Source organism: Cervus elaphus, chromosome 26 (assembly GCF_910594005.1).
Source record: "Cervus elaphus chromosome 26, mCerEla1.1, whole genome shotgun sequence".
Lineage (NCBI taxonomy): Eukaryota > Metazoa > Chordata > Mammalia > Artiodactyla > Cervidae > Cervus > Cervus elaphus.
Genome location: NC_057840.1, coordinates 23,891,382 through 23,963,470, shown reverse-complemented (window position 1 = coordinate 23,963,470; position 72,089 = coordinate 23,891,382). Strand labels below are relative to the sequence as shown.

Genomic DNA, 72,089 nt, shown 5'->3' with positions numbered 1-72,089 from the left:
AATTCTTAGCGATTCCATGGACTATAGCCTGCCAGGCTCCTCTGTCCATGGGAGATTCTCCAGGCAAGAATACTAGAGAGGGTTGCGGTGCTCTCCTCCAGGGGATCATCCCAACTCAGGGATGGAACCCACCTCTCCCACATCTCCTGCATTGCAGGTTGACTCCTTACCCACTGAGCCACCTGGGAAGCACAATATATAGTGTGTGTGTGTATATATATAATTATATATATAATGCATATATATTCTCTATATACATATATGTTAATATATATTCTTTGGAGAACTCTGACCAACACAGTGTCTTTAAATAGAAACACACCTATAACAAGGATATGTATTAAACAGCTAATGAAAATGTCATGACCAAAAGCTCACATGAACATAACCCTGTATTTCCCCTAATTCAGTGATTGTAGCAACTTCATAGAACAGAACTACGGTTAATAAGAGGAGTGACTGCCGCCATTCTCTCTTTGTGTGGGTGCATGACAGCTCAGTTGCTTCAGCTGTGGCCAACTGTCTGATTCTATGGACTGTAGCCCGTCAGGATCCTCTGTCCATGGAGTTCTCCAAGCAAGAACACTGGAGTGGGTTGCCACGCCCTCCTTCAGGGGATCTTCCTCACCCAGGAATCGAAAAAGCTAGAGATGTCCAGAAAAACATCTACTTTTGCTTCATTGACTACGCTAAAGTCTAACTGTGTAGATCACAACAAACTGTGGACAATTCTTAAAGAGATGGGAATATCAGACCACCTTACCTACCTCCTGCAAAACCTGTATGCAGGTCAAGAAGCAACAGTTAGAACTGGACATGGAACAACAGACTGGTTCAAAATTGGAAAAGGAGTATGTCAAGGCTATTTAAGGCTGTCACCCTGCTTATTTAACTTATATGCAGAGTACATCATTAGAAAACTGGGTTGGATGAAGCACAAGCTGGCATCAGGATTGCACGGAGAAATATCAATAACCTCAGATACGAAAATGACACCACCCTTATGGCAGAAAGTGAAGAGGAAATAAAGAGCCTCTTGATGAAGGTGAAAAAGGAGAATGAAAAAGCTGGATTAAAACTCAACATTCAAAAAAATGAAGATCTTGGCATCCAGTCTCACCACTTCATGGCAAGTAAATGGGGAAACAATGGAAATGGTGACAGACTTTATTTTCTTGGGCTCCAAAAATCACTGCAGATGGTGACTGCAGCCACGAAAAATAAAAGATGCTTGCTCTTTGGAAGAAAAGCAATGGCAAACCTGGATGCCATATTAAAAAGCAGAGACATTACTTTGCCAACAAAGGTCCGTCTAGTCAAAGCTATGGTTTTTCCAGTAGTCATGTATGGATGTGAGAGCTGGACAATAAAAAAGACTGAGCACCGAAGAACTGATGCCTTTGAACTGTGGTGCTGGAGATGACTCTTGAGATTCACTTGGACAACAAGGATCAAACCAGTCAACCTTAAAGGAAATCAACCCTGAATATTCATTGGAAGGACAGATGCTGGAGCTGAACCGCCGATACTTTGGTCACCTGATGCAAAGAGCTGACTCATTGGAAAAGACCCTGATACTGGAAAAGATAGAAGGCAGGAGGAGAAGGGAATGACAGAGCCAACTCAATGGACATGAGTTTGAGCAAGCTCCAGGAGATGGTAAAGGACAGAGAAGCCTGGCATGCTGCAGTCCATGGGGTCACAAAGAGTTGGGCACAACTGAGCGACTGAACAACAATAACACAGGGATCGATCCCCTATCTCCTGCCTCTCTGCATTAACAGGCGGGTTCTTTACCGGTGAGGCATGTCCTCATCTAACACCAAAAAGATCACCATGAGCTCCTAACTTGTCTTTTTACTTCCATCTTTCACCTCCTAGTTACCCCTCCTCCACTGCCCATGTGAACGGACTGTGGGAACCTCCCCTGCTCAACACTCTCTCCTCTGAGATCACACTATGCCTGCAGCCACACCTCTTCTCCAGATTCCAAGGAAGCACTTGAAGTTCCTGTGATAACAAACTGTTGGAGGTCTCTGCATTGTCAGGCTCTCTTTTCCATATGTTGATCTCTCTGCCTGGGACACCTTTCCTTACCTTTTTAAGTCGATGACACCTACTCATTTTTTGAGGCACAACTCAAATGGCACCTCCAACTAAAGTGTTCTCTGATCCAAAGACAGGAAGAGACGGGAGGTCCTTGCTCAGGGTAGCCTCTGCATTTGTTGCATACTTTGCTAAGGGCCTTGATAATATTCAGTGGTAATTGTTTATATTTTCCTATCTCTTTGCCCTATAAGACTTTGAGAACAGGAACTGTCTTTTCATTTGTGATCTGCAGGAAGTTTCCTATACTACTCAGAATATAGTATTCAGTAAGGAATGATGAAAAATGAATAAGTGAATGAATAAATGATCTCACTCTGACTTACTCTCCTTAATCTTGTGTGAATCTCATCCTGATCTCATTCTCTACCTGCTTAAAGTAATTATAATTTGATAACTAGCCATTGAAAGAAGGGCAGAAGTTTCCAGGCAAAACTGTAACTGCCAGGTGTTGACTATTTTAAAGCTTATGGTTGAAACCAGAAAAATACCTGGCCTCCCGCCTAACCTTTGCTTTGACCAGGAAACTCCCTCCATTTTTTCTCTATTATCTACAATGTATCCCTGCTTGAAGGTCTAAACTTTTTCTTCTCTAAAAAGCCTTCCCAGCTACCCTCCCATCCGTTCCCAACCTCGGATTAACTTATCTTCTTTTTCTCCCTGAGAAGTTCTTAGTACATGTGATCCAGCACTTTCAATTCTCCTTCTAGGTCTGCTGACCTTTCTCTAGACCTGTCTCCTGAGCAGAGACAGGAGATTCTTGAGAGCATGTATCAACACACAGGAGATGTGAAATAGATATTTGCTAAAAAGTTCCATTCAGTCACTCACTTATGTTCAGTTCTGTGCGACCCCATGGACTGCAGCATGCCAGGCTTCCCTGTCCATCATCAACTCCCGGAGCTTACTCTAACTCATGTCCATCAGGCTGGTGATGCCATCCAACCAATTCATCCTCTGTCATCCCCTTCTCCTCCTGCCCTCAATCTGTCCCAGCAACAGGGTCTTTACCAATGAGTCAGTTCTTCACATCAGGTGGCCAAAATATCTGAGGTTCAGCTTCAGCATCAGTCCTTCCAATGAACATTCAGGACTGATTTCCTTTAGGATGGACTTGTTGGATCTCCTTGCAGTCCAAGGGACTCTCAAGAGTCTTCTCCAACACCACAGTTCAAAAGCAAAAATTCTTCGGTGCTCAGTTTCCTTTACAGTCCAACTCTCACATCCACACATGACCACTGGAAAAACCATAGCTTTGACTAGACAGAACTTTGTTGGCAAAGTAATGTCTCTGCTTTTTAATATGCTATCTAGGTTGGTCATAGCTTTTCTTCCAAGGAGCAAGTGTCTTTTAATTTCATGGCTGCTGTCACCACCTGCAGTAATTCTGGAGGCCAAAAAATTAAAGTCTCTCCCTGTTTCCATTGTTTCCCCATCTATGTGCCATGAAATGATGGGACCAGATACCATGACCTTAGTTTTCTGAATGTTAAGTTTTAAGCCAACTTTTTCACTCTTCTCTTTCACTTTCATCAAGAGGCTCTTTAGTTCTTCTTTGCTTTCTGCCTTAAGGGTTGTGTCATCTGCATATCTGAGGTTATTGGTATTTCTCCTGGTAAACTTGATTCCAGCTTGTGCTTCCTCCAGCCCAACATTTCTCATGATGTACTCTGCATATAAGTTAAATAAGCAGGGTAACAATATACAGCCTTGACGTATTCCTTTTCCAATTTGGAACCAGTCTGTTTTTCCATGTCCAGTTCTAACTGTTACTTGTTGACCTGCATACAAATTTCTCAGGAGGCAGGTCAGGTGGTCTGGTACTCCCTTACCTTTAAGAATTTTCCAGTTTGTTGTGATCCACACAGTTAAAGGCTTTGGCATAGTCAATAAAGCAGAAATAGATGTTTTTCTGGAACTCTCTTGCTTTTTTGATGATCCAACGGATGTTGGCAATTTGATCTCTGGCTCCTCTGCCTTTTCTAAATCCAGCTTGAACATCTGGAAGTTCACGGTTCACATACTGTTGAAGCCTGGCTTGGAAAATTTTTAGCATTATTTTGCTAGCATGTGAGATGAGTGCAATTGTGTGGTAGTTTGAACATTCTTTGGCATTGCCTTTCTTTGGGATTGGAATGATAACTGACCTTTTCCAGTCCCGTGGCCACTGCTGAGTTTTCCAAATTTGCTGGCACATTGAGTGCAGCACTTTCACAGCATCATCTTTTAGGATCTGAACTAGCTCAACTGGAATTCCATCAACTCCACTAGCTTTGTTCCTAGTGATGCTTTCTAAGGCCCACTTGACTTCACATTTCAGGATGTCTGGCTCTAGGTGAGTGATCACACCACCGTGGTTATCTGGGTCATGAAAATCTTTTTTGTACAGTTCTTCTGTGTATTCTTGCCACCTCTTCTTAATATCTTCTGCTTCTGTTAGGTTCCTACCATTTCTGTCCTTTATTGAGCCCATCTTTTCATGATATGTTCCCTTGGTATCTCTCATTTTCTTGAAGAGATCTCTAGTCTTTCTCATTCTATTGTTTTCCTCTATTTCTTTGCACTGATCACTGAGGAAGGTTTTTTTTATCTCTCCTTGCTATTCTTTGAAACTCTGCATTCAAATGGGTATATCTTTCCTTTTCTCCTTTGCCTTTTGCATCTTTTCTTTTCTTAGCTATTTTTAAGGCCTCCTCAGACAACCATTTTGCCTTTTAACATTCCTTTTTCTTGGGGATGGTCTTGATCACTGCCTCCTGTACAATGTCATGAACCTCCATCCATAGTGCTTCAGGCACTCTTTCTATCAGATCTAATCCCTTGAATCTACTTCTCACTTCCACTGTATAATCATAAGGGATTTGATTTAGATCATACCTGAATGGTCTGGTGGTTTTCCTTACTTTCTTCACTTTAAGTCTGAATTTGGCAATAAGGAGTTCATGTTCTGAGCCACAGTCAGCTCCCAGTCTTGTTTTTGCTGGCTGTATAGAGCTTCTCCATCTTTGACTGAAAAGAATATAATCAATCTGATTTCAGTGTTGACCATCTGGTGATGTCCATGTGTAGAGTCTTCTCTTGTGTTGTTGGAAGAGGGTGTTTGCTATGACCAGTGTGTTCTCTTGGCAAAACTCTGTTAGCCTTTGACCTGCTTCATTCTGTACTCCAAGGCCAAATTTGCCTGTTACTCCAGGCTTCTCTTGACTTCCTACTTATGCATTCTAGTCCCCTCAAGGAAAACGACATCTTTTTTGGGTGTTAGTTATAGAAGGTCTTGTAGGTCTTCATAGAATCTTTCAACCTCAGCTTCTACAGCATTACTGGTTGGGGCATAGACTTGGACTACTGTGATACTGAATGGTTTGCCTTGAAAACAAACAGAGATCATTCTGTCATTTTTGAGATTGTATCCAAGTACTGCATTTCAGACTCTTTTGTTGACTGTGATGGCTATTCCATATCTTCTAAGGTATTCTTGCCCACAACAGTAGATATAATGGTCATCTGAGTTAAATTTACCCATTCCAGTCCATTTTAGTTTGCTGATTCCTAAAAAGTCAATGTTCACTCTTGCCATCTCCTGTTTGACCACTTCCAATTTGCCTTGATTCATGGACCTAACATTCCAGCTTCCTATGCAATACTGCTTTTTACAGCATCAGACTTTACTTCCATCAACAGTCACATCCACAACTGGGTGTTGTTTTTGCTTTGGCTCCATCTCTTCATTCTTTCTGGAGTTATTTCTCCACTGATCTCCAGTAACATATTGGGCACCTACCAACCTGGGGAGTTTATCTTTCAGTATCCTATCATTTTGCCTTTTCATACTGGTCAGTATGAAAGTGAATCCCAATAATTCTATGAGGTAGGTGTTACAAATAGCATAGGAGCATAGCAATAATGATTGAGACTAATGTTCCAGGATCTAACTGCCGGAGCTGTAATCCTGATGTCCCATTCACTATGGGAAACCTTAAGTTACTAAATCTCTTTATGCCTTGGTTTCCCCATCTATACAATGAGATTAAAGAAAGCACATATCTATTGCTTAGATCTTTCATTCTGATTAAAAGGGAGAATGAACACCAATCACTAAGCAAATACCTTAGCACAATCCCTGGCCCACTGTGCATACTCAATACACTCTCTGTTTAGTTGCTCAGCCCTGTCTGACTCTTTTGCAACCCCACAGACTGTAGCCCACCAGGCTCCTCTGTCCATGGGATTTTCCAGGCAAGGATACTAGAGTGGGCTGCCATTTCCTTCTCCAGGGGATCTTCCCAACCCAGGGGTTGAATCCAGGTCTCCTGAATTGCAGATTCTTTACCATCTGAGCCACAGGGAAGCCCCTACTTACTACACAGTTGGCAATTACTCATCTCTTTTATGCCGTGCCATGATAAGTTGCTTCATTAGTGTCCAACTCTGTGTCCCTGTGGACTCCAGCCTGCCAGGCTCCGCTGTCCATGGAATTCTCCAGGCAAAAATCCTGGAGTGGGATGCCGTGCCCTCCTCCAGAGGATCTTCCAAAACCAGGGATCAAACCCGTATCTCTTAAGTCTCCTCCACTGGCAGGCAGGTTTTTTTATCACTAGTGCTACCAATCTCTTTTGTAGTGATAAGAAAACTGGTGCTAAAGAATAAATTATCATGTTTTATATAGCAACTTCCCACTAGCTCTGTGATGACCTAGAGGGGTGAGATGCCAGGGTGGTGGGAGTGAGGGGAGGAGGGAGGGATGCTCAAGAGGGAGGGAACATACGCATACTTAGAGCTGATTCACGTTGTTGTATGGAAGAAACCAACACAACACTGTAAAGTAATAATCCTCCAACTAACAAAAAAAAAATATATATATATATACATATATTATCCAAGATCACTCAGAGATAAATTGAGAGGTAGGGCTGAAGTAGCAGAAAGTTAAGAGACTTTCAAACAGTAAAACGACAAGGCTGAAATGGGAGTAACAAAGGTGAGCTGACTCGAAGAGGAGGGCCTCAGAAACAGTCCTGCTGGGTCCATACAAGGGGGAAGGCTGCACAGACACAGATCATGGTAGGATGCTGTGATCCTGGTGAGCAAGGCTTGGAGTGAAGGGATGAGCAATACAACATAGGAGAGTGCATTCTAGAATGGGGTTTGAGGGCATATTGGTTCAGATAAGGCATACAGGGCTAAACAGAGCAAGATGGGCTGGAAAAGAGTTCAACACAGTGAGCAGCTAAGAGCACCCCCCAGGTGAGCCCCATCCCCAGGAGATAAACACCGCCCTGGAGCCTGTGACAAAGGAGTGTCTGGAAATAAAACTGTGAACGCTTTCATCTGAGGGAAAGGGTACCCCTGTGGCATTTCTCACTTGTAAACTTGGTTCCTTCACCTACGTTTTCTTCCTTTTGGGCAAAGATCAGCTCTGTGCTGTGCCTACCCTTGCAGCCAACGTCTACATTAGGCAGAGGATGCACAGGGCCCAGGGTCCAAGAAACTTTCAGTGGTCCGTGAAAATATCTTCATTTTCATCACTTTTCAAATTGGAAGAGAAAAATGACATAAAAATAATGAATACATAAAGATGAAACCCACCCCATGTTGTACACATCTTTATATCAACACGGTCCTAAACTATGATTATCAATGTGGAGGAAGGGGTTTTTGAAGGCAAAAGTCCTCAGCTTAGTGAGGGAATTACTTTCTAGATAAAGCACCAAAGTCATAATGCAGTCCTGTCAATCATGTGGGGTGGAATCAGTGAACAAGAAATGCTAAAAAGACTTGGGAAAAGCCCAGAACACGAGGGACCTATGTTTGGGAAAGAAATCTCTCTCCTTGGGGTAAGGACAAAGAAGATGCCAGATTCTGCCCACTCCCTCAGCCCCACCCCCCACCTCAGCCAGGGGACAGCTTTGTACCCACCCACATTAATTACACCTATGGGACCCATTCAGTCATTTTCATGCAACATCGAAGATGACCCAAGCACTTTGGCATCCTCCTTTCTATCATTTGCTCAAGCTCTTCCTCATGTTCAGCCTATGAAATACCTAGCTCATTGATGCTGCCTCAAAATGTTTTAAAAAAATGACAGCATCAATTTTCCCTGTTTTGAGCTCTTGAATCATTCATTTAGAAGAATGGAATTTTCATGCTGCGACCTAAATAAGACCTATACATCTATTCTTACAAAATATTAGGATCAATTAAGAACAGCTCTTATCACTGAAATCTTTTGAACAAGTAAGAAAGACAAGGAGTTGCTTCTTCTTATTTTGCACTGAACACAATCCATTGGGGTTTATAAATACACTTTATCAAATCCCTCTGTGCAAGTAGTCCTGAGTGTTTCCCCCACCAACCCTGCACCATGAGAGAATGAATAAATGAATATCTAAGAGGGCCCACACAATACCCACGAGATAATCGGCATGCTGCAAGTGTCTGAAGATATCGTGTATGATGGACACCAAGGAGTGACCCTGTGCGTTTTACTCCTGAATTACTGGTTGGCAGAAATGGCTGAGCAATACAAACAGATCCGAGGAGGATACAACAGATAAACTCAGAAAACAGGTGGGCATGATTAGTAGATGTCAGAAATGTATTTCTGTCCCCTGCCACCCCCACAGGTTTACGCAGGACACAGTTTCTGATTTCCTTTGTTTTTCAACCTCAGTGTATTCTAGCTCCAGTGACTGACTACAAACGGCCACACTGTTTACAGAAGGCTGGGGTGTCAGTTGAAGGAAGATGGAATCGAGCAAGTCCACCTCCCACTCCAGAAGCCTGGTTCCCAGCTCCGTGGAGGCTCTTGGGGTTCCAGCCTCCTAGGCAGTCAGTGAAGACCACCGGAGGTGATCTCTAAATCCAATCTCTGAGAGTCCAGCTTGCAGCGGCCCTGCAAGCGGAAGGAGACAGAGGGAGCCGTCCCCACAACAGCCACACTGAAAAGAATTATTCTGATCCACGAACACCAACTAAACTATGAGAATGGTCTTGTAAGCAAGGCCTGCTTTAATAGAAACATAAGTATTATGCATTGCAGTCTATTATAAATTGGTTGTAATTTTCTCCTGACACTTTCTGAATTAGTTAGTATACAAAAATAATAATAATAACAAATGCCACAAAGCAAAAAAAAGCAAACTCGATGTCTGAAGGTTAATGATTGCTCATGAAAGCCACAGAAATAAATTATCTGCCTAGGGACACTGTCACATGATCAGCACAAAAGCAGCAAGAGCCAAAAATGTTTATGTAGAGGAAAAAAACACTGTCAGCGTCACAGAACCCTTCCCCCCACAGCTAAATTCGAGTCCTGAGCCAGCCAGCTGCTCCTGACTGCTTACATTAAACTAATTTGTGCTGCTACATTGCAGCTGCTTAATTTTTAGGCTGAACTTTATCACCAATAAGTGTTACAATAACAAGCGATATGATGGTATCTCTGAAGAAATATCCATCAACCTCCAAACAATGACAGCATCAGGAGAGGAGACTGCAGAAAAACAAATTAAAAAAAAAAAAAAAAGACAGAAAAGAAAATCACCCCCACACTGCCTCTTTAAAGGGGGGGAGGGGCGAACTTTTAGTGGGAAAGGCTTTAAAACGCTGCTTTGTTCGGAAGGCCATTCTGAAATGAAGAAGGGGGATGATTGAAAAGGTTAGCGAGCAGGGGAGGAGTTAACAAGTAAGATGTGCTTTTGCTAAGAGAGGGTGATTTGCAAGGTGAGAGCCTGAGATGGGAGAAGGCAATTTTGCTACAACAATGCATCCAGCCCCTCTCTTTCTCTTGCTCACTGCCCCCCCACCCCCTACCCCAAACCTTATGCCAGCGCAACCTGGAGCTTAAGCCGTGATTCCAGACTTGCTCTCAACATTCTCCTCTGGCCAGCCGGGCACTGAAGCTGACAGTATTACTTGTTGTTCCCCAGGTCTTCCCGTGTTGTTTTCCTAGCCCGGTGTAAATGCAAAAACTCTTCTTTGGACAGAAACAGACACTGACCTGAACTGGTTTCAATTCCTGCCAAATATGCAGGCACTGTTTTTGCTACATTTTGGAATTCGGCTTACACCCTACGTCAGGCATTTATTTGTACTCACAACTAGAATAGAGACCTAACTACTTAAAACATAAAAGATTTTTTTTTTAAAGCATTAGGAATGCACTGAAACTTTTCCACTATAAATTCATCTGAATATGATGAATGTTTTTTAGTTGAGCTATCTCATTACCCTCTCCTGTTTACTATGTGTGTTGGGGGGGAGGTGGGGGTGGAAGGGTAAAGGTTGTGGGGGACAATTCAGCTTCACCCTGCTCAGTAATTACAAAAACAATTCCTTTGAAAGCCGGGGAAGAACACTCGTGTCAGCTATTTACAGCATTTTTTAAATTCTGTGGTTTTCAGAATTAAGGTTCAAAGTGAGTGTCACTAATGTTGAGTAATAAAGTAGTTTTCCTTGCACAAAGATACTCTAAAGAGAGATGTTTACGCTGGAATAATTTTCTCTGGCAGGAAAGGGGGGCGGGGGGGGGGGGTTTAGATTTAGACCCGCCCCTGTTTTTTTCAACTCCAGGACACCTTTATACCTCATGGCCCCAGCCCAGTCCTAGCAGTATTTTCTTTTTTCAGGCGGCTGATAAATCACACTACGGAGCTGACTCAGAATGCCACAGGGCAGGGCCTTGTTTCCATGGGTTTCTGTTGATGTCCCCCGACTGTGGCTGGGTGAGTGTGTTTGTGAGAGTTCTCTAAGGGACCATCCCAGAGGACGTGGATAGGGAAGGAGTCCCTAGGGTCCGTCAGGATGGCTCAGCCCTGTGCCAAGTGGGTCACTGTTGTGCAACTCCAGGCTTTCTCTCCACCCAGGGCTCAGCGGGATGTCTCTGTCTGCTGTTGGCAAGGCTTTAAGACTGCTGGGAACTCAGACACAAGCATCCTGGGGCCTGGAGGTGTGGCAGGGTGTAACCTGAATGAGGGTAACTTTCTAAAAGGCGCCTAACCATAGGCAGCCTGGGAAGGCATCAAGATGGGAGGATAATGGAAGGGAGGATCTCTGAATAGCCACTCGATTTTCTTAATGCTGGAGTCATCTGCTTCCTTTGGTTGCCCTTGAACAGAGTACAAGGGCTTCTTACAGTTGGAGGCCAGTCATTGTTCAGTTACTAAGTCTTGTCTGACTCTTTGTGACCCGATGGACTGCAGTACACTAGGCTTCCTTGTTCTTCACTATGTCCCAGAGTTTGCTCAAACTCATGTCCATTGAGTCAATGATGCCATCCAACCATCTCATCCTCTGTCGTCCCCTTCTCCTCCTGCCCTCAATCTTTCCCAGCATCAGGGTCTTTTCCAATGAGTCAACTCTTCTCATGAGGTGGCCAAAGTATTGGAGTTTCAGTTTCAGCATCAGTCCTCCCAGTGAATGTTCAGGATTTATTTCCTTTAGGATTGAATGGTTTGGTTTCTTTGTCGTCCAAGGGATTCTCAAGATGGACATCCTGTCAAAACTTCAAGTGTGAAATGAGGAATTAATTTGATGGAATGTAAGGAGATCCAACCAGTCCATCCTAAAGGAGATCAGTCCTGGGTATTCATTGGAAGGACTAATGCTGAAGCTGATACTCCAATACTTTGGCCACCTCATGCAAAGAGTTGACTCACTGGAAAAGACCGTGATGCTGGGAGGAATTGGGGGCAGGAGGAGAAGGGGACGACCAAGGATGAGATGGCTGGATGGCATCACTGACTCGATGGACGTGAGTTTAAGTAAACTCCGGGAGTTGGTGATGGACAGGGAGGCCTGGCGTGCTGTGGTTCATGGGGTCGCAAAGAGTCGGACACGACTGAGTGACTGAACTGAACTGAACTGATCCATCTATCTTACCTGTTGCTCCAGAGCTGGACTGAACTGGCCTGACGAGGACGCTGGAAGGCTCGTGAATAAGTTCATACATTTGGTGTGGAAGGCAGACCTAAAGATGTGGGTGCTGGTGTATATATGTGAATGTGCACATACACGTATGTGTGGGGAGCACATATGAATTCACAAATAGTATCTGAGGCTGTTTAATCCTGGACCTTGCAGATTCGTTTTTCTCTCTATTTGGACTTGAGGCCCCACGCCCCAGCAGATCATCGGTCAGGCCAAGAAGCATCGTAGCCTGATCCCCCTTCATATTTACTGGAGCACGAGGCACTGGAGCAACACTGCATGTCTCGCCCCTGGCCTTGTTCAATCACGATGTCATGTGGGCCAGAAAGAATAACCCAGAGCCCTGGAACCAGCTGGGTCCTAATGATCAGTACAAGTTCTACTCAGTGAATGTAGATTACAGAAAACTGAATAAAGAAGGTCCAGACTTCTAAATGAAGTATTTCACTATAAAGCTGCTTAGAATGAAGGTCTTCCAGAAGCCGTCTGCACAATTTTCCACTTAATCAGGAAATATTTCACCTCTAAATACACGAAATCATGTTGGTGTATTCTGTTGGGGTTTACACTGATTAATAAATAGTCTGAAATTTGAAAAAAAAGAAAAAAAGGAAACAGTCGGTATGAAGACATTCTTCTTCATTCTCAAGCCAACCCCACGATGACAGAAAGAACTTGCTACCAGCCAGAAATGATGTCACAGCATTGAGCAGTTTGAATTGGCTACTTTCCTGAAAATCTCTAGAAACAAATCTTTTTCCATGTAGCCTTTTCCAGAACAGTGACAAATTATCATAGACTCTGCAGATCCTGAATTAGGATCGTAACTCAGGAACGTGGCTACATTTACCCCTGTGAGCTCCATAAGCATTGAGGCCCTATAACTGCAGATTGCCTCAGCCTGTCTCTGAACTTCCCTCAATCTAACTTTGCTTTTAAGCTAGAAATTATGCCTTTCTGGCTTCTAATTGTCAGAGAAGTGAAAACAGTTAACGAGGTAGGTTGTAATTTCCAATTCACAGCATTAATGCTTATCACCATCAGTTTGTGATGTATCATTTTTCACAAAGGGTGGGAAGCAATATATATGACTAAGGAGTACAAATGTTGTTCTGCATTTTTGCTTTCCTGTAAGCACAGGGGCCAAATTATAAAGTGACCAAAGTCAGATAGCTAAGTATTCTTTCTTAGGATTATAAGTGACAAATAACTTATCTAAAAGGAAAACTGCTGTCACTATTAAAATTTTTTTTAATGTTTATTTATTTATTTTTGCCTGCACTGGGTCTTCATCGCTATGCACAGGCTTTCCCGAGTTGTGGGAAGCGGGCACTACTCTCTAGTGGTGCACGGGCTTCTCGTGGCAGTGACTTCTTTTGTTGCTGAGCATGCGCTCCAGGCCCCTGGACTTCAGTAACGTCAGCCCTTAGGCTCAGCAGCTGTGGCTCGCGGGCTCCAGAGCGCCGGTCCACAGGCTCAGTTGCCCCCTGGTATGTGGGATCTTCCTGGACCAGGGATCGAACTGGTGTCCCTTGCATTGCAAGGCAGATTCTTAACCACTGGACCACCAGGGAAGCCCAACATTTTTATATAAGTTCATGATAAAAATATTTTTGTCCTAAAATCATAAATTTCTTTACAGGTCATCAAAAGAGATGACGTACGTGAAAATGTCTTGCAAACAGTGGATGTTAATTAAACATAAAAGATACCCACATCTGTTGTCAAATTTTAACCGTAATCTCTTCTCTTATTTGCAACAAAAGTAAAGAAGGGTAAATTGATCAGGCAAAACATTCCAGGAAACAGGACTCAAAGACAAGTCTTGTCACAGTTCTTCACTCAACCAGTATTTACTGTGTGTTTGCTGTGTGTACAGTGAGGGTATTGTGTGTTTATTGTGCATACTGATGTCATGGGACTTGAGAGGCACTTTGAATAACATTCTCCTGCTTGAAATACGTATCCTGGCCAGTGGGAAACATCCCCCTATTCAAACATAAAGAGGTGAGAAAACAGAGCAAGAAGCCAGTATCTCTGAAATCCCTCAGTTGGCATGTACTTGGCTGTACTAAGTGGGTGAACGATGGGGAAGATTCGGATAGAGAGGCCTGATGGCTCAGACTGTAAAGAATCTGCTGGCAGTGCAGGAGACCCAGATTTGATCCCTGGATCAGGAAGATTCCCTGGAAAAGGGAATGGCTACCCACTCCAGTATTCTTGCCTGGAGAATGCTGTAACAGAGGAGGCTGGCAGGCAACAGTCCATGGGGTCACAAAGAGTCAGACATGACTGAGCATGCACACACACCTATAGTGAGAGCCCACCTGTCCCGTAGGCACACTTGGCCCTATGCCCAGAGCCCAGGATACTTTTAGGTACCTATGAAAATGTTCCAATTTCTTTTAAAATCAGGAGAGAAAGGAAACTGTTAAGACAAAGAATGTTTCAATTTCTAATATTAATACATTCATCTTTGCATTAACATAGTCATAAAATAATTTTTAACATTTCTTTTAAGGGAGAAAAAAGTCCATGAAGGCAAAATTGCTTGTACTAGTTTCCTGCTGCTGTTGTAACAAATTAGGACAAACTTGATATCATTATCTTACAGTTCTAGTGGTCAGAAGAACAAAATGGGTTTCACAAGGCTGGACACATGAGGGCTTGTCTCCCATAGAGAGGAAAAATTGAGGGCCCTATATCAACTGAGAGCCTGGCAAGAGCCCCACTGAAGTGAGAGGCCAACTTTATTGGGAGCCTCTGGGACTGCACCATCTGATACAAGGGTATGGAGGATCCCTACCATCTTCTGCGTGTGAATACATACTGATCCCACCAGCTCATTCACTTTAGAATAAAGTTTCTAAAGCCAATGCTCATAGCCAGAGGCAAGCAGAACAAGATGGTTAAAATACCTCCACTCAATTCAATGGATGTTTTCTAGAGACAGACTTTCTTGTCCAAACCTTGTTCTCTAAGGTCCCAGCAGTGTAATCTTAAGATGACCTTTAAGAATCTAAAGGACACATTTTCAGGACTGGAATTATAATTACAAGAAGAATGTGCAAGGCAGCTATTTCTGGTACCATGATGGATAGGATAGTGATGTTTATGAAAACAAACTCGAGTTGAGCAATGTTCCAGCAGACTTCATCCTGCCAGGGAAGACCATTGGGCCAACAGGACCCACGGTTTCCTTTACTAAGAGGGATTTTTCTCCCCATAATATTATGTAATTGACTCACATCTCCTCATTTTTCCTTTCACAAACCCAGACACAGCTCCAGAGATGCCAAGTCCCCACATATTTCATTTTTTTAAATCAGATATTTAACACAAGGAGACACATTTGCAGTCTACAGTTTAAACAACAGTCTAGGAAACTTTTGTGATTGCAGGATCTAATTTCAGCTTTCCTGTAATCCATTCCTCTATATTACCATCCATAAAATGGATATAGCAATAATAAACCAAGTCATGAAATTATTTATAGGAATAACCACTGATGGGGATTTGTATAGCACTTTACACATATAAAATCCTAAATAGTCCAAGCAATAAAAAGTAACATTTCCCAGTGACATCTCCATGAATGCTAGTTTCTTCTGAACAAGTACAAATTTTTCACAGAGATGCCTAAACTACAGTCCTGCACACACAGATGTGAAATGCAAACCTGATAGAAAAACAGCTATGTAACTAAGTCTGAATTTGAATGTTGGAATTTTATCACAATACCTCTAGCAATCTTTTTTTTTTTTCCTTTTTGTTATTGCATATTGCATTTTGGTTTTCTTCCCATCATGAGGGGAAAATAAAAATCACAGAAACTATTTTACAGACAGGCCTACAAAATACTTTCTGAGTCTCTTAGTGAAAGACCAGGTCTTCAGAAAACTTCTCCAAGGGAAAATTCTTTGAAGTGTTTTACAGCCATTTGATCATTGGAGATTTTGATTATTTGCATTATTCTAAAATATCTTCATTCTCTAAAGGCCAATAATAGTAAGTACTGTAGGAGACACTTTGATAAATAAGAGAAAACTAATAAGTAATAGTAAAAAAAAAAAAAAGACATATGGCATTCCTCATGAAGAGAACTGACATGGGGAAGGGACGGTTAAAATAAAAAATTGACAATAAAAATTTGGTGCTGCTTTATTTTTAAGAAAAGAAAATAATTCCCCACCACTGATACATAATTTTTATAAAAACAAGGTTTAAAAACAGTAAAAGAGCAAAATCATGAAGGTTGGGGCATTAAGTGGGATTTCTGCAGAGAAATTACCTAAAAACACTTTGGAAAGAAGATTTAGGCGAAACTAGAATAATGACATCCTGAATACTGTTTGGCCACAGACAGTAGAAATTTCTCCCTTTGTAGTGCCTTTCCCCTCATCTCTGCAGGATAGAATAGGGAACAGAGTAAACTCTGAACAGCAGAAAACTATATCCAACTTGCAACAGGAAAAAAAGAAACCATGAGTGTTGTATCATTCCAAAATATTCTTGGACATTCCCTAGATTTTTTTTTTTTTTCCATTTTGCTGCTATACTTGCCCAACCATGCTGGGGTGTTATGCTATTTTAGACAAGAGTTAACAGGTCTTTTATATACACACATTTCCACATTCCAATGAGACCTATTATATCCTTTTCCTCCCCACCCCACCCCCCACCACACACACACACACACACACACACACACACACACACACTCACCACTCTCTCTCCTCCTCCACTCACACAGTACCCTCTCCATCCACTCATTTTTCCTTGTTGTTTAACACTTCCCAATGACTGAATGTTTCCAAAGCCACGCAAACCCACAGGACTGAGAAAGGTTTCCATCACATGACATGGTTGATTCTGCAAAATGAAATGGCTGCAGTCAGAGAGCAGGTAAAACAGAGCAAATGGCAGGGAAAGAAAGGACTTAGACGGGGCTGATAATTAAGTGAGGGGGTGGGAACAGGCCTCCAGGAATACTGTAGCACCTTTCCACTCACCCTGGTTCATGTAGACCAACAGCATCATCTGGGATCTTGTCAGAAATGCAGAAACATAGGGCTCACTTGGATTCAAATCTATTTAATCAGAATCTGCATTTTAACAAGACCCCCAGATGAGTCAGAGACACTAAGGATACAGAAACACTTCCTTGGGTCAGTCTCTTGCCACCAGAAAACTAAAGAGAGTAGTAATAATTTAAATATTTATATCCAATAAGGGAAAAAAATTATAATTTCCCTTGATATTTCAAGAACTATTAGGCTTTGCAGTCAAGATGCAGTTAAACTCCTTCTCCTGCTCTCATCTGCTACCCTTCTCATTATTTAGGATTTTCTGTGCTTGACATGCAGATTCCCTCAGTCAGTCCAATGACTTCACGGCAATGCAAAGAAACTACAGTCTAAAATGTGGGCTTTGGAACAAGAGACCTAAGGCCCCACACCATCTGCCCAGATAATTAATACTGTGATGGGTACTCCACCCTTCACTCGCAGTGAAATCGGCTCCCCAAGGGGGGGAATGTAGTTTTACCCCTCCCAGAGTCATTTTCATTCAACTCAAAAGAAATTACTGAATATAGAGTATTTGGTAAAGGAGATGCAAATTTATTTTTTCTTTTTAGGCTGAGAGGCACTGGAGGATGTTCAGGAACCCCTATACCACATCAGATTGTCATCAGTTCTCTTTATAAGACCAGTCCCGCTCTCACTACAGAGGAGAAGGTTGAGGGGAGACGTTTAGAGTCACTTGGGGTTCTATAGAAAAGTGCCTTCTAGACCTTTGAAGTTATGGGGAAAAAACAAGTGAAGAACAAGGGCCGAGTTATGCAGTCACCTAAATAAAAGAGAGAATTGCTCTAGGAAAGATGAGTCTGTCTGAAAAGGGGTTCATTGCATGGAAGCCTAGTAAAGGAAGAGTCCCAGAGAGCAAGTGGCAGAGTCCATCCAAGCAATCTGGGACAGGTATTGTCCATATATATATCAATCTTAAAACCTGGGTTAACATGAGTCTTTCCGTAAGAAACGGACAACTTCCAACACCATGGCACACCAATAACAGGCATTCTTGGGAAACATGAATCGTGTTTATGCTCCTTCCCTGGTGGCTCAGCTAGTAAAGAATCTGTCTGCAATGCAGGAGACCCGGCTTTGATCCATGGGTTGGGAAAATCCTCTGGAGAAGGGAATGGCAACCCACTCTAGTATTCTTGCCTAGAGAATTCCATGGACAGAGAGCCTGGTGGGCTACAATCCATGGGGCTGCAAAGAGTTGGACAGGACTAAGCGACTAATACACACTCCTACTACAGTACTAAACAGAGAGCCAACAGCCACCCACCCCCCACCCCCAAGAAAAGACTTGTTAAAACCAGAGATGAAGAGACATGATGTCTGGGGTTGTCTTTAAAATAATCCAATGCCATTCAAGTTGAGAGGAAAGGGAATATATAGACCAAGACTGGTCATGAGATAGCAATTGTCAGAGCTGGGTGAATTGTACTTGGAGTTATTGCTCTGTTTCTAATTTCCACAAATAAAAAAGGGAATGTTTTCCAAATACCAGTAATGACAATCGAAGACTGAACGTAATTTCTTGCTCTGAACTTGTATATTTGACCTAACTTCTTGCTCTGGACAAGTCAGATTTCTAAGGATGGGGCAGGACACAAAGTAGATACAGTTTTATCTTTGAATTTGCCAACAGTCTCAAACTACCATTCTTTGCTTAAGGCGTTTTTTGTCATTCCAATTAATCCAAAATCATTCAACACATTCATTAACATTATATTTACTACATCTTCCAAATCATAATTAATAGAAATAAGACCACGTATTTTATGATGGTATAAATCACTGGGAGAATCTTCTCAATTAAATAGTTGATGAAAAGCAATAAATGATAATAATTCTGCAAATTCACCTCAAGATGATCCTCAAAAGATCCATAAGGTGCATTCACTTAATTTAAATGCCTACATAGCACATTGAAATGTCTCCAATATTTCAAAAGCCAAAGTTAAAAAAAGAAAATATAATGGTAGTTATGTCTAATTTGGCTTTTAATTTATTGGTAGGGAAAAGGTTTTTCATGAGAAATGCTTTTAAATATATCCTCCAAGTCTCTCTCTTAGTTTGCCATTTAGAAACAAATCAGAAAAAAAAAAAATGCTTTTTTAAACATTGAAAAATTTAGTATAATGATAAAAATTCCTAATATCAAGTAAGAAATAATTAATCCTATTCTTTAATCCACACTGATATTCTTACCCAAATATATCTGAATAAATATTATATAAAGGAATTCACATGACTAAATATGTCTAAAAATATTTCATATAAAACTTAACTATTGTATGAATAGAATATATTTTTTTCCTTTATTATACCCTTTATTCAGGTTATTTGCCTGTTTGTTCTCAGAACCATTCCTGATTTTTCCTAATCGGCTCTGTATTTCAAAGGACAAACTCCATAAACCACATTTCCCAGGACCCCTCTCAGAAAGACTTCCTGTTAGGTTTGGCCAATGGGAGGCACCAGTGGGAGATGGAGGGTTGGGAGAGAGAAGAAGCCAGAGTATTTCTTCTCCTCTTTCTCTTTGGGGTAGTGACTATGCTCCCTACATAGACCAGAGAGTCTCCTCCCTTTGTGGCTCTAGTCCCTGATGGATAGTCCCACCCTTTGCCTCTGAGCAGCCCCAGTTCCTACCCAAGTGGTGCTGGCCTCAGGCCCAGATGATGCTGTTTCTGCCTTAGTTCCTCCAGCTCTAAAGCTGACAGGACTCCTGCTATTGCTGACCTCTGGTTGCCTTCCTTCCTTGTCTGACTTTTAAGCACTGCTAACACCTTTTGTAATTATTTCCCCATGATAAATGTGTTTACTGAAATAAATGTGGCTCAAATTCTGTTTTCCTGACTGGATCTTAACTAATATACTCCTCATCTTTAATTTTGCAATTTTATAGTCTTTTTAAAAAAGCTATTATGTGTATTGGCATAATTTTTATCCTTACAAAATGATTCTATTTATTGTTTATGATCAATTGCTTCTTAAGTGGTTCCAAGTATTCTTACCAGAAATCCTATTATTTTGCTAAATACTGGGGAAAGGCAGTTTCCAGACATTTGTAAGAGACTTTTATTTTTAAAATGGGTATTAATGTTGTCCTGTGTTACCCCAGAGGTTTGGTCAATAATTACATAATAATTTTTTACCACATATGAAATACTAAAAATAAAAAATTTTTAACTATGAGCCCTCCCTGAAAAGGAACTTACCACCTCAGTACACAACATTGGACATATTCATTGAAAAAGGCTATATAGGACATTAGTAAACATGTTTGCATTATAACATAATATCTACATATGCCTTCTCTTGCTTGTGTAATAGATGCATTCCTAAAATGTTAAATGTAAATCAAGTCAAATATAATTTTGTTCAGTAATGCAAAATGTAAACAATATTGAGGTTTATAAAAGACCATCATTCTCCCTCTTTCCTCCTTCAATTCTCTCCCAGCTTTGCTAACTGTATTCCCCAGAGATGGGTATTGTTAGCAATTTGGTGTCTATTCATCCAGACACCTTTCAATACATATATTAACTGTTTCATTTATTCAACAAATATTTATAAGCACCTACCATAGACCAGGCACTTTCTAAGCATAAGGAACAGAGGAAGAAAGAGATCAAGCTGCTCCATGAAGTTTCTATTCTGACAGGGAGACAACGACAAACAAATAAAGACATAAATACTTGTATGCAGGAAGTAATAGAAGCTAAGAAGGAAAATAAAGCAGAGTAATGGACAGAGACGATGGGGAAAAGAAGAGAGGTTTTCTGTTTTAGTACTTTCTCAGAAGTATGTTACCCTACAGATTTTAGGGAGTTTTGTTTAGACACAAATGTTTAAATGGTTGACAACTGCCTCTTTCAATCTGTATAGTAGGAAGATAATCTAGGTAATCTCTTGAGGTTCCTTTCTTCCCCATCACTTCACTATCAACAACTTCACAATTAAACACATAATTAACAACTCTATTTTTCGAATTTCTTTAAATTTTAATATTCATAATACCCTAACAATTTCATGGTCCTTAGCCCCTCATTCTCTTTCTATTCTAACAAACAGATTCTTTCTCTGTTCCCCAGCCCACCAGCCTCACAAATTACTGACTTGGGTCACATAGGCATTTAATGTAGAAATAAATCAATAATATTTTTATACTGGGAAAGCTATGCAACTTGTCTGACAGTTTCACTACACCCTTCTCAGATTCTCAGAGTGCCTGATATGCCCAGAACTCCCTGCAGAAAGCTTCTTATATATCAAATGCTAGGTATCATCACAACCTGACCATAAATTAGTAGGCAGAAGTCAGTTCCTGAGTCAAGGGCAACTGGCTCCAGACTGACCATCAGCTCACACGGGACCAACACTGAACATCTGCCCCAACCAGGGTCCCATTGGATACACTCTCATGGGGAATGTAAATCTGAGGCTTGCAACTATGTTAGCAAACACAGAGCACTATGGAAATAAACATACAGTAGATGTCATGAAGCAGTGGAAACAGACTGTAGTAAGAAGGTGTGCTATCAAGAATAAATGTGAACAGGAATAAGAAGAATAAACATGGAGAGGGAATTGAACTGTGGAGAAAAATCAGGCAGAGGAGAGTTGTTCCAAGGACAGCCTCCTCTAAGAGATGCTGTTGGGTCACCAGGTGTCCTGCCAGCCTCCCTGAAGGATCACTGTATCCCAAATGCCTGGAACTTTCTGGCCTGTGAGTGATAATCAGAGGGTCCTCCCTACTTTGCCAGGGTTTATTCTTATTTAAAAACCTGTTAACTGAAGTCACCTGATAATAGGTCTCGGGATTAAAGCAAAATTAAAACTGCATTGAAGGAAGTTGGCCAACATCATTTATGCACCCAGATGAACTTCTCTGCATGACTGGTGAGGTTAGTTATCAATAACACATTCCAAAGCTTCATTGTATGCAGAGCACGCTGGAAAATATCGATGACATGGCCCACAAGGACATTATGACCCAATGAAAGGAAGAAGTGTAAGTATTGATACTAATGCTCTGGACAGAGATTTATAGGAAGTTTAGCACAAGCAACTGCATCACTGCAATATATGTAGTCATAATGAAGACTATAGACTGGGTCGACACTGCGAGGGTTCAGTTCCCAGCTCCCCAACTTAGAAGCTGTTTTACCCTGGGTAAGTGACAGCCATTTTTTCTATGCCCAACTGCTTTCATTGGTAAAATGGAGATACCTAGACAAGAGTGGTGTGGGGATTAAATGAATTAATATGTGTAAGATGCTTATGGCTACACCAGTATTTATAGCTCATGACAGTGGAAGAAATGGGCTGCACAAGTACAAATCTTGAGAGTAGTAAAAAGAAAAAACATTGTTTCAATTACATATTTATCTTTTACACATGCTAGTGTTTAAATCTGCACAAAGGCTCCCCCATAAGACTATGAGCTCTCAGAAGGCAGGGACCCTGTTTAAGTTACCATTTCTCTCTCACAACTGTCACAGTTTCTAGCACAAAATGGGTAATTGATAATATTTGTTATATCCCATGGTCAATACACTCAATTAATAGTATAGTGCTGCCCCATTTTTCCTTTTCAGCTTTCTAATATAGGTTTTATCTGTTTTACTTGCTGCTTCATTTATCTGACATGTAAATTTCCTCAGCAACAGTACAATCTTGCTGCGACCATATTGCTACTTGAGAAAGCATTTCTCCCACTTAGAAGTCTTGCCTATCTACTTTTTAAGAGCAAACAATTTACGACATCTATTCTCCATTCTAGATCCTGCCAGAGACAGAGCAGGAAAATCCTGGAACACCCAGTACCCATCCTGTACCTGGGTTCCCCACAGATGGCCTCTGAATCTGTTACAGTTGATTTACCATGACTTGAGGGCAGAGTAGTGTGGGAATTCTGAGTGGCATCCTTAGATTTCTTTCTGCCACATCCTTTGCACTGACTTTAAGAGGAAGCCAACCTTCTCTCCTCTGGCCTGTGCCACAGATGTCTTCCACATCAATACCATCTGTGATCCCAACGGAAATGATAGTTAAAATTTGTTGCATCTGTTATTGGACCTATCTTTGCAGTATGAGTAATGAAATTTGGCTTCCAAACTAATTCATTTTTATGCAGATAGCCCAAAATAACCTGTAATTAAAACATTAAAGGTAGACACAACTGGGAGATACATGATGAATGTCAGAAAAAGTTAGTTTTTTTTTCAATAAAGAAGTCTGATAATTTTTTTAAAATATCAACTCTAAGAGATATTTATCTAAGTTAGTATCTAAGTTATTTATTTTCTAAGTTAATAGAAAATAAAATTATGGAAAGATAGCTTTTTATTGGTAGACCTGGAACTGTAGAAATGAATAGTGTTGGTAACCTGAAATATTGCTCTTTCTAAAGCACTATTTTTATAATGGAATAGGGAGATGACTATTGTTTTACTATTATTTTAATTACTATGAACATATGGGGTAAAGAGAGGGAACATAAAAATGATTGCAGTTAAAGTATACCTGTAAGAGTCAATTAAATTTATTTTCTAAGGGATCATAAAAGTGATAATTCTATCACTCAAAATTGAAGATTATTTAATTTATATACTAAATTGGTAACATTTTCAAATAATGTATTTTACATTAATTAAATGAGATGTTGAGAGATTGCAAACGGCGAAAGAAAAAGCTTAATGGGCTTGAGGTTTTGTTATTTATCAAAAATATATTCTTGTAATTTCTAAGTTGATATTGGCAATAAATACCAATCAATAATAACTTCCAGCCCTAGAAGAAAACTTAATCATATTCTACTTAGTTTTGCATATTCTTTTAATGAATAAAAACCTGGTTTTCCAGTGGCCTCACATATAACCAGTGGCAAGCTGGACCAGAGTCTTATTTCCCCTCCATCCAGGCTCTGGAGAGTCCACCACCCTTCAACTAAGAGTACAGAAAGTTTAACCAGTTAAAACTCTCTCAGAGTGAACTGTTCAAAAAACACATGCATCATCATGTTTTCACCATAATGACTTTTCTAATGATGACTATTTATTCTGCTGTAAGTGATAAAATAATCTTTGCTTTCAACAAAAGTAATTTTGCAAAACAAAAATTTAAGAGATAACCAAAGTTATGCTTGCTAGCTAAAGCTATAAAGATTACTGAATAAAATATTCTTAGGGCCATTTCACATAGAAGAATCAAAAGTTCTATCCTGAGAAGTGAAAACAAAACCAAAAATCAATTGCTATTTCAGAAAAACACACTTCAAGTCCTACCCCATTCTATTGGTTGTACTAGGTTATAAAGTAGGACTGATATTTCATTTAAGGAAGCTTACCAGCATGACTTATACAAGAATATGACCACATGTGGAAGGAAACATTGCTCTGGGATTAGGATGTCTGGATTTAATTCCAGGCTCTATCATTTCCTAAGTGTGTACCTAAAGCAACATGCTTAATCTCTCTCAGTCCCTCAGTTTCCTGAAAAAAAGGGTATAATATCAACTTTAAAGGGTTGTTTGTATAGATTAAAAAGGTAGCATATAAAGTTCTTTGAGCTTCCTGGGCACATATGAAGTAGTCAATAAATAAATATTGGGTCACTATTATTGTTGTTATGATCAGTACTCTGTTTGTAGGTCACCAACAATGGAATGTGAACACTTTAGAAGACACTGTGAGATGCTGCAAAGGAATAATGATTCCTTAAGAAGATACAATGCAGTAGAAGGGGAAAATGCATATACAGGTGATAAAAACAAAAATATAAGTGGGTGATAAAGTCTAACTGGGCTTCCCCTGTGGCTCGGTGGTAAAGAATCTGCCTGCCAATGCAGGAGACACAGGTTCGATCCCTGATCTGGGAAGATCCCACATGCCACAGAGCAATTAAACCCATGTGCCACAATGATGGAACCTATGCCCTAGAGGCCAGGAGCCACAACTACTGAGCCCATATAACCCAGAGCCCGTACTCTGCAACAAGGGAAGCCACTGCAATGAGAAGCCTGCATGTAGTAGCAAAGAGTAGCCCATCCTCACTGCAACTAGAGAAAAGACAGAGCAGCAGTGAAGACCCAGCATAGCCAAAAATAAATAAATAAAATTATTTTTTAAAAAATAAGACATGAAGTGGAAATAAGAGGTACAGCTATATCATTTGCAAGTAGTGCTGTGGCCTGCTAATAATTTTCAAGAAGTGTACTGAAAATTAATATGACTAATAAAATTTACTAATATAATTAAAAGTACCAAAAATCAGCAATTTTCTTAAATAATACATTAATAGAAGTAAATGTAAGATAAAAAGTGTCTTTTCACAATTGCTATTTAAAAAAATAGAAATAACTTAGAAAAGAGTAGAACTTCTACACCACCCCCACCCACTGCCTCACAGCAGTGGGGGCGGTTGGGGGAGGAACCTACAACATTTTATCAGGAGACAAAAGAGAACTTGAATAAAGGTTATATACCACAGTTTTAGATGAGAGATAGAATATTATAAAAATAACTACTTTTCATGGATGGATTATAGTTTCCAGTCAATTATAATAAAGATATCAGTGAAATTTCCTCAAAGTTGGCAAGGTGATTATAATATCCTCTGGAAGGATGACTGAAGGATAAGGTCAGACTTCATTTGGATTAAAGAAAATAAGTCTTATACATCTAAGCTAATGTACTGAGCCCCATGCATATACATATACATGGGAAAAGTATAGAAAGAAATTATCTTAAAAATATTATCTCTAGGTGATGAGACTCTGGATGGATTTAATTTATTTGTTGTTCTTCTGTATTTTCCAAAATCTTTATAATAACTACTTACTGATTTCAGAATCAAAGGAAATACATATTTTTAAAACAGGAAACAAAAAAATAAATAGCTTGGGTTCTGGAAGCAAAGATGAACTCCAACAAATTTCATAATTTTGCCAGCTCAATAAAAACTAAATTGATACACTAAGAAACCACTTACAAGGAAGTAAGCACATATTTGCTATTAAATTCTATGAGATTAGACAACCACACAGGTATTGTTCTTATTCTGTTAATTTTGACAAAAAAAAAAATTTAATGCCATATACTTAGACCTGGCACTCAAGAAGAAGAAAAGGGACTACAGATTAGGAAAACCTTGCAATTTTCCCATAAAGAAGCTGGCTTTTGAGGAGAAGATTGTATGTGGATAGTTGACGCAGACTACTTGGGCATGGAACATGGCTGCCAGTGAGGATGAGTCGATTTTGTGGATTCTGGGTCAAGATTACCAAGACTACTTACTCAATTTGGTTCCACTTTACTAGGATTGACGGGTCTCCTGTGAATTCGGCATATTATTAGATGCTGTGATTGTCACAAAAGCAGTGTAAAACATGGCCCTTGATCTCCAAGACCTTTCAATCTGATTGTGGAGGCAACATAACACATGAACAACTTGAATACAAGACAAAAGAATAAATAGATTAAGTGCACATATGAGAGGTTCCGAGAAGAGCCGTAATAGAAGGCCACTGAAGGATAAAATGCAGGGGCCAGAGGAGAGAGGAGAATGTTCATGCCCCAGAAAACATGTTGTGACTTGTAAATGTATCCTTATAGCCTCCATCCCCTCTTTGATGTTGCGTGAGAATCACAAATCCTATTGGCCAGCCACTCTGACTATAAGTCAGTCCTTAGAAATATTGCCCATCTCTTAAACAATAGTTTTTTTTTCAATCCACTTTTTAAAAACCATATCAAGGTTTAATCATACCACTTTTCTCTGACAAAACCCTTACGTTTTCTAAATTCGTGAAGCTGACATGTCAAGATGTTTTCCACTAAAGTCAATTTATCCAAGCTGTGATGAGACTTTAAAGAAACCTTGTTTTAAACAGCTTTGAATCAGATACAAAGAACCAGTGTGGGCAAGGATCCAACAGGAGAGCATACTTTTCACATAGACTGCTCTGGAGATCCTTGTCAACATCAGATTGCATCAAAAATTTCAAAGGGATTTGGATTATTCAGTTTTCTTTGATTGGAATTCAGAAGCAACTGGAATTCAGGGTGAGATCTGAACAGATAAGGCCGTTGTTTTTGAAGGAATACTAAGGCCTTAAAAGTGGTCAGAGATCACTCTGATGGAGAGGGGTTCAAATTACAGAAGGAATTTAACCTAACACACACAGCGCGTTGGCTCCACAGATAAACATGACACAGAGCAGTCATAGTAGATGACTGAATAAAATCACAGTACAACTCACCACTGCAAGTTTTTCATTATGCTCTGTGGGAACGAGATATAAAGGAACTGGTGCCTTATTTTACAGGGAATTAATGGAATCGTCCAGGATATCTCTAGCACATGATGAAACCTAACCTGGAGTTAGAATTTAAGCATTCCCCAGATGAAGATACTTGGTCTCACATTCTGTCCTTGTGTCAGGCAATAACGCTGAACATAAAACGCACTTAAAGTGCACTTCAGATTCTTTGGTAGAATTTCTTTGACACCTGTTAAATTTTAAAGAGCTCTGTGAAAAAGCATTTTCTTAACTATTCAACTGGCTCTTGATTCATTTATGTGCATAGAAATGCTCTGAAAGCTTAAAAAATTGAAAGTATTCTACTTACTAACATTTTCCCTCCAGTGGGCATTCTCACTCTTCCCTGATATGGGCCTGCTCATAAGTGGACAGCCTTATTTGAAATGTTTATGGGCCAGAATCATGCAGATTTGATACTGCTGTCCTGAACATTACTGTCAGTTATTTTGATGAGCAAATATGATTGAACTACTGTATGCTTTCATGATAAATTTCATCCAAAATCCATGATAATTTAAGTCCCCATTCTGAATAGATGAAACCAAATCTTAGCACTATGTCTCATTTATATGACTGAAATTGATTGAAGCCAGATCTCCATCAACTCTGTTATTTCAACCACCTTCACCATTTGATGTGAATTGCTGAGTGGACAATCATGTAGACATAACATGTTGATAAAATGCAAAGAATCAAATCAACCATGCCTCACAAAGATTGATGGCCCACAGAGAGATACTTACATCCACACCCAACAATATACAGTTCTCCCCAGTGAGCCACATTCTTCACTCCTGAGTGTCACTGTAAAGATTGACTTTTGCTGAAACTTCCTTCTCTTCCTCACCTAGCTAGTCCCTTCAGACTACACAGCCTCCGGAATGTCTTCTCTGGTTGGGAGGTGCAGAGATCAAGCTCCCTAATACTTTCCTTGCCACTGTGCACCTTAAGCAAACACTCCCAAGGACTCAGGCAACTTGAATTCAACTCTTGTCTTTGCTAATTTACACATTTGTTAATTGTGTGACCCTATGCAAGCTCTCCCAATTTTAGCTTCCTCCTATGTAAAATTGAGATAATGACAGTGTTTGCCTCATTGGCCTAATGTGAGAATTAAAGGAAGGATGCTTACAAAAATAGTAGAGAGAAGCCTGGCACAGAGCAACATTCGATAAAGATTAGCCCATGGATATTCAGTCAGATCTACTTTTTTTCCTTTAATATATTTAAGCTATTTATCTAAGCTAAGGCATTCTTGTTGATATTTTGCAACGTTATATTATATTGCAATATGTTATATTATATTTGTTATGTTATATATTATTAATACATTTTCCAGGAATTCATACAATCTAAATATGTAATCTAAATTCACTTGTTAAATTGTTGAAAATGTTTTTATAATGAATGAGGCCAAATTAGCATTCAGGACAAGCCCATCTTCAATTTTTATAAGAAAATGAGTGAGGTTTTGGGGCACAGAAAGCAAATTTTTCCCCCATAGAAATACATCAATTCTATAATCTAAATTTCTTGGATCTAGCTGTAAATAACTATACCCTTCATGAACAAAAATAATGATAGCATTATTTCTAGATACTTAAGTATATTTCAGTAGGGAAAAAATTGTGAACATGATAAACTATGATTAATAAACATTGGAAGTTTGTTTTTTTTTAATTATGAACTAAAATGTTATTTCTCCTTGTCTGTTGTTTTGGTGTTTCTCACAGCCTGTTTGTTTGTTTTAAGATAAAAAGCAAGAAATAATGATAAAGGAAAATTCAGAATTTTCTTGCTAGAAGAACTTTAGTATCCAGGAATCTGAATATTCTCCCTGAAAATGGCCAATAAAGTGCTGAGTCAGAAGACTTTAAAAGATAACAAATAAAAAATACAAACAGATTATACTGAGATTAAATTCCAAGGACAAAGAAAAAAACCCAAAAATCTTCCAGGAAGAAAAAAAAATGGGTTACCTAAAAAACAAAAATCACTTTGCCATCATATTTCATATCAATGATGAAGGACCAAGGGATAATAGAGAAATGCTTTCAAAAAGCTAGGAAAAAATTATCTTGATCTAGTATGAGGGGAAAAAAAGATATTATTATGCACATAGTGATTTATAAAGTTAACCACCCAGGCATCTCTTTGGGAAAAAATATAAATGACAAAAAAGGAATCTAAAAAAAGAAGAATTTTCACAAAGTATAACATGTTACAAGGAGATGAAATTAAAAGCCCACTAGCAATTATACTTAAGTCTAAATTATATTTGATAATGTGGCTGTGAGGCTCAGTGTATTGATAGCTATCAGGAAATGTCATAAGAAATAGAAGAATAGTATTTTTAAAATTAGCAAGTCAAGAAAATTCCAAATGATCTAGTCAAAATAAACAAAGATGGAGAAGGAAGGGAAAAGTAAAAGTATGTTACCAGTCTTGTCATGTTCAGGGGGAGAAAGAAGCTACAGATCCAGATTAATTCTCAATGTTAGTTAAAGTATATAGATCTAGCTATGGTTATTAAAATGGTAAGGATAGGTTGTTGTTATTTAGTTGCTAAGTCATGTCCAACTTTTCTGCAACCCCATAGACTGTAGCCGGCCAGGCTCCTCTCTGTCCATGGGATTTCCCAGGCAAGAATACTGGAGCAGGTTGCCATTTCCTTCTCCAAACGATCTTCCTGACCCAGGGATCAAACCTGCATTGGCTGGAGGATTCTTCACTGCTGAGCCACAAGTGAAGCCAAGGATAGGTAGTTTAGATTTAATGTGAGTTTTCAGCTAAGGATGTGAACATGGGAGGTTTGATTCAGTGGGGGTCATCACTGGATATCATATACCACAAGGAGATGCTATCAAAATAATAAGACATGCTTCCTGACCCAGCAACTCTATTTCCAGTAACTTAGGTACAGAATCCCTATACCTGGGCAGAAAGATATGTGTATATTTAGCATTTGGAGCCCAATCTACATTTTCTTCTAAGGGGAATTGGTTTATAAAATGTATACTCCTCAGCATGGAATATTACATTACCATTAAGAAGACTGAAGTAGATTTATTAATACAGATATGGAAAACCATATTACATGAAAAATGTGCTAAAGATAATATGTATGATGTTATCTCAGTTTAGGAAACTTAAAAACTCATTAGGTGTGTATTTTACACATTTAGGTTTATAATGCACAGAAAAGGTATTACAACCAAATTGGTATTACAACCAAAAGTAGGGGAGATTCACAACAAAAAAGGATATTTAAATTTTACTACTTATAAGTTTATATTCTGGATATTTTCTACAGTAATCATGTATTACAAGCATATCTCAGAGATATTGCAGGTTCAGTTCCAGACCACTGCAATAAAGCAAATATCTCAGTTAGGTGAGTCACAAGAATTTTAGGGTTTCCAAACACATTTAAAGTCATGTTTACACTATACTATAGTCTATTAAGTGTCCAACAGCATAATATCTTAAAAAAATAAGGTACATAACTCAACTAAAAATACTTTATTGCTAAAAAATGCTAACCATCATCTGAGCCTTCCGGAAGTTGTCATAGCAACATCAAAGACCACTGATCACAGATTACTAGAGCAAATATAATAATAATTGAAAAGTCTGAAATATTGCAAGAATTACCAAACTTACCAAACAGGGACACAAGTGAGCAACTGCTGTTGGAAAAGTCATGCCGATAGACTTGCTCAACACAGGGTTGCCACAAACCTTCACTTTGTAAAAAACGCAATATCTGTGAAGGGCAATAAAGAGAAGTGCAATGAAAGAAGGTGCGGCAGTACTTCTGTAATTTTATAAACAAACAAAACAAGAAGAATGAATACATAGTGCCCTTTATGGATGCAAAATATTGCATTTTACATTTTAAAAATTACAAAGCCAGCCTGTCTTGGGGAAAGTGGAGAGATGGAATTTTATGTGACGTTATCAGCATGCAGTAAAATTCAGCTGTAGGAAGGAGGGGAGAGAGGAAAGAAAGAGGGAACGAGTATGACAAAACCCACTGAAAAGATAAATAAATTAATTAATTAATTAAAAAAGAAAAAAGAAGAAAAAAAAGAAAGAGGGAACGAAGGGGCAGATACTGGAACTAGCAAGTACCTGAGATGGACAAATACCGCCTCACTCAAAACAAAATGGCCTCTTTCAAACCATGGCGTGACTTAAATTTGTCTTAGGCTTATATTCTGTGAAATGTGGTATTTATCTCTGACTAGGGTAAGGGTCTCTTCAACTAAACCTTACATCTGGACACAACAGCTAAAAACTGCTAAAGGGAGAAGGAGGCAGACACAGACTGTCAGGGCAGCAATTATTTTACCTTTGGGAACTGAAACTATTTTTGCTCAAAAAGAAAGTCTGCAGAGACAGCATTTTCACATTTGGCTTCACAATGCTACACACACAGAAATGGCCGGCCGTGGAAAACACAGAACAAAGTGGAGGCATATCAACTGTCCTAGAAAAACGACCCAAAGCCAACAACAGCCAATCTGTTTATCAGTCTCTCTCTCCACATTTATTGAATTTCTATTTTGTGACTAGACACAGAGGATAAAAAATTGGAAAGAACATCATCAGAGCCCTCAGAGAGCTGACAGAAGGGTAAAGGACATCCTAAGTATTTAACTATAAAACTATCTGGGAAGTTCTGTAACAGAAGTAAACAAAAGTACATTCTGACTTGGCTACTTTGGGGGCTAGGCAGTTTTAGGTGAGTTGCTTAACTTATTTATGCCTCAGTATCCTCATTCATAAAATAGATATAATAATAACTGTACCATGTAACACTTTGTAACAGTCTTCCAGGGACTAAAGGAGGATGTGTGTTAGTCTTTCAGTTGTGTACAACTATTTGCGATCCTATGGACTGTAACCCACCAGGCTCTTCCGTCCATGGGATTCTCCAGGCAATAGTACTAGAGTGGATTGCCATTTCCTTCTCCAGGGGATCTTCCCAACCCAGAGATCAAACTCAAGTCTCCTGCACTGCAGGCAGATGACTCTACCCCTGAACCACCAAGGAAGCTCCTAAATGAGGGTAATACATAGAAATCCACACACAAAGGAAGTTGTCGGTAAAAGGTAGCTACTGTTATGGGGGGGTGGGGGGAAGGGACAGGGTAAGTACTCTGGACTCAGGCTGCCTGAGTTTGAAATTTAATTGTGGAAACCTACAAGTTATTATGCTGAGTCGGTTTTCTCATGCAAAATCAGTGGATGATGAAAGCACCTGCGTCAGAGGCTTCTGTGCAGATTCAATGAGATCATCCATGAGAACTTGGATCAGAGACTGACATCTAAGAATTCCATTAAAGGTAGTCATTATACTATCAAAATACTCTAAAAGAAAAAAGGAAATAACAAGAAACCCTTCTTCAGAGTGACAGGGAAATGTTCTGAAGAGGAGGTGGCGGCAGGAGGGCTGGTCTTGAATAATTAGCAGGAGCGCTCGGGAGCAGGGAAGGTGAAGGAGGGACCAAGAAAAGGCAGAGAGAATTTAATCATGACGATCATGAGAATAACAGTCCTCATCCATCACGTTCAGAGAAAATGGGTGAAAACGTCCTCTAGGCTCTAGGAAATATGAACGGGCGTTCAGCTGAGCAATTATAAGCCCGAGAACTTCATCAGTGCATACGGGGTCATTGAGAACAACACAGCGGAGTAAGGGCGTGTGGTGTGAGCAAACCGGAAATACATCTCCTGGAAAAACAACATCAAAAGGTGGGAGGAACCAGCGAAGGAAGCCCAAGAAGAAAGCTTAGAGAGGCAAGAGCCGATGAAATAAAAGCGCCTGAGAAGGGAAAGAGTTTCAATAAGGAGTGGCTGGTCAACCGTGTCAAACGTTGCATAAATGTCAAGTAGGGTGACAAGGAAGAGTGGGGCCGTTGAACTGGCCAGTGGGAGGATACTGGTGAGAGCAGTTTTAATTGCCTGGTGGTGGTGGAGGCCAGCCTGCAACGGGTTGAGGAATTAATGAGATGCGAAGACACTAAGTATTGACTAAGTACAGACCTCTTCCAAGAAGTCCAGTGATTTAAAAAGAGAGAAACCAAGTCTCATAGAAACTAGAAGGCATTAATTTTTAAATGTCCAAAGAAGTAAAATTCACTTTTGTTTAAAAAAAAAAAAATTAAAAAGTAAACTTCCCAAGGTAGCCAGAAAACTACAGAGTAAAAATAACAAAGAAAAAAAGAACTCAATACTTTGCTAAATTGGGATTAGGGGATTAGAATAAGAGTGGGGGTGGGGCAGAAAGTTGGAAAACCCAGACAATTTTAAAGGACTAGGACATTAAGATTCTAAAGAACAGGAAGGAGAGAAGAGTAAGAACAACCTTGGGGATATGTTGAAAGAGTAAGAGGCAAGCTTAAACTGTCCTTAAATAAAGTGATCAAAACCAAAAAGGACTCCTGTCTAGCCCTAAAGAGTGCTAAATAGTCCTCAGTTCTCAGTCTGGTATGTGCATGCACGCTTAGCGGCTCAGTATTGTCCAACTCTTTGCGACCCCATGGACTGCAGCCCGTCAAGCTCTTCTATCCGTGGAATTTTCCAGGCAAGAATACTGGAGTGGGTTGTTATTTCCTACTCCAGGGTATCTTCCCGACCCAGGTATTGAAACCATGTTTCTTGCGTCTTCTGTTTTGGCAGGCAATTCTTTACCCTTTGTGCCACCTGGGCAAGTGGCTAAAAATGAAGGCCCATGATGGTGACCACAGAGATTTGTCTCTGACCAGAGTCAGGGTCCCCTTTAACTCCAAGTCCTGTCTCAGAATATTTGACATCTAAGGCAGTTTGCCATAAAGTAAACTTTTTTGGTCACAAATAAGCATGAGAAATTTGAGAGAATATAAGAAAGACTTCCAGGCAATATGAATGATTGGATTTTGGAATGAAAGAGAATTTCAAATTTTTTTTTTCTGGAATATCTAGAAAAATTTGCCTTGAAATATTTCAGTCAGCTCTTGGATCATAGGACAAATGTTTTTAGAAAATGTGATCAGTCGCTTTGCTCTGTGGTTCCCAGTTTTCACATCTGTAGAAAAAGGAAGATTAGATTAGTTGTAAGCCCCTCCAACTCTGAACATTATGAAATTTCATGATTCTCTCCTTTGCATTTCCTTCATTTTCACAGGAATACATGTTCTGAGCAAAAGGCTAATGCCCTATCTTCCTAACCATATTGTTAGCCCCAATTTTGTTTTGGTTTCCTTCTTTTGTCTAAAAGGAGTTAGAAAATGTGCTAAAAGATAAGACAGTTTTAGGACACCCTGGGTGAGGCCAGTTCTTATCCAACCACAAGGCTTTTCTGTGGAAAACACCCCTTAACTAGGCTGAGCCCGGGTTTGAAATAAACAGTTTGAAACATTCTGTAAAGAAGAACTGGTTCTTACATGAAGAAATTTATGCCTACACCCCAGCGCAATAGTGAATTCCTTCCCAAAACATTTTGCTTGGTGTTATGTAAACATAATCTAAGTGGGTCCATCAAAGATAATTGCTAATATGCTCCTAACCTGTGACTTGGAGGAGAAAAAAAGGGGACGGGAACTATTAAAAGGGAACGCAGAGGTAAGGGAGGAAGGACCAGTTCACATGCAACAACCAAATGTATCTTTTGTAACTCAGAGACTCTTGGAAATTATTTTTATACCTGGTTTCTATTTCTGTTTCTATTCTGGTTACTAAGTGGACAGATGATTTCTCAGAGTCTCTTTGAGTGCCTTTTTCTTTGTGTGTGTGAGTATGTGTGTCAGAATACACTTTGCATCTTGAAGTAAATGTGGACAAAACTCATATCTAAGTCAAGATAACATTTAAATTGTGAATACAGAATTTTCAAAGAAGAGAACATTTTATTTTTAGTACCTTTTATTTTAGTCTATTCTCACCGTACTCTATTTTGCTAATTTATTTCATAGAAGAAGAACTAAAAACTTGGTTTTTAATCAACCTCAAGGCAAAGAAGTAGAAGGTCTTATCTAGGAACACATGATTTGACAAATTATATCTCCCGGTTTATAGAATGGCAGATACATAAATAGACCCCACAGGAGAACCAGTGTCTCCAACCAGAGGAGTGAGATGAATCTTGCAGGTTACAAAGGGTCTGGCAGGGTTGGCCATGATTCCGCTGCCCTTTATGTGATTCCCAGGTGATTCAGTGGTAAAGAACCCACCTACCGATGCAGGAGACATGAGAGACCTGGGTTCCATCCCTGGGTAGGGAAGATCCTCTGGAGGAGGGCATGGCAACCCACACCAGTATTCTTGCCTGGAGAATCCCATGGACAGAGGAGCCTGGTGGGATACAAGTCCACAGGGTCACAAAGAGTCAGAGACAACTGAAGTGACTTAGCACGCACGCATGCATGTGAAAGTTGCTCAGTCGTGTCCAACTCTTTGTGACTCCGTGGACCCCATGGGCCTGCCAGGCAACTCCATCCATGGGATTTTTCAGGCAAGAATACTGAAATGGGTTGCCATTTCCTTCTCCAGGTGTGCTGCCTTTTAAAGTACCTGAGATGCTCAGAGATCACCACAGTCCATGACTGAAGTTCTCCTGTCATCCTTTCAGCCTGCGTGCTTTGAAGGAAAGGCTCCCAGCTATAAAATAGAGCCTTCCTCTGTAGAGCTGGCTCTTTTCAAACCATTTGAGATACTCTGTCTGTGACTACCCTTTCAGAAAAAGTCCATGTTTAACAAGTACTGAAAATAAACAAACAAAAAACCCACCAGCCTGGAAGCGGATCATGCTCTGACACTAACCTGCAGAATTTTAAACTCTGGCCAAGATTCTGGTGTTTTGCCTCTGACTTGTAAGGAGACCGTAAAACACCAGCAAAAACCTCTTGGTGACTTAGTTTACCTCCCTGTGAAACATTTGCCCAGTCTTTAGGGTTGTAAAAGAAAATCTGCTCAGACTGTTATAAACTTCCATATTTGCATAAACTTTTCTCTAGCATTTAAAGTTTGTTGAGCTAATCCAGATGGGGACACGCAGCAAAATCAGAATTCAAATAAACCCAGTGGAAACGAGTTATTATTATTGTGTTATGAATGAGGCTGTACCAAACTGAGTTATCTTAGAGAAGAAGAGCAGGCTGCACACTCCTCTGTGAGACGATACAGTTACTGGTGGGAGTTTTTGTTTGTTATTCCTGTTGAGTGACTCCTTAACAGAACACACATGGGGGACCAACATGAGACAAGGCAGGTTTGGACTATAATTTTTCTTATATTCTAATTTGGGGAAATAGTTTGGACCCAAAAGGATGCACTGAGTGCAAACACAAAGCTGGAGCAGCGCCCATTGGACGTGCATCTCAGGAGCTATCAATCTACAACCTTCGATTTGTAAATATGCTGGAGACCGAGCCAATAGGAAAAAAAAATAATTTTAAACATCTGTGGTATTCTTTCTGTTCCAGATTAATTACACTGCTTGTTTGCTGACGCTGACCAGAATTTTCAATCTTCCGATGTTATGCTAGGAACGCCACAAGTATTTTTCTATGTGTTTATCACTCATGTCTCATGAAACTTTATCTCTGCCACAGTCTGTCTTTTATCATATATTTTAGGTCCCAATTTTGTGCTTTGGCTCACCCGCCCTCAGCTTCTTGGTTTTCCTTTAATACTGAGAAATAGGCAACTCTTTTTTCCATGCAGTATTTATTATAACTTTGAAGAGATACCTTGTTAATACACAGTCCCACACACATACACATCATTCAATCAAAATGATGATATAAATGAAAATCTAAATATGCTACTTAATCATTTGGAGAGGTTGATAATTATTTTCAATCAGCTAGGATTGCTCTGCCAGTTCAAAGAATTATTAATGAGAGCCAAATTCGTTAATAGATTGTACGCAACTCTCTTCTGGCGGGGGGTGGGGGGTAAGATATTAGAAAGGTCGTTCTAGAAATTGCTATTCAGCCTTCATAGCTGTGAAGCCCATACACTGAGTCGGTCAACAGTCCAACTGCTAAAATCTCCATCCTACAATCTATGAAGATACATTTCCTGAGCTGAATCCTTGTAGCTTTAAATAGAGAAGAATCACAAAGGTTTATTTTTTTCCCTAAAATAGCCCAGTTTCGACATGAAAATGGGCAAGTTCTTTGCAACATTAAACTGCCATAATCCCCATCTCCAAGTCCAGTTTGGCTTGAGAGTTTGTCTCCCTCCCCTTGCCCCTCCCCCACAACCAATTTCCCGTGCGTGACTTTCGTGACCCCAAGGTAACCAAAGAGCTTCTGTTTGGGAAACTCAAACTCCCTTCCTCATTCTAGCTCCAAGAGCCTCTCCTCCGACCCAGTTCGTCCCCCTGATCTTCTTTCCCTCTGTGCCAAACACTTGAGGTCTCAGCCAGCATTGGGCTTCTTTTTACCCTTGCTGCAATCTACTTAATTTCCTGGACTTTTCTCTCTTCTGGCTGGGGCACAGTCTATGCAGCAGCTCACTTCCTTCCTCCTCCTAATGATAAGCCCACAAACCATTTTTGTTTTGTGGGTTTTACTGAGAATCACCAAGGGAAAAAAGAGAAAATAACCAGAGAACCCACGTGGAAGAGATGTGACTATACAAGAACTCTGAAATAATCACTTGATTCAACAATAACCACTCATTGATCACTTCCTACATGTTGAGCCCTGCCCTCTAGAATCTAATAGTTATTGTTTGTGGGATGATTTTGGAAGCCCTGTTGCCCACTTGCTTCCCTTGGCGAATAGCTGACGAACCTCTCTCTCAACAAGGAGGGCAAAATAAACAGTGAACAGTGCTCATCCCTTGGGTAATAAGGTTTCTCTACAGTTCTTCAGGTAGATCGTATATGTGTCACTGACCTCCTACCCTATAGATAATAAGATCATAATATAAATTAAATTAAAATATACACATGATGCTATTCTAATAATATTAAAATTGAGACTATTGTGAAAACTTCAGAATATCCTCTCATACTCATCCTCCTGTTCTCCTTTTACTGTTGTGTTTTGACCAATGAGGGTTTTTTTCCTAGAATCCAATTTTTTAGCATCTATCCAATGATGGGATCATAAACTGGCTTTCTGAAAAGGACAAACAAACAAACAAGACTCCCGGATTCACACAACATGTTTGCTGATTTCTGTGATGTAAATACTTGCACCAGCCAGCAGGCAAGAGCTCTTATAAGCCAGTTGGAGCCAGTTCTGAAATATCATTTATCCTTCCAGTCTTTTCTCTTATCACAACTTGTTCTGTGTCTCATCTCCCAAAGACTGTTTTGGAATTGCCTCTCATTTGGATAAGCAATAAAATAAGTAAATCCCAGCAGAATGTTAATGGCTGAATGAGAAAGGCTGGATTGGTAAACTCTGGAAATGGTATCTGCCTTGTCAGGGGGTGCTCGTGGAAGAGGACCGCAACTCGATGGATGAAATCCACTCTCAGAAGCGGGAGGGGTCCCCAGGCTGAGGGTGTACTCTTTGGTGGCAGTGAAAGCAGGGACAGGGGAAACCCATTCTGGATGCCAGGAAGTGTACAAAGTAGCTGAGAGCACAAACTGAAGCTCAAATGCCAAGGATCGTCATACTGGGCAAGTTACCTGACCTCTCTGTGCCCAAAGTTCTCTTTTTGTAAATTGAGGACAGTCATATGGTATTTCAGGAATCGAGGCTAGCCTGTATCGTAAAACATACCACTATTTTATGTTCCATTAAGAAATTTTAAAATGCTACCAATTAAACTATGACATGCTATCAAAAGTAAGACACATTAAAATTTCGCAGATGCTAAAATGTGAGAGAAAATATGTTTTAAAATCAATGAATTATGGTTGTACTCTCCTCATAGGGCTGCAAAGATTAAATGAGTTGATGATATATATAAAAAGTGCTTAGAACACAGCCTGACATCTTGTAGGTGCCATGATTTTGCAGTTATAGATTTTGCTAATACTGATCACTATTATTACAAAGAGATTAATGAAAATAAAAAAAGATGCAAAATATCTGATTCAAACATGAAAACCTCAAATTTCCTCATAAGACCAAGTATGAACTAAAGTGGCTCCAAACTAGCAGTTTTCAAGCTATTTTTCTCGTAACTATATGGGCCTCAAGGACTGCAATAAAAAGAAGTAATGATGGAGGTAAAGCTGAGATGAAGGCCAAGCAAGAGGAATTCTCAGTCACCTAATCTGAAACTCAAGTAAAGCAGCTCAGTTTTTATCAACTGAATGTACTGAGTTCAAGGTAAGTTTTCATTTTAATTGTGTGTCTGTGCTTAAATATACATACACATATAGGTTGTACCCAGCTTATGGAACACTTGCCCCCAGTAGACAGGGACACTGGCAGAGGCATAGGAATGGTTTTTCACAGTATTAAACTAACTCTCACTCAAATTCACAGATCCCTGAGTCCAGAAAGTTTTCTCCCAGGTCAGCAGGCATGAACCCTTTATCTCCTCTTCTCTCCAGCAGCCCCGCGGTCCCTTCTGACTGTGCCCTCTGCTAGACCACGCCCATCACCCCTACGTCACTTCCGTCTTGACTCAGTTCATTTCAGTCGCTCAGTCGTGTCCGAATCTCTACGACCCCATGAATCAGAGGACGCCAGGCCGCCCTGTCCATCACCAACTCCTGGAGTTTACTCAAACTTATGCCCATCGAGTCGGTGATGCCATCCAGCCATCTCATCCTCTGTCTTGACTGGAGCTGCTTAAATGTTCAAGTCCAGTAAGCAAGGACCGTGGCAAGAAATTTAAGTACGATAGCAAAGTTTATACCCTAAACGTGTCTGTCGCGGTTTCCTTAGCAACAGCTCTTACTATTTAGGACTCACCTTGGCTACACACTGCTTTAGCAATCGTCTGTCAGACTGATTTCCAAAACAGCTCATAGACTTCTCAGAACCAAACATTCTAAGCAGGAGATGAAGGAGAAAACATAACACATTTTTGAACCAAGGTTTTAAAATCTCCTTAAAAGTATTCATAGTCTCCCTTGAGATCCAGGTCAATGAAAAAAAATATCTATATACATATATATATGAAAAATAAGTGGGGGAAAACAAAGACAATACAATAAACAACTGGTGCACTGTGATTCCAACTATATAACAAATTATATACATATGTAAAGTAATACCTGAAGATGAAAATAGTTGTTTTGAGGTATTGTAAAAGTAGATTAAAAAGTATTTTTATATTTTTTGTTTGGTTTTTTGTTTGATTTTTAAATTAAAAATGTCAAAACACACCTTATACATTCATTGAACAACTGTTTATTGTGCAAGTAACTTGTATTTACCTTAGTTTGCTCCACAACACCTTCATCTTTTCTTCACTTCTCTCATGTCTTCAGGTGTTTAAGTCCTTTAATATCTGTGCCTTAGGTGTCTCTGGGCTTCCCTGGTGGCTCAGACGGTAAAGAACCTGCCTACAATGCAGGAGACCCAGGTTCATTCCCTGAGTTGGGAAGATCCCCTGGAGAAGCGAATGGCAACCCACTCCAGTCTTCTTGCCTGGAGAATCCAATGGACAGAGGAGCCTGGTGGGCTACAGTCCGTGGGGTCGCACAGAGTTGGACATGACAGAGAGACTAACACTTTCACTTTCAGGCATGTATACCTAAGAAATATATGCTTATATTTAGGCATATATGCTTGACCTGTATATGATAGTAAACAACTGTCTGTTTGCCCTGTAAACCTTAGCAACTCCCCTCCTATGGACAGTATAATACTTGAGTTACAGAAAACAAGCTCAGCCAACATACCAGGTGAATTACAGAAAAGACTCTCATGCCTTCCCCCTTTTAGAGTTGGTGTTCCCCAAGACAGTACAAAGAATATTTGAACTCCAGAGCCACTGCTTTATTCAGAAAAGGTTGGTATTCATTCAGGATAAGAACAGTGTTACCAATCAGGGTTCAATTAGAGAAGCAGAAGTGGTGTTGAATAGGGATTATTATCAGAACTAAACTTGACACAAGAATGGGATTGGTGGAAAAGGAAGTCTATGGGAGTTGCACCTGTGATTGGCATTGGGCGCGAAGTTGCTGTGGACCCGTGCCAGCAGTCTGGAAGATTAGCTGGACAGAAAGGAGAGGAGAGCAAGGATAAGCAAGAACCTAAGACCCATGAGGACAAATTGGAACTCACAGCTGTCTTTCATCACCCCTTTCTCAATGATGAGGTGATCTCCATGGTAAAGTCAACATAATTTACTATGGGACTGCATATACCTCTGGCTCAGGACTCAGTCCATGGGGTTGCAAGAGTTGACATGACTTAGGGGCTAAACCACCACCATCACTGTTAGCTTTTGTGCTTCCCTCATAGCTCAGCCAGTAAAGAATCTGCCTGCAATGCAGGAGGCCTGGGTTCAATTCCTGGGTTGGGAAGATCCCCCAGGGGAGGGCATGGCAACCCACTCCAGTATTCTTGCCTGGAAAATCACATGGACAGAGGAGCCTGGCAGGCTACAGTCCATGGGGTCACAAGAGTCAGATGTGATTTAGCGACTAAACCACCACCAGGATTCAGAGAGGCAGAGGTTGCCAGAGAAGCGGTGGCCTTGGGTGGTCCACAGGGTGGTTAGCAGATCAGCATCAAAAGTCACAACCCACCATTGCCCTGGAGTTCCACACCCAATTTCCATTGATAAACAACAGCTGCTGCTTCACTTTCAACTTCCAAATCTTGTTTAAATGTATCTCATGCTCATTATTAACCTGGACCCATACAGGGAATGAGACTATGGGAAACATTGTTCCAGTTTAGGGGACTGAAGGAAGCCACACAATAGACCTCTCCATTTCCCACCCTAGAAAGAGTCTGGAGAAACAACTGATATAATAATTCTAAATTCAGTTTAATCCTACACTTGGCACCCAATTTCAAGACCCCAGAATTTCCGAAAGATTCTCTTAAAGGACTCACACTTATGCCCAAATGCAGGGAGCTAGAGAAGTCAATACAAAGAGATATCCTTATAGAAAAGGGATAGAGATCAAAGATTCAAACTGGGAGATATTTGAAATTGTGCTAATGGTCATGTCTTCTATTGCATAAGGAGCAACCACAAGTAATGTATTAAGGAATTTTCCAAATGCATTAATCTTCCCTGTTCCCCATCCATCCCTTGCCAGAACAACAACAACAACAACAACAACAAAAAACCCACAGAAAATCAAGGGGAGAAGGAGCACGTTGCTCTTTGCATAAATAAGCCATTTGAGTATTCATTATAAGCAGCAGCAGCCAAACATTTACAGAGTACCTAACTAGCTCCTTTCATGGCCTAGACACAGTGCTGATACAGCATCCTACATGGGTGTCTTAAGGGAGGATGGGGACAAAGGTCAAATTAGTTCTCAACATGTTTGAATAGAGAAGCTGCTAGGCAACAGCCTTGCACCTAAGCAAAATGCTGGCCATTGGCCCTGAGCCTGGGCTTGGCCAAGGGCAGGTGTGGGCAACTGACACCAAGAGCCCTCTCTCAGAGGTAGACAGCCCCTTCTGGTGGCGCAGAAGCCCCACCACCAGAGTGCACCTGAGATCTTTAGACTGGAAATTATGTGCAGGTATCCACCACAGATTTAGAACACTCAACTGCCAGCATCATCACCCACACTGTCACCATCATTGCCATGACTACTGAATAGCAGGACTTTTGTCCTTCTGCAGAGACATGGAGTCCAGCCAAATATCTCTGAGGGCTACGACAACTGCAGATCATAGACCTCTGCATGGTTGAGTGACTGGGTGAGGGCCAGAAAATTCTCCCCTGTTGTCTCTCCCACCTGGTAGAATAAGAACACTGGGTTGCATTGGTAAAGACCACTGCTGTGTCTCTTCCCCTTTCAAAAGGTAGGCTGAACGCCATTATTTTGGAAGCACAGGGGCATTTTTTACATTAGTGAGTTGGGTTGGGTTTTGTTTTGTTGGGGTGGAGTCCTGTATAATGATTATTCGCATACACTTGATTAGCCACCTGTCAAATGAAAACTCAAGGGCCTCCCATCAGGAATTTTGAGGATTTATTTTTCTCCACCACAGAAGCCCCATCAGGAGATCCTGTTAGAACCGGCCGGATCGCTGGAGCTGACTGCATGCTCACCACTGCCTCACAGTCCTTTTCCCCAAGCCTAAGAGTCCAGGCAGGCACCTGGGAGGTCTGACTCCACTGCTGGATACTTCGTCAAAGCTGAGAAAATGGCCTCCTCTCTCTCTTATTTGGATACAGTGTAATAACATCTGTCCTATTAACCTCAATTGGGTTTATTTGACTATCTGCTTTTATTCAAAAACAGCTAGTCAGAAGCTTGACCTGCTGTGGATCCCACAGTGCCCTATAAAAGTTAACTGGTCTTGGCCTTCGTGCCATCTTTTGAGAAGCCTCGAGCCATGAGAGCGAAGTGGAGGAAGAAGTGAAGAAGAAAGATGAGGAAGAAGTCCAAGTAAATTTGTATATCCATGGAAGCCACAGAAGCAGAAGCAAGGGAAGCCAGCAACCAGGGACACTGGTACAAATTGTTGGACTGCAGGCCTACTGTTTAGAACTTGCCTCAATGAATCTGGAATATCTATGGCCATTCTAATCACCTTGACCACTTTTGACACCCAGCTTGCTCATATCATAAACCATCCAAATGTAATACGTGTCAACATTAAAAAATTTGCTATATGCCAAGAACTGTGCCACACATATTACATCTATTATCTCTTTTAATCCTCATACCACTGCAATGTGTAAGTACTGCTGGTATTAGACCTGTTTCATGCGTGAAAAATATAAGATGTAGAGGTAAAGCAAATACTTAAGCCTATCCAATGGTAAGTGATACAGATGAGATTTTAACTACAATTCTGATTCTAGAATCTGAGCTCTTTGCAACCCAGCTATGCTAGTGATAAACCAGTGACCCTTAACTTTTAGGGGGCTATGGGTCACTCTGAGAATCTGGTTAAAGTTATGGAAACTCTCCTCAGAAAAATCCCCCTCCCCACACACACACTTTGACCACTTACAATTTCAGAGGTTCTGTCAACCTCCTTGAAGACCATCTAGAGTTTCCTTGGGGTTCATAAGCCCAAAATTATAGAACTCCAATATAAAATCTTAAGGATCAATGTATGGGAACTTGATGTTGTCTAAGTAAGGAGCTGTGCGGTGCAAAGGAAAATGTTACATAAACATGAAGAAAGAGGGACGTGGATCCTTGAATGCCAGGATGACCTACCAATGCCAGAGGAGTTCAGGAGCCCTGACTTAAGGATGGCTGTGTTAGACTCTTCCAGTTACACAAAAGAAATGAGGAAGGGGTAACAAAAATAAATGGAAAAAAAAAAGAAATGAGGAAGGGGTTGTTGTAAGGATACACAATGGAGAAAGAACCTCTCAGAAATAAGAATAGGAACTGTGTTTAGGATAGACCTTTCTGAGCACGAAATTAGACCAGAAGGTTGTGCAGGTCCAAGGCAGCCTTCCAGACCACAGCAGCTTGACACCCATGGTCTTTCTCTCCTTCCCCACTCTGTTCTCTTTTTCTGACTTGCTTACTCTACTCCAGATCATCTATGACATCCCTCAGGGACTTCTCCATGTAAGTGAAAGTGTTAGTCACTCAGTTGAGTCTAACTCTTTGCAACCCCATGGACTGTAGCCCACCAGGCTACTCTGTCCATGGAATTCTCCAGACAAGAATACTAGAGTGGGTAGCCATTCCCTCCTCCAGAGGTTCTTCCCCACTCAGGGATCAAACCTGAGTCTCCTGCATTACAGGCAGATTCTTTACCATCTGAGCCACTAGGGAAGCCCGTGTGCAAATATAACCTCTTAATTTTTGTAAAGTCCATTTTCTGCCTCCTCATCGCTTCAGGCTGCCATGACCCCTCATGGTTCTAACCTCACCTCATAGATTCTCCCTTTTCTGTTTTCAGTTAGTTTCCACCACTGGATTGAATGGGGTTAGGTGCCCCATTCTTGCAGTACTTCCCAGTTCAAGAGCCTGATGGCAGCTAACATTTTTTGCTTGAGGTCACTGCAGGTTTTTAACCAGCCTACAGTTTGATTGTACCTGTGACAGATGCCACCCAATCCAAACAATTGCAGTTGCTGGCACAGAGGGTAAGGGGTGTCTTTATGGGAACGAATGTGCCCCCACCCAGGCAGGCTCTCCTAAAAGACGTGGTTGGACAATTTTCTGGAGAAAGGTATCTAGTCCAGACCCTTGGGATAGGTTGGTTCTTGGAGACACCTTGAACGTCCCACACTTTGAACTAAGTCCTCCTACTATTGGGTCCTTCATACCTTTAGGTGGCTGTGTGTTCAGATAGGGATTAATGGCAACAGGAGTCCTCAGTACCAATGAAAGGCAGGAGCTGGAGGAAGCCTCTGTGTCTGAGACCAGCCAGGCATGCTCCTCAGTTGCATGCGATCCAGGAGAACTGTGCCAAGAGATTTGTGTGCCAAGCTTTAGGACATGCAGTGCTTCCCGGTATATCTCACTGGTTGCTCATTGAGCTTTTGAAGGAGGAAGTAGCTTAAAGGGCACCGTGACACAGACAGTATAATAGAGTTACAGAGAATGTTAAACATCACCTATTCTACCTGCTTATCTGTGGAGAGGGAAGTTGAGCCTGAGAAGGGCTAAATGCTGAAAGAGAAGAACTTGGTGAGCTGGCGGTGGAGCCCCAATTTCTAGTCCACTTCTCCCTTGATTATTCCTGGATTGTGAGCCACAATCCTCTTCACCCTCTTGCTGCCACTGAGTGCTACCATTCTGCAGCAAACCAAAAAAATAGAAAAGCCGGTAAAATAATATCTCACACTATAAAGATTCAATCTCAATTTACCTATATCTACAGGGTGTCTCTAGCTGCAGATGGATGATTTATTGGAAATAATCCTGGACTAGAAGACTCACTGTGTCACTCTTAGACTTGTGAGTTAACCTCTGCTTCTTCTTCTGAGAAACTGCGATGCATTATGCACTCGTCATTTATCTAACAAACATTAACAATGTCTGCTATGTTCCAAACCCTGAGAGTAAATGAGATTGAACAATTGTCTTGTTTCTCAAAGAGCCTTTACACTCTGGTAGAAGGAAATGACAACCCACTCCAGTATTCTTGCCTGGAAAATCCCATGGACAGAGGAGCCTGGTGGGCTACAGTCCATGGGGTCACAAGAGTCAGACATGACTTAGCACCACCAGAGGAGTGTAAGAGAACTTACACCCAAGCGATACAGAAGTGAATGAGGAAGGGGGTCAGGAAAAACTTGCAGATGGACACTTGAAATTCAAAGGCGCAAGTGGAAGAGGAGTTAGCCAAACAAGAACAAGAGCTGGGCAGGCAGATGAGGGGGGGTAGTGCCCATCTGGGAAAGACATGCAGTATGACTGAAGCACAGAATTCAAGGGGAAGACATGGTAGGAACGGCAAGAGATGAGGCTGGCCAGTAAGCAGGGTCCTGGTGTCAAACTCACATATCATTCTCTCGGTTCACCTACAGGCCGTAAGTTATACAGCTAGGCTTTTATTTTAGAAAATTATTGTAATGGCTATAGGAGAACCAAAAGCTAAGACAGGAAGCATGCAAATAAGTTAGGAGCCTACTGCAATGGGTTTGGGTGAACTCCGGGAGTTGGTGATGGACAGGGAGGCCTGGCATGCTACGGTTCGTGGGGTCGCAGAGTCGGACACGACTGAGAGACTGAACTGAACTGAACTACTGCAATAATTAAAGAGTGATGGTAGACTTCTGACTTATGGCAGTGACTATGGGACCAAAGACATACTCTAGACATTTTTGGGCATACTCTAGACATTTTTAAAAGTTATCATTCGAAGAGCTCGGACCATGACTGTAAGCCATGTGGAATATGGGATGTGAGTGGAGAGTGAGGAACAGAGGCTACAGCTGCATTGCTCCTGACTTGGGTGGGAAGCAGGCACCAGTGGGTTGGGTTTGGGACACTTGAGTAAAGTTCTGGTGAAACAGCCAAGCATAAAGTTTCTGTAGAAAATTAGACAGTAGATCCAGAGCTCAACAGAGAGTTTGGCTGGGAATATAACCATCAGCAGATATAGGTAAGTGGTATTCAAAACAGAATATATTTATAGCTTTCCTACATAAAAACTTTATTTCCCATAGAAAAAAAATACGTTAAGAAACTACTTCCTCCTCTTCCTACCTCCCTTTCTGCGCCTTGTATCTCTCCAGAGCCTGTGTTTGCTGTCTGATTTCCAGCATGTTCATATCCAAATCAATCTGAACTAATTTTGCAAGTAAAATGTTTTGAGAGCTCACCCTAAGTGGTTTCCTGAACTCTAAACATTTAACATCTGCTTGGCTGGACTCAATGCCTAATCTTGTAAGTCTACTTAAATCCACCAATTTGACTTGTCATAATTTATCATTTCAAAATCTATATTATTTATTGCTCTTGATTACGTTATCACAGGTGTTCTGTACTATTGGTGCTTCCTTCCACTTTTCTTATATTCTCTTGTGAAATCATCATATCTAATTTACCAGGAGGTCATTTCTACTCTTTTTTTTTTTCCTAGCTTTTGCAAAGTTTTTCCTAAATTCATTCCTAGCGCCAGTGCACATTTTTAAGGTGATAAACTCAGGAAGTTTATCTTCCAGACTTGCAGATTTTCAGGGCATTTACATTTCAGAGACCTACTTTCTACAAGCATATATTTTTACAAGGTGTTTCTAACTAATCATCTCGTCTTTATTCTCAGGTGCTGAATCAGCTTTCCATAGGTAGAGATGAGCTTTTCTATCCTTAGAGCTTGTCCCTGCCCCCACTACACTCCTTCTGGACAAACTCTTTCCTGCAGTGTACTGTCCTTCCTCTTCCTCCTTTCACTCCCAACAAGGGGCAGTGAAGAGTACAGCCTCACCCTGCAACCTTTGGCCAGAGCCATCTATTGCTTTCAGTCTCACCACCCACCCCTTTCAACCTCAGGCCTGGATAACAGCAGATAACAAAGGGGGCGCTTGTGGCTGCCGAGACAGTGTCATAGTAACAAGTTCAGAAGACTACAGCCTCTGGCTCCACCCCACAACCCACAAAGATGGAATGGATTTCTGCCTCTTCCTGCAGATTTTGAATTCAAGGAAGAAGAAAGATCAAAATAGCAGAGCCTTGCCCAGATGACATATAGGATACCTGGTAGTGTATTCCCAGCCCAGTTAAGGATTTGTAAACACTGGAAGTACAAGCCATCCACATAGGCAGAGAGACAGTTATCTACCTATTAAAGTCTCTGGAGCAAGTGGTTTAAAAACAACCCTCGGGACTTCCCTGGTGGTCCAGCGGCTGAGACTCTGTGCTCCTCATGCAAGGAACCCAGGGTTTTATCCCTAGTCAGGGAACTAGATCTCACATGCCACGACTAAGAGTTTGAATGCCACAGCTAAAGATCCTGCGTGCTGCAGCTAAGACCTGGCGCAGGCAAATAAGCAATAAAATAAATATTTTAAAAAATATTAATTATAAAAAATAAAACCAACCCTCTTACATGCTATGTAAGTTTATGCTATGAGTTTATTCAGCACTCATAAGAGAGAACTTGAATCAAGTGTTTCTGAACCAGCCAGCTAATGATCAAGAGAAAAGAGTTAATATAGATATGGACATTGGGAAAATTACTGTCAACCTAACTTGTATCTTTTGTATCCTAAAATATCAGCTTCTTCTTAGAGAAAATATTTGTCGCTCACCCTCCCACACCACCCTCCCAAACTGATATGTTTTTCTCCAGCAAACCTCTTAAACATCCTTGTTCTTGGTCAACAGGGGAAATAAAAACTGTACATCTGCTTCATTTCTTCCAGTCTTTGAGAAAACAAAGAAAAAAGAACAACTTGGAAAAACCATCAGCTAAAATTTTGATATGCAAGTAACATATGTAAGCTCCTTAGACCTCATTTTGGCTATTTATAAAGTGGAGGTAATTACACTTACAACCTAAGGGTTGTTGTGAAGACTGAATGGCATATCTAATATAAAGCACAAAGTATCTCACCTGGAAAGAGCTCAAAAAACATGAGCTGTAGTTATGTATGTGGGTATATTTATTATCCTTAAGATGTACTGCTTTGCTAGGAAATACACCAACAAGATCAGCCTAACCTCAGCAGATTGACAGGCTTTCAATGAGCCCACATTCCTTCATATTATGAATTAGAATATTACTATGTGTAGTAACCCAAAGTCCCTGGGTGTTGCTTAAGCATCTTATTGGTTGGAACCCTGCTTCCATTCTATCTCTCTGGATTCTTCAGCTTTTTCAAGGTCTCTGCATCACCCTGGGCACCCCCTCCTCTTCTATGGCTGGTACCTGAAGGTTCATAATGAGTAAACTATTTACGCCTGAATCTTATCGGAAGGCATTCTACCAATCGAAGGGAAACTACCCGTCTGGTAGAGACACTCTGATTGTGGAAAATTACTGATCCACTCTGAACTACACAAAAATCCATTCGTAAAAATCCTAAGAAGAGCAAACACTTCCCCTGGCAAGTTCTCCAGCAGGGTCCGTGGCTGGCAGGGCCAACCACCCTCTCTAGGCACCAACCAAAGGCTGGACCTGAGCAGTGACAAATCTGGAATCCTCTGGCAGATACCGATCCAGGACCTTCTGCACAAAGGGGGCCCTTCTTACCAGCTCAAAATTGGATCTGAACACATTGAGGATTAGTTTTGGCTGTCAGGGAAAAGCCAATGTGGAAAGTAGAATCTGATAGACAGGATTTGAAATGAAAGACACAATACTGCCCAAGCTTCCAGGGTCTAAATTCTTATGGGGCAAAAGAATAAACACTTTTCGGAAGCTAAGACCAGGACATGATACTTCAGCAAAAACTCAAGAGTGGTCAGGAGTTCAAGCATTAAAAGACTAACTCCAATTTTCACACTGTGAATCACCAAAATCTAAACAGAGAGGAAAAGATGTATCAGCCAGCCTTTACCTTGCCGCGCCTGTGCTGAAAAACTCCCCTGGTGCCTGCGACATTCTCTAACAAAGATGAATAAGACAAGCCCTGGCCCTTGAGGAGTCTGTACTTCGTGGGGGAGGCTGGCAGGTTATGAAAATACAAGCCTTAGTACAGGAAGTGCCCAAAGCTGAATCCAAGCAAAGAGCAGCAGGAGCAGATAGCTCTAATAATCTCTAGGGCTGCCATGAATTTCCTGCCAGAAGAGGGGTCATCCCATGTGGGTCTTGGAAAGACTGCAGGCTTTTGAGAAGAGATGGGCTCTCCAGGCCCAGTGCAAAAAGAGGCAGCTCAGAGAAGGAAGAACAGGGTGTGGCAAGGAACTGGGCTCAGCTTGGCCACGGCGGCAGCTGAGCCAAATGAGGTGGGGGACTAAGGATGACTTGAACATCCAGAAAGATTGGCTTTGACTCCCTGGGCCTTTTGAACATGGCAGATGTGCTTTTCAAAGGAAAAGCTATAGAACAGGTGTCAAGAATGAACTAGAGAAAGCTTCCCTGGTGGTCCAGTTGCTAAGATTCCTCGCTCCCAATGCTGGAGACCTAGGTTCAATCCCGAGTCAGGGAACTAGATCCCACATGGTGCAACCAAGAACTCACATGCCACAATTAAAGATCCTGAGTGCCACCACTAAGACCTGGCACAGCCAGATAAATAATTTTTCCTTTTTAAAGAATGAATTGGAGTCAGAGAGAGAGCTGAAATGGGTACCTTTGCATATGTACTTTTTTTCTTTTCTTTTGCTACTTGAAGCATGCAATCACACATGCAAATCAACAATTTGTATCCAGGAAGGACTTACACGTGAGCATATATTGACTCTCCACAGCAGTGCTTCTCCACTGTAGGGGATCCATCCAGCCCCGCTGGACACATTCCACTCGACTTAGAGGCCAAGGGTGAGACCTCTGTGCCCAAGGGCACTGGGATAACCTTATGGAGTTCTCTCACCTCCAGTCCAAACAAGTTCATGCTCTTTGCTCTCTGCCCAGCTCACTGTATGTGAAGTAGAGTAAGACCTTTGACGTGATGAAAAGAGGTGGTGTGATGAAAGTGATGAAAACATAAACAGTCTATGGCTTCGTAGGGCCCTATCAGACCAGATCAGCTTTTGTCTTAGGGATTTTCTTTCACTTGTTCATGAGCCCTGGAAAGCTGACCTTCAATGTGAAAGGGTCATTATTTCCACTGCAAGTGCATGAGTCCTCACAATTATTTTTGATTTGGTTTCTGTTTGGTTTTTGTTTGGTTTACTGGGTTTCCTCCATGTATTTTTGATGCAAATGGAATTTAAAGAATAATTCTATAGGGATGTTATTAAGTACTTAGCTTTTTCTTCTATATCATAAAAACACAATCCCATGCCTTGTTGCTCAAATGGAAACTATTCTGGTGACAATTTAAACATGAAATATCCAGCAGAGACAAATCATGATTATTTACAAAAGCCTTTATCAAGGGATTATTTACTTCTTTGGGCAATTTCTACTTTGCTTGTGATTTCAGTCCTAAGAGTATATTCATCTAGTTCTTCACACCAAATTAATGGAGCTGTTTCTTATTATTGTTTTTGATAGTACAGCATGTTGAATCCAACTCCCATCTTACTTTTGCTAATTATTTGTAAGCTCTCCTCACCTCTGTTTTTCTTTCACGGAGCCATTCTAACTTTCATTAAGGAGGCAATGTGTGGAGTACCAGATGCAGTTTTGGAATGTTCTCTAATGCTGGAGCCCTCGTTCTGGAGCAGGTGCTGACCACTCATTTTACAAGAATGAGAAGAGCAATTTGTACTTGTCACCTGGAGAAGCTCTTGTCCAGCAATACCAGGTACTGTCCTTTGCACGTGATTCAGAGCAAAGACATGGTATCTCTGTGTCTTGGTGGGACATTACACTGTCCCAAATTTCCCCTGGTTTTCCAAACTGTGGCTCTGTCTCCTCAGTAAGGAAGTGCTCTTACCAGTCACCAGATTAAGAGAGAACCACTTAACTATCACCGGGGTCATTGACCAGAAACTCACTCTGTGGTGGTGATGGCAAAGAAATTTCTGGCACGGCAGTCCATACTGAAGAAGAGCTTTATGAGAGATGGAGCCAGAAGAGAATGCACTGTTTATCCAGCACACTTGCAAGTTAGGTGAGCGGAGCTGCTCCCATAAGTCTCAAACCAGTGGGTTTTAAAGGGCAGTCACACCTCAAGACTGAAAGAGATCAGCCTCAAGGAAGGTTCTGTCACTTTCAACCATCAGTTTAAATGAGTGTGTCTTGTAATCAACACAGCGATAAAGAGAATACATTTCCCACCACACCGCACAAGGGGAGCCCACACCTGTAAAACGCACCGCAAACCCATTCATGTTGTATGAAGTCCTAATGGACAAATAAAACTGTCACATAAAAAAAGTCATTCCCAGGAAAGCTTTATTACCGAACTAAGGGGGTGAGGGTAGAAAGATGGAAACTGACATTTTCCTGAGTATGTTCTATCTAAATGCCAGGCACTTTGTTGTCCCAACCCTTTTAATTCCTTTTAAAAAATAATAATAAATTGTAAGACGAACTTTTCCTTCATTTTATAGGGAAAAAAATGAATTTAAAGAAACGTAAATCAAATAGTTCAAAGCCAAACAACTAATAAAATATCATGTCAGTTTCCAAATCCAAGATTCCCTTTATAAGAAATCCCTCCAAAGACTCACAATCCCTAATGTTAACCTGTTGCATTGAATTAAACATATTAGATGCACATTCTAAAAAAGAAAAGAGGGTGGTGAAGACATGAAGGTAGAAATGCCCCAGTTTTTCACGTTACTGGTAAGAGTAGCTTTCCAGATTATTGAAGATATGGTATAAAACAAACGTCATGTGGTGTTAGAACACATCACATAACCATATTTTTGGAAAAGCAGCAAAAGTTAAGTGTACCTTCTTTAATATTTTTAATATGTTCTGGTTGTACTAGTACTGAAATCAGACCATGGGCGCTGAGCATGTAGCAATTCATGAATAGGCACCTAAAGAGCTTTCAATCTGGAAATGCAAACTTTGCAATAAATTCCTATGGAAGGAAGAAAAATGGCCTGGGAAGGAATGGGGGAGTTGATGAGTCGGGAGAGGGGAGCAAAGCAAAAGAATTCATAAATAAAATGTTCACCTTTATAGCCTGTCCTATTATGTCCTTTGAACATACATGTACACAGGCAGATTCCCTGGGGACTACAGGAAACTGAATGTGTGTGTGTGCATGTATCCCACTTGTACTGTGAAGAAGCCTTACCTGGGTGACATCCAATCATGTGACCCATTTCCAGAAGATGCAGCTGATGTTAAATCTCAGAAGACAGGCAACAAGAGACTGGATCAGGGTTTGCTAATATTCGCTGGTATCACTAGAGCCTAGGGAAGAAGAAAAACAGATTTTGCACATCACCAATTTTAGGCTGTGGAAAAAAAAAACAAAAAGTCGCCACCTCTCACCAGCTCTGTAAGGAAACCTTGTGACCTCTGGGATAACCCTGGTATCAGGAAGCACCATGGGGACTGTCAAATGTGCGTGTATTTATCTACCTAAAGTAATCACCGTATACCCAATGAATAACCAGGTTTGTTCCAAATATGTGCTTGAAGTCCACTGTTTGAAATTTCTAACACTTTTTCCTACAGAGAAAATGACAAAAATATTTCCGACAAAAGTCTACAGAAGATTACCAAGAAAAAGTCAAGATGCCAAGCTCTGTAAAGTCTTTTAACCTCAGTTTCCTTATCTTTATAATGGGAATGAAAATATCCTCTCTGTCTCCCTCACAGAAGTCTTGAAACGAAATCTTAGAAACTGTGTCACTGAACAGGTACAAGGCGTTAACATAAACTCTAGCATTGTCCTGCTATATTATGAAGTTAGTCTCAACTGATACTCCAGTCATAAGTCTGCTTAGTCACTCAGTCATGTCCAACTCTTTGCAACCCCACGGATTGTAGCCCACCAGGCTCCTCTGTCCATGGGGATTCTCCAGGCAAAAATACTGGAGTGGGTTGCCATGCCCTTCTCCAGGGGATCTTCCCAAATCAGGGATTGAACCCAGGTCTCCCGCACTTCAGGCGGATTCTTTACCCTCTGAGCCAATTAGTCTCAATATTCTAGTCGTGCTGGTCGTGAAAAATACTGAAGAATAAAAAATTGCAGTGAGGAAACATATTGGAGGATATTCTCAATACTCAAGGGAGAGGAAAAGCACAGGAGGAAGATAAAATAAATGACATCTTTTCTTTTAGTTTCCTTTTGTTCCCTGGCTCCATCGCCTTCTGACATGCTATTTAACTTACGTGTCTTTCCTGCATGTTGTCTGTCTCCCCCGCTAGACAGTATGTTCCCCGAGAGCGGAGATCTGAGGCAGTTGGTTTACTGATGTACCCCAAGCAGGTCGCTCGGGCTTCCCTGGTAGCTCAGAGGTTAAAGCGTCTGCCTGCAATGCGGGAGACCTGGGTTCGATCCCTGGGTTGGGAAGATTCTCCTGGAGAAGGAAATGGCAACCCATTCCAGTATTCTTGCCTGGAGAATTCCATGTACGGAGGAACCCGGTGGGCTATAGTCCACAGGGTCGCAAGGAGTCGGACACGACTGAGTGACTTCACTTTCAAGCAGGTAGCTCAGTGCCTGGCATGTAATAATGACTCAGTGAATATTCTTTAAAAAGTGAATATATCATGTGCTAATGTTGCAAGGCACCTAGTGTACCATTCAAGAAAGACTGATGGAACAAATTTCTCTTGGACATTTCCTTAACAAACATTCCTAGGAAAACCGAGTAGCTACAAGCCCTTCTGTCAAGGTTTTGTGATCACGAGGAACTTGGAATCTCTGGGCTTAGGAACTCTGGGCTTAGGCCAATCTTCAGGCGCTGGAATGTTGCCCTCTGAATAGGGCCACAGCATGTTTCATTGTGAATCTTTGTAGGAAGGGCACTTCAGTCACCCCTGGTTCACCCCATCGGCTCCTCCTCCCCCTCGGGTAGGGCAAGCTAACAGTGCACTGATAACACCCCCTCTTTGCCCCTTGATTAGAAGAACGTCCAACACTCCCATGGGTCTTCCTCTTTCTCCCTCTGGGCCTGTTGATTCATTCCTCTCCGCAGGCTCCCACCCATTTTCTTAGAACTGCTACCTTTTATCAACAGGCGCTGTGCTGGGTGGGTGGGTGGAGAGGGGGCAGCAAGCAGGGAGCCGGTTGTTGGGTGCAGCCCTTTGGACATCTCAACAAAGGGAGTGAGCTGCTGCCCACCTCTCTCATGAGCGTGGGAAGAGTTCAGGGTCTGCCACTCTGGGGGAGCCAGTCTCACTGGGATCCTGCCTTCCAGCTCTGCTGAATGGGTTTTGTTCCAAAGCCTTGCTCCTAACCAGTGTTCCTAATATAACTCATTCGATTTCAGAGCTCTAAGGAAACTTGGAAATCAAATTCCACTCCCTCATTTCAGAAACCAACAGAAGCCCAGAAAGGAGAATGTGACTTGCCAAAGGTCACACAGCCAGCAAGTGGGAGGCAGGGAGGCCTTTCCCAGCTCAGCCCACCTTTCCCCGCAGTGCCAGGAATGTCTGGGGAAAGTCAGACACCCTTCCTTCCTAAGAGTGAACACCAGCAGTATCATCAGAGCAGGAGCAAAAGGTTGCCTGCATTTGTAGGCATGAATCAAATTTTCATAATTTTTGAAATGCTGATATCCAGATAAATCCAGTAGTAGTTACTTGATTTATTTTTTTTAAGTATTCTTTTTTTTCCTAAATGGGCTTTCCAAGCAGCTGGTTTTAAATAACCTGTTCTCCCTAATATATGTGAAAAGTGGTTTTCATTCCCACACTCTGCTACTATAATCTCAGTCCACAATGTAGTCTTGTAAAATGTGATTGAACTCAAAACTTCTTGATACAATCATTATAACAAATGAGTGTCTAAATTCTCAGTATAGGTTAATAAAGTTGGGGGGTGGGGAGTGGACAGGGAAAGGGTAGAAATGAAATAAAGCAAGTAAACAACTCCAAACAAATATTTTTCAAAAATAGGTTTATAACTTGGTGTCACTGAGGGGATTGGAGTCACTTCTAAAATCTGAATTGGCAGACTCAAAAAGCCAAGAAAAATTAAGACTGTTCAGATGATAATATTCTAGAGCTGAAAGGCCACGAAGATGTGTTACCTAACCCAACTATTTCAAAGCACGGTTGAGCAATCAATAACCCAGAATTGGGAGGGCTATTTCACCCAAAGTCAGTGAGGTCTACAGCTTCCTAGTTGGGTTCTCATTTAATCAGTTTTCATACTGAGTGGAAAAAGAGAGCAGTAATAGGGTAAATAATAGGGCAAGACCAGAGAGGAACATGGAATTTTCAGGAAACATCATGAGTTCCACCCAACCAATAGGGAAGCTCTCAAAATGTTTTTGTCATCTCTAGCTGGTTTTGGCAAAAGAGTTCAGCAAATGGATCTTTTAGAATCACTGGGCAAAAAGTATAAGCAGAATCTTATACTTAAGAAGGCAGGCCTCATTGGAGGTAAATTTACTTTCAGGGAATAAGACCAGTTTATGTCTGGATAGGGAGAGACTGCCCATGGGAGGGAGAAGGAGGGAAGTTTACCAAAGCTCCTACCAGAGTCCTGAAATGCATTCCCAGGAAACGTGTCTCTAATCAGGAGACTCTGGGCAATGTCTGAAGGCACTTTTTCTGTCGTCACAGCTGGAGGGGGGCAGGGGTACTACTAGCATTGAATGCATAGAGGCCAGAGATCCCATGAAACATCCTGCAATACACAGCACAGCCCTCCACCCTAAAAATCAAAGTATCCAGCCCCAAATGTCAATGGTGCCAAGGCTGAGAAACTTGTTCTTCTGCTGACTGTCAATCAGTGTTCTGCTCAGATTCAGTATTACTTCACCAAATGCTCCCTTCTAAACCCAAGAAATCAGAGAACACTTCTAAAGACTCACCTCCCTCTCTCTCTTCAGATCTTTAGATTTTTAAAGCCCCTTCCCATTCCCCCACCCCCCCAAAAAAAATCCAGATGAAGAGGAGGCAGGAGAACAGGAAGCAACAATTTCAGTAAAAATACTTAGGGCTGAAAATATCTGCGTAGGAGAGACTATTTCCATGTACTTATATTTTTCTTGCTCTTTGTTGTCGTTCCACCATCCTCGGTAAATTTGTTTTCATTTTAAGTGTTACAAGCAGTTATTATGTATTCCAGGCAGGGCTCCCAAGCTGTGACAATTTAAATAAGGGAGACTTTTTTTTTGTAGGAAGAAAAAAAATGATAAAAGTATAAATGGTTTGTTGAAACACTGAAGAAAAGCTTACCTCAGAGAGCAAAATGCTTTTTTATGTTGTCTTAATATTAATCCAAAATGAAAATGTCCTTCACTTCAAAAGGGTAAGATTTGGCAGGTATAAGATATAAGAGGGCAAGGATATGTCCCCTCCACATTTAGAACTGCATGACTCCTGCGAAGACTTTGAAATAAATAGTACATAAGGAAATACAAGTAATTTTTTAAATGGATTAAATCTTTCACATATTCAACTCAAAAGAAGAGAAGGGCTCACAATGGCAGGATAGAACAGGTTTTAGATGAAGGATCTGAAAACTTGGGTTCTGGTCCAGGTTCGTGACCTACAACCTTGGGCAAATAATGTACCTCCTACGTGTTAATTCCCTGATGCTGAGAAAGACTGAAGTCAAGAGAAGAGGGCAGCAGAGGATGGGATGGTTGCATGGCATCCCCAACTCATTGGACATGAACTTGGGCAAGCTCCAGGAGATAGTGAGGGAGAGGCAGGCCTTGCGTCACAAAGGGTCAGACAGGACTTAGTGACAAGGCAACAACAACAAAAATGTGTTAATTTGCTCTACAGTTTTATAATAATAATACTTGCCTTACAGACTTCGAGTGAGGCTGGAAAGACATGTAAATGCAAATGCTAATGTGTACCTTCCCCCCATTCCCCCCACCTCACATCCTGAACCTTCTCATCAAGATGAGGAACAACGGCCACTGCTGGCAAACATTATCAGAGTCAGACTTCACTCTATAACAAAGGAGAGCTTTCAATGGATTGCTTATTACACACTTTCCAATTTCCTTTTTTTAATTCCAAAAAAAAAAAAATTTTGTGTAAGGTGAGGAATTATTGGAGTAGGGTCAGCATAGCCCAAATAAATATCTTTACCGAATAAAGTCCTGACAGGGGGTCATGCCCCTAAAACCAAAATATTGGAACGTTAACTACCAAAGAGAATACTTGCCTTCTTGAAATTTCTGACAAGTTCCTGAACGAGTGAGTTAGTAAGTCATGATTCTCACAGTTCTGAAGGGGTCAAGCAGTGGGACGTATTTACTTTGTAAAGTAGCCCTAAATCTTATTGGTTGTGTCACAGCATTAATATGAGGTGGGAATGTCTTTGGTTTGCAGAGGTTCGGTGGGGAGGATACAGAGAAAAAGTTATCATTAAGGACAAGGGAAAAAATCAGTGCTAGAGGACAGGATAAAGGGACATATGCAAAAGGGGGGGAAAGAGGCTATTAGAACACCTACAAGTAGTTGCTTTCCTTATGTGCCTTTGGTATGTTTAATGCAAAATTTTATGGAGGCACCAAAATGGTGGGTAAAGGAAAACTAGTGATGTCATTTATTTAGGCTCTCAGAGAGCTTTTGATGAGGTCCTACACAAGAGACTATTAAGGAAACTTTCCAACCACGGGGCAAGAGGTAAAGAACTGTCAATCACGGGTTACAAGTGGGTTAAGAGATAGAAGGAGAATAAATGACCAGCTCTCGGCATGGAAAAGAGTTAATAGTGGGCTGTCAGCAATCAGAACAGGAGTAGTGTCCTCCAGGATATTCGTTAACACCCTCGAAGGGGGACTAAATAATGAGGTGCTGAAATTTGCTGACTAAACAAAACTATTTTGGTTCCTAAGTCTATACAGATGGATGTGAGAAACACAGAATCCAAACTCAGTAATTGGGCAAAACAGTGGCAGATGAAACTCAGAGCAAAGTAATACATGTTGGAAGTAGCAATTTAAATTACTCATCCACTCAGCTGAGTTCTGAATTAGTTCTAAACTTACAGGGAAAAGATTTAGGCTCATGGAAGACATCTTAATGAAGATGTATGCATGATGCTAAGTAGAGTTTTAAAAAGAGAGAGAGAAAGCAAATACACTGTTAAACTGCTGTAAGAACGAAAGAGAATATATTCCAGCACCATTACAGAAATCAATGGTGCACTCCACTCTTGTTCTACATTCAGTTAAAATCACCTTATTTCCAAAGGAAGGCAGTAAAAATAGAAAGAAACATCCAGTAACACCCAGGAAACTCATTAGAAGCAGTGGGGAAAGACAGGCACAACAGAAGATGGGAAATTTTTAAAGTTAGCAACTAGATAATAAGTTGAATGAAAGAAAGATGAACATAAGTAGCATATAGGTTTTACATAAACGTAAAAGCCTGTATTAATATTTTTGCAACTCAGATTGTAGGTAGACTAGAAACTGTCTGTAAATGTCATCAAAGGTAAACAGAATTTTCTTCTGATACAAGATGCTATGAGCTGATTGGGACTTCAGTTCTGCCTCATGAGACCCAGCCCATTAGTTGCCATTTTTCATTTATTCTAAGATAGGAAATAAGAAAATGAATGTATTACAAACTTTTAGAAATATTTCTTTAAATACCATTTATAAATCATATATCTTCTTTAAAGTTCAGAAAGATGCAAAAAGATTCCATATTGATATTATGTATCAACTCTAATAAAATAAAGGCAAGTGCCAGTTAAGCCAACAGTTAAATCATTGAGTTTAACCTGACCTTGTAAAGTTCCTGGATACACAAATCATTACACACTCTCTCCTTTTTTGTTCTTCCCTAGGAGGTAATTTATCCCTGGACCTGTGTACCAGGAGCAGTAAGACTGCCCACCCTTCTGCCCTCTCCCTCTCCCCTAAATGTCTGAGACAGCCAACTGTGGTTACTAGGAGATAATCAGTCCTAAGGCTTCCAGAGATCAAGCATCTCCTGACAGAGGGGTCAGAAAGAAATTCTCTCCTACAAGGTCCAAGTACTTTATAACTGACCCAGTGCTTGTTGAGAAAATGACATCCTCACACTCAAGCTAAGGGTTGCATAACTGGGCAGGTGTATGGAAAGCAGAGGATGATGGGGGCGGCGGGGGGCGGGGGGTATTGGTTAACTCCCTTCCTGAAGCATTTAGACTTCCCCAGAAAACTGGAGACTGAGCTGTTGGCGTCTTGGTGTTTCTTAGCCTGTATTTACTGTACTGAGGCAATTGATGTGGTATGGAACTTCAGAAGTACTTTTCCTTGTTTGGTTTTCTTCCTGAAATCTAATCCCTGAGCACTGTGGTAAACAAAAATAAACTAAGAATGACTAGCAATAAAACATGAGCAAGAACAAACCAAATATTAATGTAAAAATAGCATTAATAGAAGCTGAAAATTGAATTTCACCACAGAAGAGTCACAGCAGAGCATGTTTTTTTAATCTTGCAAGTAGAGTGTAAGTATTCTGTAAGGGATCAGCTTACCCTTAAGAAATGATATATATATTTTTTTGCTACAGGCATTTGAATGCTTTAATAAAACATTTCAAGTTACATAGACATTTTTCCCTTCAAATATGTAGATTCTTTATAAAAAGGGCATAAGGTAATACTTTCACAGCAATTCTAAAAGTATGAAAGAACACTTTGCTGGGTGTTGACATATCAAAAGAGCATTCTATCAAGTGGAAAGTTACTGGCGTGTCTGGGTGTTTACATAAGTATCTTCATCTCTACACTCTGCACCAAAAGATTATACAAGTCTCTTTCTGAAACACACACACACACACACACACACACACACACACACACAGAGTTGTTAAAGAATTCACCATTTTTTATCATCATTTGTCTTCATTCTATCACTCTTCTCCATTACTAGCAGATTTCTTCATCGTCATCCCCACTCCTCACTTCATTCTCCCTTAGTCTCTACAGAAGCCAGAAACTAAAGTAACATTTGTGAACTGCAACATCACTATGGTCATCCAAAAATATTGAACTTAAACATACACTCAAACGGAGAGAGAGAGATTTATTCGGTCCCCTCTGTGTTTGTTAACTAAAAGGATAATTAAAATGCTTGTATGGTAAACAACTCATTCAAATGGATGGCATTATTTACCTAAGACAGTAACTCTCCAGAATACAGCCAAAAAGAATAAAGAGTTTCTTAACAGTCAAAACAAATGCCAAAAATCCATGTACTTCCCTTTTTGATGAGCCCCTCAGGTGGTCTCTCAAAACCAATTTGCTTTTTCTTTTTAAGTTAATTAATGTATTAAAACATTTTCTTAGGTTTAAATCAGGCTTCCAGTCTATGAATTAAACCTTACTTTGTGATAATGTATTTTTAAAAAATGTTAACAGCTTTATTGAGATATAATTCACATGTCATGCAATTCATCTATTTAAAGTATGCAATTCAATGTTTTTAGTACTTTCACAGATATGCATGACCATCACCACAATCCATTTTAGAAAATTTCCTCATCTCAAAAAGAAACTCCATAACATTTAGCATCATTCCCCTATTCCCCTGTCCCTACCCCTATCTTAGCCCTCAGTGAATAGGGCTAATATATTTTCTGCCTCTATAGCTTTCTTCTTCTGTGCTTTTATATCAATGGAATCATATAAAATACGATCTTCGTGACCGGCTTCTATCACTACACATAATGTCTTCAAGGTTTATTCATATTGTAGCATATATCAGTATTTCATTCCTTTTTATGTCCCAATAATATTCTGTTGAATGGATACACCACATTTTACTTATCTATTGATATTTGTCAGTTGATAAATATATAGGTTATTTCTATCCTTTGGCTATTATGAATCAATGCTACTCTAAACATTTTTGTACAAGCTTCTGTGTACAAAAGGCATCTATAACTAGGAGAGGAGCTGCTGGGTCATATGATAGGGATCTATGGGTCTCTCTTTAATTGTTTGAAAAACTGCCAGATTGTTTTCCAAAGCAGCTGTACCATTTTACATTCCTACCAAGTGTATGAGGGTTCCAATTTCTCCACATCCTCATCAACAGTTGTTATCACTGGATGGTTTGATTGTAGCCATTCCAATGCATATGAAGTAGTACTCATTTACTACTCATGGATTTGATTTGCATTTCCCTGATGACTAATGTTGTCAAGTGTTTTTTCATGTGCTTTTTGGCCATTTGTATATCTTCCTCAGAAAAATATAAGTTCATATCCTTTGCCCATTTTATAATTGGGAGCCAGTTTACTATCACATTACACAGTATTTTAACAGCTGATTTCTTCAATTCAGAAATCATGAGAAATAGCAAATAATAGATGGGAAGGAGCTATTAGAGGCAGATATGCTAACTAACATGCTAACTAACATGATATAATAAAAGAAAAAATATTCTAAAAAGCAAACATAAAACTTCAAAAAGCAGAACATTCAAAAAGCATTCAATCATACAGGGTGGAGATGAGTTTCAATGAGTTCCAACATAATCTGTGTGTTATAATATGAAAACTGACTTAAGTTTACTGTGATTACCTTAAATTCTCTTTATAGGTTCATTTTTAATTCTATACAGACTGCTTACAAAAGACTGGGAGGCTTATAATATATTTTGGAGCTGTGGCAAAGGAGGATTATGAATACTTGCCATCAGCTATGTTCTCTGAAATGTTTAACAACCAACTCTCCAGGGAGAAGCAAAGGTCTGATTTGCACTTCCACCATAATCACTTTCAAGCTACCAGCACACACAAGAACTGGCTCGGGAGGCAGAAGTCAACTTGGACACATCACAGCCTGCGTGTGTGACTGGTATAAACTAGGCACTGTGTTAGTCTTCATACATCCGTTATAACCTCATTTACTGTTTTCAACAACCTTTAAGAGGAAATAACATGTTCATCTTCAAAGTAAACTGAGGCTCGGAAAAACTTTTTGTAAGCTTGCCCAGGGAGACACAGACGGGAAATGCCATTCTCGTCTTTCCAACAACTATTCTTCCTATTCAGGCTAAATTGATCCCTCATTTTAAAAAGTTAATCAAAAACAAATTTTAAATTGGGTTAAAAGGCACTTCCGAAGGAGAGTCACCCATTATTTTGGAATTTTACTCATTAGGAACACCACAGGCCTTGACATCCATCCATAGGCAAGGGAAGTGTAATGCACAGGTCTTTAGATTCAGAAAAGGCTTCACCAGAGAAAAATCAGCGGAGGCCTGTTCAGTGATAAGTTCAAACTCAAGCAGGAATTTGCAAATAAATCTTCTCAACACCCCCCAAGCAGTGTAGAAAGTGGCTCTGAGTAATCTAGAGATAGTCCCTTTCAGCTTGTAAGTAGCAGTAGCTCCCACCAAGACCCACCCCGGCCTGTGCCGGGCATGGGACTCTCACCACGCCAGTTCCACATGCCCCCAGTTCACACGTTCACAGATGCAAAGTCAGCACGTGGACACACCTCAACAAACAGCCTTACAGCAAAGTGCAGGAAATTCCATTCCGGCCCTTATCACATAATACGTGTCATACCGTCATATAACAATATGCCCCCTGCTTGCACCGGGCATCAACAACCAAGGGAGCACCTAACCACACTCTGGAAGGAGAGTACGTATATCTTGGGAGTGAACATTACCAGGATTCTATTTAAATTAAACACCAAACTCTCCACCCAGAAGCTAATGATCACTATACTTAAAAATTTCTAATTAGACAAACTGCATGGAAGGAATCACTTACGCAATCAGTGGCAAGTTTCAACTTCTGTTTCCAGCCAGAATCAAAGAGGTGGGTTGATCTTACCACAGAATAACACATTCCCTTTGCCCTCCCTGGCACCCACTGTGGAATATATTACTCCATTATGGAAGCTGCTATTGTGTGCCTGTTAGGTAAGGAGGATTTGTAATTCGGCAACCATGCTTTGGTAATTATTTCTATACCAGCCAAGGCTCAAATCTCACCATATACCAAAGTCCACAAGGCTTCAATACTACAAAAAGCAAAGAGAGCTGTCAGTAAAGGCTTTGGAAGTCTACTTTTACCTTACAGCAAGAACACTGAGCTATAATCCCTCAACATCTTCAAGAAATTGAGACTGTTAATGTACAATACTCTTTATTGTATTTTCAGTTCAGTTCAGTCGCTCAGTCATGTCCAACTCTTTGCGACCCCATGGACTGCAGCACACCAGGCTTCCCTGTCCACCACCAACTCCCGGAGCTTGCTCAAACTCATGTCCATTGTATTTTGATCTTCCCTATGTTAAACCTGAATGCGCTGAATTAAAAAAAAAAAAAATACATGCACTTTTCCCCTAACCTTTCACCAAACAAAGAAGACAATCAACAGTAGCCTCATTCAGAGATCTTTGCTAAAAATCAGAATGCTTTGACATGTAATATTGCCATCATCACAGATTAAGTAGTAGACACATAGGGGAATAAGGAGAGGAAAGACAAGAAGAAAGCAGCAGTGGGCAAAGTTGGGATACTCCCAGCCTCCCCTTTCCACAGCCCACACTACTGGCTCCCACATCCACCCTCTGTGGATGGTCCATTCATAACTAGAAGTGCCTTCCTGGACATGACAGCGTTCTACCCCAACCTCCCTCATGCCATGCTCTCTTCATCCTCCCTCCACTCCCCTCACACTCTACTTCGCAAGTCAGCCATCTGGAATCGCATGTCCTTGGGGCCAGACTTTTGGTTGTTAGGAAATACAATAAACTAGCTTTACAAGCTAATGGGATAAGAGTAAAGTAGATGACACCACTCATCCTCCTGCTTCCTACAGGTACATTCAAACGGTTCCCTGGGGTCTCCCAGAGGTAATGGCTACTTTTTACTGACTCATCCCAAGAGCGATCCCAGGAATGAGGATTTCAGTCCAGGCCATAAGGAGAAATGACACCATAGCAGGCTTCATCCTTGGGACTGGGGTGGAGGTGGCTGGAATAAGGAATGGGTGCAGTGAGGACTGGCCTTATCAGTATGCATCTTCCTTAACAGTACACAGATAGCCTAGCAGAAACCCAGCCAGCCTTCCCTGGGGACTTTTCCATTCTCACATCTATGCAGATTAACCACAATCAACATTTGAGTCACAACACCCGACAAAATAGACAGCTTGTAGAAAACAACCTTTAAGAATTCAAGCACCAGAAACACCAGTCTTCAGCAACAGTCCTTATCATAACCAAGATGTTGTGAGTTGTGCAACCAATTTCATATGGCTGGAAGGTTCTTTTGTTTGGCAGCCAGGTAAAACAAGGGCTGACTCCTTTAAACAATCTCCCTTCCCCTACATACCCTTCATACACAGAATTCCTTTTGAAGCCACCGAAAATCCCTTTCACAGAACAGAGGGATAAGAGCAATCCATTTGTTTTTATATGAACCTATGCTCTCTCTCCAACTGTCCAAGCTAGTTCCCTTTCCTTCTGCAGACCTCTTGTCAAAATTCTCACATTCCAGGAAGCTATTTTCCACAATGGGTCTCCTCTAAATCAAAATGGCTGTGGTCCAAAGGTTGTGCCAAAATAAAATTCAATGCACTGCCAGCAACGTCTTAGCAAAACGAGTGACCTTTCCTTCTTCCATGTTTTTTACTTCTTAATTGTCATGTCTGTCCCAGTGAAGTGACAAACATCTGAGGTAGGAATTGCTTTTATCCTTGTTTTTTTTTTCTTTTTAAGAGCTTCAGATGATGACTCTACTCAATAAATTGAAAATCATTATTATATACAAATGCATATGCTAATGATGACCTGCAAGCTCAGATGGCGGAATGAATAAACAATTACTGGCAAACACTATGGTATGGCATTTCAATGAAGTCATCACAGAATCACTAGCAATTATCCTCACAAACTTACGGTGAGGTGTCTATGGGCTGAGAGAAATGCATACTTCTGTCTTAAAAAGAGAAATAGGAAAAACTCAAAAAATTAGATTAAAAACCTTAACACTCAGATCCAGAAATAATATTGCAATCTTATAAACACAGAGAGAGAGAGAGAGAGAGTAGCATGCCAAATAAAATGAAAGCAGTTTTGTTTAAAAAAGAAATCCTATCACATTAGTCAAATGCTATTCCTTAGAAGCACGACAAGTCTGATAAAACTGAGGCAAAGAGGGGCTTCCTCCGTGGCTCAGCAGTAAAAAATCCGCCTGCAATGCAGAAGATGCAGGTTTAATCCCTGAGTCAGGAAGATCCCCTGGAGAAGGGAATGGCTATGCTACAGTCCATGGGGTCGCAAAAGAGTCAGATATGACTTAGCAACTGAACACAACCAATAAAGAAGGCAAAGACATGAAATAGTTTTGACTGTTGTACAGTTTTAAGCTTTGTCTTGCTTGACATTGGGCAATAAAAGTACTACATCCTGAAATCACCTTCTCATCAGGCAGATTCATAAATGACTAGAAGGCCTTTCTCAGTAAGTAATTATTAATGGTCATGTCAGTCTAGAGAAGCACACCTCATGGGATTCCAAAGAGGTTGGTCTCAACCTGGTGCTATTTTTAGTAGTGACTGAGAGGATGGTAGAGAATATGGTTATTAAGTTCAAGGATGACATCAAACCGGGTGTGGTACATTCTGCTTTGGAAAACTAGATAGAAGTGCAAATGATCTTGATGAGTTGGAGAAGTGGGTGGATGTAAACAGATTGAGGCTCTGTAGTGTAATTCACATGGGAAGAAAAACAAACCACACAATTGCAGGATTCATTCTGTGATGTCATAAAGAAAACAATCCAGAGGTCAAGAGTCAACACAAACTATTGGTGTTTGTGCTTTAACCTTAAAAAGCATGATTTAGTAAAAGAAAACCAGGAGCCCTTTCCTTGATCCTCAGTACAGATACAGGCTATTCTAGAATACTCTGCAATGTCTATAGCACCACATTTTAAAGTAGGATGTGGAGAATATGGGGGCTTTTAAGAGGAAATCAAATTTTCTTATTGATTGCAAGCTAGAGAAACAGCCCTTAGAGAAACAACTATAATGATAAAGGTATAGACTTAGAAAAGATTGAGGAAAGTACTAAACCACTTTCAAGCCTAGAAAGAGGGAAAAAGACAGAAATCAGTTTCAAAGCTATTAGAAAATCTTCCTAGCAAAGAAAGCTGTGGGAAACCAGAGAGCACTGCAATGGACTCAGAGGTCCTCTCTGAAAACTTCAAAGAATTGGCCTTTCTCTGAATTTGGGAACAGCTTTAAGTACAGACAAAAGACTACACAGGTGAAAATAAAATCAAAAACTTTGTATTTCCTGTTTATCTGGGTTTTCCCCCCTTTTATTTAGTGGTGGGAGGGAAGAAAGGAGTAGGGCTGGTCACTGTGTTTCAGGACCTTCACCTCTCCGTTTGAGACCGTGTGACACCTCGAGCCCCGACTCCCGCCTATGCTGCTCCAGGGCCAAACATTGCCTTGTTCAGATTCTTTGCTCTCTTGTTTCAGGGATGGTTCCTTGCAGGTAATACTGAGTTTTGAAGAAACTACAAAGCCCAAGCTCTTTGCCATCTCTGAGTGGGATGCAGCCTGAATCCCTAAAATCAGGTTTTGCTCATTTCCCACCATTCGGTTTTTGCTCAAACCTTGCGCTCTGTCTAGAATTTGTAATACTTCTTTCATCAACTTCCAAGGAACTTCCTACCTTTTAAGGCCAGGTACTGTCCCACCTCTCATGGAGCTGGTCTAACCTCTTCTTGCAGTGTTTTCTCCTTCCCAGGAACTCCGAGCATTCATGGCATTTGTTTGATACACAGTCACACAGAGCCTTGTGACATCTCAGGGACTGTTGACTCACCACTTAACATTTACTGTGTGTCTACACAACATTCCCAACTAGACTGTAAGCTCTTTGAAGGTGAGCATTATCTGTTAAAAATTGTTTCTTATCTTCCAGCACCCAGTTCAGCCAGTACTGTGTTCATGGTAAGGATGGAGTTAGTATTTGCTTAATGAATGAAGGAATGATTAAGAAGAATGTTTAAAGTAAATTTGATTCTTTACCCAGAAAAGTTGTTTCCTACCTTGGAAAACTATTTCTAAGGAGAGACTATTTCACAAGAAAATAAAAACTGATAAAGGGAAAAAAACTTAACATTTCATACACTCTTAGTAGGAAAAGCCAGTGTTGATATTATAACCCCCCCAAAAAAAAAACACAATACCTTTATATATAGAAAATATTATATCACAGTCTTTAAATGGTGTAGATCATAAAAAGTATGCAACCATTGATGTTTTTCATCTGAATAGAACATTTCTTATCAGTACAAGCAATTATAAAAGCCAAAAAGAAGTCAACCTTGTAATCTTGTGTGTGTGTTTCATTTAATATGACTTAGTCTAATAAAATTTGATCACTTTTCTTTTATTATTTTAAGATTAAAATGTTATGTTCATTCTACTCCAGCTCACTAAGACTGGTCTTTCTGCTATGATAGCCAGTAAGGTGTCAGAGGTGGTGGCCAAATTTAATATGTATATTTCCACACCTTAGATTTCTAGTTAGAACACTGGTTCACTTTATAGAGATAAATATCCTATGATAGCCAGTAATCTAAGTTGCATTTGAACTCATGACCTGGAACTTAAAAGCACCATATCTACAGCACCTTTTCAAAAACCTCAGCATAGGCACTGTCTGAGAATGAGGAGATACAGCAATTGTGAGCACTGTTCAGTTGTTTACAATCTCAATATGTAGGTGGGGAGATGTTCAGATACCAAGGAAGCGTGATGATGTACACTGGTTGAGGAGGTTGCCTGACATCCAAGTAAAACTTGTTCTTCACTTGAGTTACACTTCAGAGTCATTTCCTGGGAAGCTGTTATACATAGTAACATAGGATACCCCCCAAATTTCTATAATAATTCACAAAGTCCAGAGTGCTTGTAAAAGCAAGTGGAGTAGGTTGGGGATAAAGAAATGAATTTTGACCAAAACTGCAGGTTTGAGAATTAGTCAAAAATAATAATATCCTGCCAAAATCTACACTACCCTCTTTCCAGCTGAGGCTATCTAATGGAAATCTGTTTCTATACTAACTCTTACGGGATTTCCTTTGAAGACTAGCTACCACCCTCCATAATTCAGTCATGTGTGCTTGTTCAGTTGCCCTGGAGGAAGCTGTTTTTGACTCTTTAGGACAGTGAACAGGACAGTCAGTTGGTACAAGGGAATGCCTGCATCAAGCCAACCACAGCCACACAGCAAAAGGGAGGATGTAAGGATCTAGAATAGAACAGGACCTGGATGACAGTAATTCCCAAAGCCTTTGGCTGTTGGTGCATCACCTACTCAGAAAAAAAGTCTTCACTCTTGAGTCCTCACTTCAGATTTCCAATAAGGGGCAAGGCTTAAGTCCAGGCACAGGTGTGGGGGAAGTTTTAAATACTTTCTGCCAGAGGCTAGAAGATGGGGATGCAAGTTGAGTGGGGTAATGGCTCAGAAACTGGCTTCACAGACTAGCCAACCCCCACTCTGCCCTCAGCACTGTTATTAACTTGCTAGTGACAACGTGAGTCAGTTAGCATCTCTCAGCTTCAGTTTCTTCATCTAAAAACAATCCTTACCTCAGGTTGATATGAGAGTTAAATGGAAGAAGGTTTGTACTCTACTTCAGACAACACCTAGGATATACTAGTCTTTCGACTAATTGGGCATTCTGGGATTATCACTATTACTGGGGATGAAGGAGCTCATAAAATATCCAGGGCAGCCCTGATCACCTGCACTGGAACCACTTACACTGAGGCAAGACCTGTCATGAAAAATGTCACTCACCATGTGACTGGATAAACACAATGCAGGCTTCCAAGCAGCAGAGGGCCGATCTTTCACCTGTTTTCCCAGAGCCTCTGGTGATGCCCTAGGCACAGTGAGCACTGTTCAAGTGTTTCCCAATAAACTGAACAAGAGAACAGGACAGTGCAAGAGGCCAGAGCAGAAGCAACATCTTGAAGAATCTAAGCGACTATATCAAAGCAATTACAAACTAAAAGTTTGGAAGTGTAAAGCCAATATTCATTCTTTCTGGATGCATTATCCTGACTCAGTATCTCTTCTCTCTCCTACTCTCCTCACCTTTTTTATGAACTCCAAATACCTCAACCAGATGTAATCCATGACAAAAATTGCCAAGTATGCTTTTGTTCCTTTTTCACTCAGTATTTCTGGACCAGTGCAGAGTATGACAAACACAGGGCTAGGTGCTCAAAGAGTGTGACTGATTTCAGTAATTCTTCTTATTCCCATAGGGTGAGAGAAACCACAGGCCTTGAGGATGAAATGGGACAAGTCATCAACCACTCTCTAATACCCATTTTCTGAGCCTGGTAACACATCAGACCTGTTTCCACTGTTTCTCTATACCAACGGTTTCACACTTCCTGTGCATGGATTGAAGTAAGAGAAGAGGAGGAAGTAGATGATTAGGGTGTCTTTTCCTAGGGGAAAAAAAAAAGGTGTATGAATGTGATTCACAAGTGCTTCATATGAGATACTGGTTGCTTCACTTTTCACCTTACTTCAAGCAGACTTTATGAAATTCAGTTACTCAAGCACTCAGGATTTAGGAAGACAGGCTGATATTTAGCCAAGAAGAGAAACAGAATAATTATGAGGTAAGGATAAATTTCATTTTGTTTTCTAATTCAGTCACATATGAACACAGAATTTCTCCCCAATTTCTCAAGATATTTCATGTGTAATTGACATTCTTTTTTAAAGCAATCAATCTTGGACATACCCTCAAAACTTTTTAAAGCCAGAATGCTAGTCAGAGGATTATAGGTCCAGAAGCTATTTTTTAAGTGGTGCAAAAGTACCAAAAATCAGTTACCTTTCAAATGAAATCATAATTCAGTATCAGATGTATACATTTCAACAAACAATAATGTAACATTTATTAAAATGTAAAAACAATTTCCATCCCAGAAACATTTGCTAAATAAATAGTAAAGGGGAATGTTACAAAAGATTGAATGGATTTGCCACCTAAAATCTATGGCAATTCCCAAGTTGTGCCTAATTCTGTTGACATTTATTAAAATAGTACAGATTGACTGGAAAACAGAGATAAGATGCAATCATTGCCTCATGAAGTTCCAACCTACCCCAGCTGCACAAAGCAATAAAGAAGCAAATTGGTGTAATACAAAGTAGTGCATGCTTACTGCTGGCAAATGTCCCAGAATCAGCTTCTAGTCCAATCTGGGGAGAATCGAGGGACTCTTCTCTGAAGAATAGTCCTGAAAGGTGAAGAGGAATTTTCCAGGTGGATGTGGCGGAAGGATAGTGATGGCAGAAACCATCTGAGAACACCAGATAGTTTGGTGGAGTTATGCGAAGCATCTACCCTGGGTGGTGACAGCGAAGGAGACTGGGTAAAGATAAAACCTGAAACGAGGTGAAGGCAGGGACACTGAAAAGCCGGGAGTGGTTGGTAGGGTAACAACACGTCTT

The 72,089-nt window shown here is 40.6% G+C and overlaps 1 long non-coding RNA gene and 1 pseudogene across 1 annotated transcript; one reads left to right on the top strand and one right to left on the bottom strand.

The window, feature by feature from the left end:
- The first annotated feature begins 12,082 nt into the window (after positions 1-12,082).
- Positions 12,083-12,470, top strand: LOC122684118 (annotated as a pseudogene).
- An 18,637-nt stretch (positions 12,471-31,107) lies between these two features.
- Positions 31,108-68,336, bottom strand: LOC122684440. Its single transcript, XR_006338036.1, has 3 exons — positions 68,271-68,336; positions 53,773-53,891; positions 31,108-31,204 (listed from the first exon to the last, which is right to left on the bottom strand). It is a non-coding gene; the product is annotated as an uncharacterized LOC122684440 (long non-coding RNA).
- Between the last annotated feature and the right edge of the window lie 3,753 nt (positions 68,337-72,089).